Raw genomic sequence first — 72089 nt, 5'->3', positions numbered from 1 at the left:
GGATGAATTTGGCCATCTTGTGTGTTTATGGAGAAGACCAAAAGCTGCAAAGGCAAACATTTCCAATGGTACGTCTGTGCTTTTGCGTATTCTGCACTAACGGCGCGCGCACACAGGATAGATGCCCATTGCCTGACTACGGTGCGAGTCCCTATCAAGCACTTTACCGATTCAGCTGCTCCTCCTCCTCCTCCTCCTGGCTCTTTACGCCGCATCACTCACCGCAGAGCAAACCTGTTCTTGATAAAGCTGCTGTGAAAACGTGGGAAAAGCCGACGAGGCAGAAGTTGGGGTGAAGCGTTCTTTATATAGGTGGAGCAAAACACTTCATGACTCCGTCTATGGCGCATTGTGATTGGGTGGTTTACGCTGTCAATACAGGAGACAAACCAATGGGCCACTGGCTGCTCGTGATGGTCCTTGGCCAAAAAAAAAAAAATCTGTCGGCCCCTTCAGTGCGTCGGCCCACCGGGAAAATGCCCGGTATGCCAGATTACCAGTCCAGCCCTGGTCATTTAGCAGACGCTTTTATCCAAAGCGACTTCTAAATGAGGACATTAGAAGCAATCAAAACCAACAAAAGAGCAACAACATGCAAGTGCTATGACGTCTTGATTAGCCTAACCCAGTACACGTAGAACGTTTTTTTTTTTTAAAGAATACGAGTAGATTGAATATAGAAAAAAAGAAATCTAGTGTTTTTATTTATTTATTTTCATATAAGAAACAAGTAGATACAATAGAAAAAAGAAAGCTAGTGTTTTACAAGAAAAGCTAGCAGTTAGAGAATAAATATGCAATTGATAGAGGGTCAAATGTTTTTTTTTTATAAAAAAACGACAGATAGTTTAAATAAAATTAGAATAGAATTTCAAAAAAATCTAAATCTTTTGATCTTTTATTTAAAAAAAAAAAAATCACAAAAAATCTAACCTTTCATTGAACTAATACAAATGAAAACGGGGGGAAATCTCATTATGAAATACGTATTTTTCTCAAATACACGTTGGACCCATTTATTGGCACCCCTAGAAATTCTTATGAGTAAAATATCTCTGAAGTATATTCCCATTCATATTTACAGTTGAGCACTCCAGGGTGATTATGGACATGAAATTATCCAGCCATGGCTTCCTGTTTCACAGAAATATAAATAGGAGGGAAAACAAAGCCCAAATTCCCTTAATCATCCATCACAATGAAAAAAACCAAAGAATATATTTCTGATGTGCAGCAAAAGATAAATGAGCTTCACAAATTAATGAAGTGGCTTTAAGAAAAGAGCTAGAGCAGTGAAAATTCCCATTTCCACCATCAGGGCAATAATTAAGAATTTCCAATCAACATAAAATGTTAGGAAACTGCCTGAAAGAGGACGTGTGTCTATATCGTCCTAATGCACGGTGAGGAGGAGAGTTTGAGTGGCTAAAGACTCTCCAAGGACCACAGCTGGAGAATTGCAGAAAATAGTTGAGTCTCGGGGTCAGAAAACCTTAAAAAAATTTGTCAAACAGCACCCACATAACCACATGTTGTTCAGGAGGGTTTCAAGAAAAATTCTCCTCGCTCATCCAAAAACAAACTCCAGTGTATTCAGTTATCAGACACGACTGGAACTTCAAATGGGACTGGCTTCTATGGTCAGATGAAACTAAAACATGAGCTTTTTAGCAGCAAACACTCAAGATGGGTTTGGTGAACACCGGGATAAACAGGGATGTGTATGTGTAAAATGTGTAAAAAGCACAAACACCAAATGTTTAAACATTTGTTATGTTATTTATGTTATATTGTGAATAAAATATTGGCTCATGCGATTTGAAATTCTTTTAGTTTTCATTTTATTTAAATAAAAAAAAAACAACGTCCCAACATTTTTGGAATTCGGGTTGTTAAAAACAACAACAATAGTATATTAATGATACTAAAATAACACTGGCAAAGATTTCTAACATAAAAACATTTTATTTAAAACCAGCACATTGTTACAATTTACATATTCACATATTCACATTTTTTTTAATCAAAAACAATTCACCTCAATAACTTATAAATCAAATGCATAAACAATCAAATAGAGTGCAAAAGTGACAGCCAATTTTTCAGAAATAACTACCATAAAATGCAGTAAACAAACCTATTGCACTATAAATCAGTTTGTTTATGATTTTGGTTCAGACAGGAAATATCAGTTTGCATGATCAAGCATCATTAAGGACCATTTCTGTACACCTACAAATAACTGAATTACTGAGGGAGCAACTGAAGGAATAAACCGGAAGCCTCGCACATTCAAGTTACAAATGAATGTGCCACTTAAAATCAAGGTGGATAAAATCCGGCAGTATTTTCACAGTTCATTTTCATTCCTTAATAAAGAGTTCTAATAAACCAAACAAACCAGATCTGAACTGAATTACAATAATACACACTTTGGTTTAAAGAAAAATGGTGCATGAAAATAGGGGGGAAACAAAGTAAAATACTGTTTAGTTGTAGTGAATGACTTACTATCCAACAAGCTAACATTATAATTGCTAACATAAGGGACTCATGGAAAAATACATCGGTTAATCATCTTTTTTTTTTTCATGACTAATTTATGAATAATAACCAATCTGTAGGGCTTGACATTAACTTTTTCGCTCACCAGCCACTCTGGCTAGTGGTTTTCCAAAATTACTAGCCACTCACATTTTTCACTGGCCACAATTTTGTTGTTGGGAAATTACATTTTATATGACTAAAGTTTTATTTAAATTGATTTCCAGGTCTGTTCTTTTTTTTTTTTTTTTTTTTTTTTGCCAATTTAAAGGGCATGTTTCCCTAACCTTGTTAAATTAGTGTGCCATCTTTCATATCAAATTCTTATATTTTTATTAATAATTTCACTTAATATATTAAGACACTATAGGGCTGTTACCAAACAAATGAACAAAACCGATCTTTCCACTGCAGAAGAAACAAGCAGCTGAAGTGGCATTTAGACAGACAGTTTAATGTAATCTACATTGCAAAATTACAAAAGCATAAATAATGTTATGACTTTGGTAAGTTAAATTTTATATATATATATTGTGACGGATCGGTAGCCCTCCCCCTCATCATCATCACGACGAGAGGCACAGAATCCATGTTGCTTGAAGTCCAGTGTGAAGTTTCCACAGTCTGTGATGATTTGGGCTGCCTTGTCATCTGCTGGTGTTGGTCCACTGTGTTTTCTGATGTCCACAGTCAACGCAGCCATCTACCAGGAAATTTTAGAGCACTTCATGCTTCCTTCTGTTGACAAGCTTTATGGAGATGCTGATTTCATTTTCCAGCAGGACTTGGCAGCTGCCCACACTGCCAAAGGTACCAAAAGCTGGTTCAATGACCATAGTGTTACTGTGCTTGATTGGCCAGCAAACTCGCCTGACCTGAACCCCATAGAGAATCTATGGGGTATTGTCAAGAGGAAGATGAGAGACACCAGACCCAACAATGCAGATGAGCTGAAGGCCACTATCAGAGCAACCTGGGCTCTCATAACACCTGAGCAGTGCCACAGACTGATCGACTCCATGCCACGCCGCATTGCTGCAGTAATTCAGGCAAAAGGAGCCCCAACTAAATATTGAGTGCTGTACATGCTCATACTTTTCATGTTCATACTTTTCAGTTGGCCAAGATTTCTAAAAATCCTTTCTTTGTATTGGTCTTAAGTAATATTCTAATATTTTGAGATAATGATTTTTGACTTTCATGAGCTGTAAGCTCTAATCATCAAAATTAAAAGAAATAAACATTTGAAATATATCAGTCTGTGTGTAATGAATGAATATAATATACAAGTTTCACTTTTTGAATGGAATTAGTGAAATAAATCAACTTTTTGATGATATTCTAATTATATGACCAGCACCTGTATGTATGTATGCATGTATGTGTGTGTGTGTGTGTGTGTGTGTGTGTGTGTGTATATAAATTCCTCGATTTCCGTCTATGGCCATTAGGGACTTGTTTTTGCTTCTTCACTAAGTAATAATAATGCTGCAGTATCTTCACTCTGATCCTGTTGGGGTCCTATTCCATCATGAGGGATTTCTTCATCTGTACAAAAACAACAAATCCCAGAAGTTAAAAAGAGAGACATGATAATCTTGCAAATAAAGATTGAAAATTCTCTGTAGGTGATACTTGCCCATTCTAGAGCTCCTGCGCCGATTGTAAATCACAGGAGTAGCTACAGCCGCCAACAGAAGAACAGCAACACCAACAAATATCCCTGCTCTAACAGCTGAAGACCGACCTGAACCTGGAACCAAAGAGAGATAGCTATTAGTGTGAGTAAATCTGTCAGACTGATCTATAACAAACAGTATGAGATATCAGCAGGTCTGAGGGAGTCCATTTCATACACTGATGTCAAAAGCACCAATGCTTTGGTACCAAGACATCAACATACTAAAATAAAAGGATGTAACAATATTTATGTTTACCATTGTTTTCTTTCCATATGGCTAAATGATACTCACCATTGACAGAAACAATGAAGCTCATGCTGGTGATGCTGACGCTGTTTCCGCTGCTCTTGATCTGTAGTTTATAGAGTCCAGAGTCTGTGGTTCTGCTGTTTGTGATGATCAGAGAACCAAATTGATCCAGTTTCAGTCTGTCTCTGAATCGCTCTCTACACTGATCATCTGTGCAGATCTTACTCTGATCTCCAGTGATTTCAGCGATGAGAGTCTCATTAAAATACCATGTCATCGAACCATTTAGGGTTTTTACTTTAAGAGTGTCTAAAGTTACAGATTCTCCCTCCTTCACTGACTTTCTTTTGATTTCATCTTGTTCAGCTGCAGAAACTCCTAAAACACAAACCAACAATACGAGACAAATGAACAAATTATTTTAGGCTTTCTTAAATGTCAAGTCTGTAAAGCAACATTTATCCACATTTACGTACATGATTTATTGATTTTACAGAAAATTATCTGCATTTTTGAACCCAGTGAACTAAAAACAATGAGTATGAAATAGATCAATTTACGTTTATAATAAATAAACTAATGATGTGAATTAAACACATATAGCCTGCTTTTGAATATTTATTAAATGACTCACCACAGACAGAAACATTGAAGATCTTTTCACTACTGTTGATGAATACTTTATAAAGTCCAGAGTCTGTGGTTGTGGTGTTTGTGATGGTCAGAGATCCAGTCTGATGATCCAGCTTCAGTCTGCCTCTGAATCTCCCATCAGCATATTCACACTGAACATCTGTACAACTACTGATATGTCCAATAATTTGAGCAATACGAGTGTCACTAAAATACCATTTTATTCTGCCTTGTTGGGTCATTGTAACATCAGTGCGTAGAGTGACTGAATCTCCCTCAATCACTGATATTCTGTCTGTGCCAACATCAGATTCACCTGAAGAAGAAATTAAATGTTAATTACAAATCTCTGTTTAGATCGAAGCACAAAAACAATACAAGAGGAAGAACTGTGAAAATGTTCTTTTACAGTTCATAAAGATTTGAGTAGAAAAATGTATCTGGATTCATAATGTAACATGCAAACAAACAGCAGAAGAACATCATTGATTTACTCATCAGACAAACATGGATGTCTTGTATAACTTATTACACATCATACAACACACGCGCTGGTTTGTATATTCCATATGTATTGCACTATACAAGTGATTATTGCATATTTATACAGATCTTAGACACACAGTGAATACAATCCCTACAAAGTGATGGGAAAATACCTTAATGCATTTTCCCTCCAAAGTACAGCTTAAATAATACCACTTCATGTATTCAAAATACTGCTTTTATACACGGCCTATCCAAAAAAAAAAAAAAGACTGTATATAATATATCAATCCCTTCAGTTTTGCAGACATTTGTATTACCCACTTACGTCAGTATGTAGGGTCACCAATCCTCTTGTCCTGGCTGGGATTTCTAAATTGCCTAAAATGTCTGGGATTTGGCTTTGTGTTTCTATTGACACTCTCTCTATGGAGGTGTTTTCCAGAAAGCGGTTTATGACACAGGGTAAGTTTACAGATTACCTAAATTTTTGGTTCCAAAAAAATGGCGGTAACTTTTTATGGCATGCAAGGTGCCATAGCAACATATGCTCTAAACATAATCTTAATTATAAAGCACTAATTTAAAATCAAGCAGCTTATTTATTTAATTTGTTATTTATTTATTCTTATCTCACACATACTGGATCTCCAGTGAATTTTTTCTTTTCTTTTTGCAACAATTTTTATTTTTTATTTTTTTTTAACAGTATATAATGCATTGCATAACGTATAGAAATACGTCGCACCTAATAACAAATGTGAAAAAAAAAAAAAACTGGATATACTAAAAAATAAACTTATACAGCCATATTATAACAGTCCTCACACTTATGTTCACCATTCTCTGCAGATCCCACCTTCTAATACAACTTGATTGGTTGATTATGTCCAATGCCTGCCAAACACTGGTCAAACATTACCTTTAGCAAGAATAAAAACAATAGAGTGGTGGAACTATGACGTCACTTTGTAGGCAAAAAGCTGGAAGCGAATTAGCATTTTAGCACTTCTGGTTCCATCAGAGTCAGTGGGATTTTAGTTAAATCCCTTAAATAAGGTCCGTGGTTCACACAGGCTCAAGATACTTTCAAGTTTACTCTACGACATAAAACACAGAAGTTACACCCCACTCGTGATTTGTTTAAACTGTTACGTTTCTTGAAAAAGACGGTTGCTAACAAGTTGCTAAATGGGACTACAGACGCTGTCGGAGACATTCGATGTCATCACGCCGAACAGTTTATCAATATACAGTATTTTCCAGTTGTAGTATAATTTGTAATTCAATTAATTGTAGAATAACCAATTAATGGTTTCCCATATTTTATATTGTTGTTCGACAAGGTTTTTTTTTGCTTTGCCCTGAAATGCAACACGCCTTCGGATGGAGGAGGCTCGTTTTATCGCTTAATTTCCTACTGATGCAGAGACTCTGGGCTTGTACCATAAGGTAAACTCATATTACATTATTACATGTAAACACCACATTTACTGGCTTTATGTGATCACGGTGAAAGTGAAACTTTAATGATGCATAGCGCTTAAAGCCACATTAAAATTAAATGTTTACGGCTGCATAAAGCTGTCAGAAAGCAGAATGATTGAGGATTTCCTAGAAGCAAGGATAAAATAACGTGTACCCTAAAAAAACAATAACTGAAATGTGGTACTTTAAAATAAGTTTAATCTCACCATATCCAAAAGCTTGCTCTATACTTACATGTAGACATGTTTTTAATAAAAATATTCATATTAATCAAGGATTTATTGACATTTCAGTCATTCTTGAGACATGGGACAAAACAAGCAATTGTAACTGCTATCAGGTTTAAAAAAAAAAAATTTCTATATATATATATATATTTTTTTTTTTTACATTTATTTATTTTTATTTATTTCTCAATTGTAAATGGGGATTAATAATAGAATGTATTTAACACAATTATCCCCTTCAATTTCAATTGATCATTATTATGTGAAATCTACGACACTTATTGTCTTCTCACTGCATCTAAAACAGTGCAACACTCAATAATATCTCATATCAAAGCAAGGTTTTTCTTCAGTGACACATGCATGTTTCATAAGGTTTCAAAGTTGTGTCCCCACTTTTTGTCAACACTGTCAGACATTCATTAAAATGTAATAAAATCAGGGAATATCAGGGGCAGCTGTCACCCTAAAGGACCCCCTTTGACGCTGAAGGCGAGCGACCGTGCTGTAGTTCATTTATAGCTGTAGTTATAGTGTAGCTTTTAAGTTCCGACGCTTTTATTTAGGCTTCAGAATTCATAAAAGTTGTATTAATTTGTGAAGATTATCTTGATGGACAAAACGTGTAAGTGTCACGAACTGTGATTGAACACGGAGCTTGTTTTTTTGTTCTAAAAATCCCATTGGCTTTTTTTTGTCGAGGAACCAGTTTCATGCTAGCAGCCGATCGGCCTACAAATTGACGTCATAGTTCCCAAACTCAAGACAAAAACCTGGACATTTTAGGCAATTTAGTAATCCCAGTCAGGACTTAGTCGGGGAAAAAGGAGAACGTATGGTCACCCTACAGTACAGCTATTTTAGAAATATTGTAAATTATGCTTTAAGCTTCATTCAGCACGGGCTGGTGTGCGCCGGTTCTCCGTCAGGAAAAACGTGTCTAAAACTATTTAATCATTGTTGTTTTTAACAAGAAGATGAATTGTAACAAGTAGGTGTCTTACCGTGAACGAGAAATGCAAACGCTATGTACACACAAACGTTAACATTCTTCTCCAGCATGTCTTCTACGATGAATGAGACCCGATCATGTAGCCCTTTAATATTTTCGGGATTCACAGAAGCGGAAGTCGTCCGTCGGGAAAACTGTTTACTTCAAAATACAAGTCTTACAATACAGCGCACCTCTTCCATACTCGATCCTCTAACACTAGCACTTTCTGTTTATTTCTATTCTATCTACTCTAAAAAAAACAAACAAACAAACAAAAAAAAAAAAACACTTGATCATTTAACACTTGCACTCTTTACAATACTTGCTTTCTTTTTATTTTAAAAAAGAAAATAGAGCCTCTAACTCTCTATTCTTTTTCAATTGTATGTACTTATTTCATTTTTATTTAAAAATGATCATCTAACATTAATGTTCTCTATTCTTTTTCTATTCTATTTACTTGTTTTTTGCTACATGTACCGTTAGCCTAACTGAGAGTGAGATTTATCACAGCACTTATTATTGCTCTTTTGTTGGTTTTGATTACTTCTATTGTCTTCATTTGTAATCCGCTTTGGATAAAAGCGTCTGCTAAATGCCTAAATGTAAATGTAATGTAAATGTAAGTCCTTAAGGTCGTTCACACAAATATAAAATGAAACTGAAAAGTAACTATAAAAGATTGAAAATGGCAATATATAAGATTCAAATACATGCAAAAAGAAAAAAATAATAATAATTATGACCAGAGGTTTCTGTTACATAAGTTATAGTTTCGATGCTATCAGTCATCTGTGAACCGGTGTGTCAACCCCTCTGGTGTACAGCAGCTGCAGCACGGGATCTCTGGAGAATGATCAAGCAGACACAGAGCCAGTGTACTACCATTACATTTTCAAGTTTATAAGGAAGATGGTCATATTTTATAACACAGATTCATACAACAACATAAACGATGTCCTGGGCATCCAATGTACTTGTCAGTCCTGTCTTGTGTTTTCCCCTCCTCCTGTGACCGTATTTGGCATTCCTGTCTGTGTTCTAGTTTCGTGTTCATTAGTTTATTAGTCCCCAGCCGTGTGTGATTGTTGCCCACCTGTTTGAGTTCTCCTCCCTTGATTTCCTTGTGTTTATAAGCCCTGTGTTTCCCTGTCTCCGTGTTGGTTGTTAATTGTCATTCTTGTGTTCCGTTGGTCCTGCATTCCTGTGCTCCTGATTTCGAAATAAAGTCTATGTTTGGAAGAGCTCCTGGTTCCCCGCGTTTCCCTGGCTCGAGCACGACCCTGACAGTACTAAAGTACATTGGATACCAGTACTCAAGTCAGTGGCGTAAGTTTGTCTTAAAAAATGGTGGGGACATGTCCCACCCGTCCTACCGGCAAATTACGCTTATGACTCAAGTACTCAAGATGTGTGCGCGAGCATATGTGTGTGTGTGTGCTTTGTCCACTGATCTATTATATTATTATAATTTTTTATTTGTTTTCGTGCGGGTGTACCAAGGTCTAGTTCTTGTTTTGTCTAATTGTGCCCATGATGAGCATATAAGAAAAGGGCAGTCAAAAGTGAAGCCCGAGAAATAAAATATTAACAGTTTCCATAAACATTACTGCGTTCGCTTATTTAAATGAATGATTTTAACTTATCTTTTTGCCTTATTATTATAGCTTTACCATCATTTCATCTTGTGAAGAAAGAATCTCCCAATATAAAGACTGACATTTTGTCATTTTGTTGAAAATAGAATTAAAAAAATGTAATATTAAAACAACTTTCTTTAATGCAAAATTCACTTTTACATGTTGTTTGAACATTAATGTGTGTTGGCAGTGTGTGTACACAACCACCCTATAATGATAAAAATCCACCCATTCCTTTTTTTTAATCCCCATAAATCATAAGCAGTGTGTTACGGAGCCAACGAGACAAGAGGCAAGCGGATCCATTTGCAGGGTTTTATTCAAAGACATGGTCAGAAATACAGGCAGGGTCGAACAATGGCAAACAGGTACAATACAGGCAAGACAAAGAGTAATCCTAGGGCAAGAGTGGGTCTTCGATCGGCAAACAGTATCCAACAGGGAAAGGCACGGACAGGAATCAAAACACGAGGAAACAGGCAAGGCAAGGCAAGACTAAGACAACTAAGTAGGCTCCGTAGAGTAGCTATCAGCAAAGACAAGATAATACTGAGGAAGTCCATAGCTTAAGTAAGGCGTGTAATCAGTGCCTTCAGTGTGTGCGTAGGATCAGATGAGCGTGCGATTAGTGCAATCAGCTGCGTGTGTGTCGTCAGTGCAATGGCTGCTGGGAAATGTAGTCTGTGATGAAGTGCAACAGTTAGCGTAGTGCAAGAGTCAATGTGGTGAACGAGTGACCTCTGGTGGTGAGTGAACGGAAGTTCATAGACCGGATTCGTGATACAGTGTCTCAGAACAAGCCGTTTGCAGAATCTGTAAAATGTGACGTCACATTTTACAGTCCCCGCCCATGACAGTTGATGGACACTGCCATATTAGCAAAGACCCCGCCCTGAGTGAGCCGAGCACAATCCATTATCTTCTAGGCTAGAGCATTTAAAAGCAGCATGCATGTAAGAAATGTCTTATTAGTGCTACGAAATTATGCAAGAGCAGTGAGTGATTTTCTGTTTTTATTTTATTGTTTGAGTCATATTATCAGCATAGACAGCAGTATAGGTATCTGTTCCTGTGGCTCAGTGGTAGAGCATTGCGTTAGCAGCGCAAAAGGTCGTGGGTTCAATTCCCAGGGAACACACATACCGATTTAAAAAAATAAATAAATAAATGTATAGCCTGAATGCACTGTAAGTCGCTTTGGATAAAAGCGTCTGCTAAATGCATAAATGTAAATGTAATGTAAATGTATATTACACTGCTGTCACTTAATACACAGATCTAATATAAACATGCAATTTCTTTCTCAGCTGTTTACCTTCACAGACATAACCAACTGTGTTTTTGTAACTTGTGTGTGTTTTTAACATAAACTTGTGTGTTTGACAGTTTAAGTGCAATAAGACATGAAAGAGAACTTAGTTTAGTACTCACATGCCGTGTGACAGCCGCTCAGAAAACCGTAAATCAGAAGTTTAAACTGATATGGCTTAAAAGCGCATTATTTCAGCGCGATAAACATGACAGTCAAAACCAAACAAATGTTTTTGGCAGAGTCTCTGAGGTAAGAGCTGTAAAGTCACAGCCCTATTCTGGAAAGGGGGCGGGGAGCAGCAGCACATTTGTGAGACGTGCAAAACAGCTTGTGTCTGCTTCCACTCAAAATGGGTATTTTCAAAATGATATAATAAATGATCTGTGGGGTATTTTGAGCTGAAACTTATCAGATACATTCTGGGGACACCTGAGACTTATATTACATCTTGTAAAAAGGGGCATAACAGATGCCCTTTAAGAATAGGATTAGAATATGACTTATTTTGTACATACAGATTGAGAGACATCCAAAAAATTCAACAAGATCATTTCCATAATAGGTAGGATTATGTTTTGGTTCATGTTTACAGAAGACAGATTATCATTTAAATGCGTTGGTATTATAATCTTTAACAGGGTTCTATAAATGTGCACAACTTTAAATGTTTTTACACTTTCTAATATCTACACCTATACACATTAATTTTGATATCCTTCATAAATTACATTTTATTGGATGTCTGGTAGACTTGGACATTTATAATTCCCTTTTCTTTTGTCTTTTATTCTTCATTTTCCCTTTTTTTGGCTTTACCCTTAAGGCTGCCCCTAGAGGAGGGGCTCTGGTTATATTGTTAAAGTTTTTCTGCTTTTGTGTCAAACGCAGTTTCTCATCATGATTTAATGAGCCTGTAGATTAAAGAGTAAATGGTCATTTTTCTTACCATTGATCGGTAAGAGATGATCAGCCGTCAGTCTGTGTATGTACGTATATTATCAATGATTCTTGATGAGTAAAAACCTTGTTTTTTGACTTGTGACTCTTCCTTGACAGTTTTCAAACATCATTTGTGATGTATTGATTCAGTACTTTACTTCAAAAGCTGCTCTATGTAGGAGGGATGTAAAACTGAGACTGTGAGGTTCATAACCGCAGGACAGGAACAAACTGTTCACTTACAAGTTAAACTCGCATCAAACCAATGGCCACTCTCATCTAGAAACTATAGCACCATGTTGGAGAAAACCGACCACAGCAGGTTTCAGTTTGACTCTGTTGTTAGTGATGCTAGTGTCATGTACTTCAGTAAAGCTGTGAGACAACAGACTGATTTAACGTTTTGTTTGTTTTGCCACAACAACTGAATTGAATTATTACTACTATTCAAATTTTTAAATAAAAAATCTGCCATGAAAATTTAGGAAGATTTACACAATATTTCACTCTTATCAACATAGTTTTAAAATATTGTCAATGTTAAATAAAAATTAAGAATGCTTTCCACCACTAAGAACAATTACATTTTCAAACTGAGGCAGTACAACACCTATATAACTATAACACGTTCTCTCTCTCTCTGTGTGTGTGTGTGTGTGTGTGTGAACTAGGAGGGGCAAACTCTGTTGGGGGAAGATTCACACCACATTAATAGTTCAGCCGCGTTTGCTTAAATCAGTTTGAGAATTTTCTGCAGATGATCTTATTAGATCAGACTTTTCATGGAACAACGGAAGAAAATGTTTCACATGTTTATTTTCTGTTTGTGTTGGTGCTGTCTGAGTGGTAAGTTATATAAATATATTTTTATAGCTTAATGATATAAGCTGTGGTCATTTTCTTTTGCAGTTCTTCAAAAATGTATCAAATCAATTGTTTTATTTGAGTATACCATTTCAGATTCTACGTTTTTTTTTTTTTTACATTTCTTTAAGAAAGGAAATCCATTTTCTGCATGTTCTTCAGTTCACATTGTACAACATATTACAACTGACTTTAGACTTTGAAAGTCAAGAAGAGCCTTAATCTGTGAAACATCTGTTCCTTGCATTATTCAGGTGTGTTTGGTGAGACAGTGTCAGTGACGGAGGGCAATTCTATTACTCTACACCCTAATGTTACTAAAATACATGAAGATGACGATGTACTGTGGAAATTTGCATCTGAAAACTTGCTCATAGCTGAAATGAATAGAGCTGCTGGAATCTCCTCCACATACAATGAAGTTGTTGATGGGAGATTCAGAGACAGACTGAAGCTGGATAATCAGACTGGATCTCTGACCATCACAAACATTACATCTGAACACGCTGGACTCTATAAACTACAGATAAATGGTGCAAAATGGTCATTAAAAACATTCAATGTTACTGTCTATGGTGAGCATTCAGGTTATTTGTTTCTAACTTACATTCTAAAATGATCGAATGTATATGACAGACATTTTTATACATATTTCTTTTTATTCTCTCATGTTTTCAGCTCGTCTGCCTGTTCCTGTCATCAACAGAGGCTTTACACAATGTTCTTCATCATCGTCATCATCATATTGTTCATTGTTGTGTTCAGTGGTGAATGTGGGTCATGTGACTCTCTCCTGGTACAAAGGAAACAGTTTATTGTCCAGCATCAGTGTGTCTGATCTCAGCATCAGTCTCTCTCTACCTCTGGAGGTGGAATATCAGGATAAAAACACCTACAGCTGTGTGCTCCACAATCCCATCAGCAACCAGACGAGACACCTGGACATCAGTCGACTCTGTCACACATGTTCAGGTACAGTTTCTGTTTTACAAAACTGGGATAATTTTCGTTACGTTGACAGTAGTTTTTAAATTTCCAGTTCCTGAGGGGAGAAACCACAGTTTTATATTACCATTGTTTTTCCTCAGAAGTCCCTGTCCATTGTTGTGGTTCTACTGAAGCTGTGGTCCGATTGGTCGTCTCTTCTTTAGTGGGTGTGGCTACTGTGGCTGTTCTGGTTTATGACATCATATCCACAATAGGAGACAAGAAACAGAATCATAAACATTGTGACATAACTTAGAGTTTTAGTCTGTAAAAAGGTAAGACGCCTCTGATGTTGTCTGTGGTTCAGGAGTGGCTTAACAAGAGGAATACGACAACTGTATCCTAATTCCTTGACACGTCTGTGTGTGGTGGCTCTTGATGCCTTGACCCCAGCCTCAGTCCATTCCTTGTGAAGTTCACCCAAATTCTTAAATTGATTTTGCTGGTTCTCTCGGTTGGTTGTGCATCTTTTCCTTCCACTCAACTTTCTGCTAACATGCTTGGATACAGCAATCTGTGAACAGCCAGCTTCTTTGACAATGGATGTTTGTGGCTTACCCTCCTTGTGAAGGGTGTCAATGATTGTCTTCTGGACAGCTGTCAGATCAGCAGTCTTCCCCATGATTGTGTAGCCTAGTGAACCAAACTGAGAGACCATTTTGAAGGCTCAGGAAACCTTTGCAGGTGTTTTGAGTTGATTAGCTGATTGGCATGTCATCATATTCTAATTTGCTGAGATAGTGAATTGGTGGGTTTTTGTTAAATGTGAGCCAAAATCATCACAATTAAAAGAACCAAAAGACTTAAACTACTTCAGTCTATGTGCATTGAATTTATTTAATACATGAGTTTCACAATTTGAGTTGAATTAGTGAAATAAATGAACTTTTCCACGACATTCTAATTTATTGAGATGCACCTGTATTATGCCAACAAATACTTTTATTTTGGATGCGATTAATCGTTTGACTGCACTAATTTAATTAATTACTATAATACTGATATTTCTCTAGAAGTAACATCAAAAGTGGAAAAAGTAGGTCAGAACACAAACTGACCACCAAATGCAACTTTCAGATGCCATCTTTATTTTTTAGCTCAACTGTCACAGAATGGAATGCATAGGATTGTGGGATATCAGGCAGTGAAGGATACATCTATGCTGCCTTCAAAACTGATTAGATGAAGGCATCTCAGGAGACAGGAAGTGGAGCTAACATTGGATTCAGACACGCCTTCTTGCCTTCCTACCTTGGAATGCATCCTCTGGAGGCAAAATATTATTCTCTAGAATTGTTTATTTATTTTTTATTTTTTTGCATGCTTTATATGTGACATTTGAAATAAATTTATATAGTAATCAGCAGTGCTACTAGTCCCTTTCAAAACCTGCACTTTTTTTGTTAACATCACATTACAAATTTGTTACAAAATTTGTTATTAGGACAAAAAATATAGAATTATTTTGCAATTCCTAATTTAATTCAACATTAACAAAATGATGCAATATTATTGTCTTTTTTGCAATCATTTAATGCAGAAATTAAATATTTGATGTTTTGCAGGTCATGTCACCATTAACGACATCAGAGACCCATGATTATGTGAATATGTGGTTTAACCTCTTAACTGTCACCGTCCACCCTGTGGGACGCCTACCTTTACTTCACTATTTTACAATTAAATCCTAATCTAATCATGACAAACTATATATCGTTGGAAAGGTCTAAGACTCCTAAATAGGTATTTTACCACTTTTTCTGTTAAAAAATTATGTAGGAAAAGTAATAGATTAATTTATGACCAGAGGTGTCAAATCCAGGGTCAGAAAGTAAAAGTCCTGCCCTGTGTTTATTCCACCCATGAACTCAGCATGTCATTACTTTATACAAGTCATTCCTTTCAAGTCACAAGCAAGTTTCGAGTCAAATCCCAAGACCTCAACGAGTTGAGGTAATTAAGAGATAATTGAGAGACTAATTAAATGTTGATTGTGCATTAGTGATGAACACCTGCTGTTACTGTGAATCACAGAGGATCAGATGTTGATGTTTTATTGGTTAAAATGATGCCACCATCATGGAGATCAGTGTTTGCTTTAGTTGGGCTCTTGACCCTTTTAGTAACTGAGAATGGATTGCTTTTAAGCAATTGCAATATTGCTTCACAACAAACATTTGCACATTGCTGGATTAAAAGCTTGAGGAAGCAGATGAGCTTACACTTTTGGCTTTTATGTCACTTGAATGAACATCTTGAAGGTGTCTGTCTTTGGTTTATTTACTGATGTTCAGCTGTTACAGAACTGCAGGAATTTACTATTAAACAAATGCCATCGTAATATTAAATATTGGAAAAAATTAAGAATTATATTGCTCAGGCTTTTAGACATGAACACTTATCATACGATCCTCAACAGTGGTGACAATAATTATTCATACTGTGGTGTTACCCAGCATGCATTGCAGCATGAAGCATTTTGTTGATTGTCACCATTGTTGAGATTCATACGCTGGTTCTTGATGTCTGTGTGTGTCTGAGTAGGACTGGAGTTTAAATATTTAAATGCATTAGATTTAAAATTCTTTCTCTATAACTACTACAGCAGTAAACTCATTGCGTACTGTGGTTTCACAGAGTTGTTTATTCAAACACAGAACATAAACTAAAAAAATGAAAAATGTTGTATGTATATATATATATATATATATATATATACACACAGTATATTGGATGCAAACAGGTAAGCACCTGATGATTACCTCATCATATGAAAACAACTAACAGTTGCTCACTGCACAGCACTGATCTCTCCGCTTTACAACAGCACATGCATTGCTACAGAGAGATCTAACACAGGAGTCAAGGGTCAAGAGCCCAACTAAAGCAAACACTGATCTACATGATGGTGGTATCATTTTAACCAATAAAACATCAACATCTGATCCTCTGTGATTCACAGTAACAGCAGGTGTTCATCACTAATGCACAATCATCATTTAATTAGTCTCTCAATTATCTCTTAATTACCTCAACTCATTGAGGTCTTGGGATTTGACTCGAAACTTGCTTGTGACTTGAAAGGAATGAGTTGGTTCCTCCTCTGGTGAAATCAGCTGCTGAGTTCATGGGTGGAATAAACACATGGCAGGACTTTTACTTTCTGACCCTGGATTTGACACCTCTGTTTATGACAAGAGTGCACCTGAAAAAAATCTACATCATGACATGAATTCTGACCTTTGTCACAGAAAGTCTTCTTAGTTGCCTTTTTCTCTATCACGAATTAGAAATCATAAGAAATTATTTATCAGTAGAAAACTTAAAATTTCAAAATTCATCCTTTGAAACCAATTTTAAAATCAGACATTGCATTACCATGTAAATGGTACATTAAAATCATGTTACAAAATATTTTCATTCATGAATTATAAAAAATTAAGTTTGGATAGTGCACTATAATGTCTCTGTTCAAAACTGTGGGTGACAGTTAAGGGGTTAACCCTTGTGCATCATAAAAATTCAAGTCATAAAAATTGGAAGCTTGTGAGCACAGACTTAAGTTTGGTCTCATTTTAAAGAAGGTCTATGGCAGATTATTGTTGAAGTAAAAAAAAAAGTTTAAAAAGTGAAAAAAAAAAAATAAGTTATACAGGTTTAAGTTTATGAAAATGATTTATGAACAATATTTTATATTTCATTTCATGAATATTTTATATATGAAACATGTTGAACTCTAAACCTGTTCGAAAATCAAAGCCATGAATCTAATTTGAGGTTGATATCTCAAAAAATTAGCTTTCAGTAAGATTTTGTTTGGGCAAAGTACCAAATTTTCCTCATTAGATGCCAGCAAAACTCCGCTGGTGCACACAGTGGTTGGATTTGTGATTTACAGTAGAGTTTTTCTTTCTCAAATATTACAAGCAATTACAAATATTGTTCGGTCTTTTCAGTACACAAAGTTATTCAGTCTAGGTTAACTTCAAATCTGACTCCATTTTTATTAACTAATCAGACTCCATTTTATTATAACCTCGAACTTAGGTTGAAATGCAAATTGGTTGTTTGTCTATTTCTAATTAGTATTCTTCTGATATTTGATTATTCTAGTGACTCTTTACTTTATATTTACTCGTTCATTCCGGTGCTCATGTCGCTAACAAGGATACAACGTATTCTACTAGAGTCAATAATTACAGAGTAAAACAGAATTAGATCAAATGTAACAATTTATTATCAGTCAGGTAAATATGTATTATGCTCATTACATAGCCAATTCAGAGATATCAAATCATATCAATACAAAACATCAAATTCTCAAGGATAAATCTACGAGTAAAAGATGCATACTTGACTTTATAGAAATACATAGTGTGAAGTATAGAGACACACCACACTATGGGCTTCTGGCTACAGATCGCCCTGATCCTTTTGCAACATTTCCTTAAGTACCCCAGACCAAGACCAACATGATGGAGACAGGAACTAACAATTGGAATTTGCATTGACGAGTTAACACCTTTTGGGACAAAAGGTAATTTTGCATGGAAACCACTTGAAACTGACCCGCCCTCTACAGTGTGCAAAATATCTCTCAACTCTTAGGATCTGTATTACCTTTTAGTTTACTTCTTATAAGGATGAGACCATTGTACCAGTCGCCCTGAGACAATTTAAATGATACCAAACATGATCTGATAAATATCACTTGCAATCATGTAAAACATTATATTCTACTATTGACCATTCTGAGTGAGCTGAGTGAAGAGAAGGAAGGGGATGAAAAGGCACTGATGCATATGTGAGAGAGGCGTTTTCCTGCATTTTCTCTCAGTGGGATGTGGAGACTGATGTCTGTATGTTAATACACCGTGTTGGTGTTGTCCATCTCAGAAGTTCAAAGTGTCTGAGGTTCTGTAATTCTTACACATACAAACCACACTCTGACATCTATGCCAACACACCCAGACAATTATAGCTGCATTATTTATCCAATTGGCTCTATAATATGCAGGAGCAGAAAACAGGAATAAAGCAAATATTTGCTTTATAGACCCTTTATAGACCAAATCTGAAAAAAAAAAAAATGGCACCATCTGGTAAAAAAAAAATTAAATTTTGAAGCCTTGCCAACAGAATGACAGCATATTAACAAAAATTGCATCATTTTACAGTTAAACGGCACTGCGATTAAAAATAGAATTAAAATTGTCCAAAAGGTGCTGAGAGGAACTATTTTTTTGTACCTAGTGTAAAATGGATTTATTAAAGGAAATGAGGGTGGAATATTAAAACTCCAATAAAAAATACACATCTGTGCCAAAATTTATGCAGTTAGCATCAACACAGGCAAAATTATCAAAAAAAAAAAAAAAACTAAACTAAAATGAACAAAAATGTCCATAAGTTTGCACAAGGGTTAATTAGTGAAACTAACTTAAAATCTCAGAGGAACTTCAAGTAAATACTGTATGGATAGTGTGTGTAATTCATTTTTTTGTGTGATGAAAGTGTTTACTGACATAAAATAATAATAAACTTTTTTTTTTATCAGCAAGGCAAAATTTAGTTTAGTTCATGCAGAAATACTAAAACTGAAATAAAATGAATACAAATATTGACATATATCTAAATAAATAAATAACAATTACAAAATCAAAATGACTAAAGGTTTAATTAAAATTAAAATGAAAACAGAAAATATGAAGAGTTCCAATTCAAAAGCCTATAAAAGCCATCTTGGTCAAAAAATGAGATAACGATACTGAGTGAATGCTCTCCACACATAGTATATGTTCATAAGGTACTTTCACTTCAAATGCCCTAAATACCAGCCTCAAGCCATTCAGAAGTACCAGTACTTACATAAAAACATATACATAGTAGCCAGAAAGAAATGCTAATTTAAAAAAAAAAACGTCAGATGTACTTAGAAGCTTTCGCATCTGAACTCTTCTAATACAAATTACTCAACACGAATTCAAAATATGAATATCAACTATACTAGTATAATATTTATACTAAAATAACACTGGTAATTTATTTTCACTTAAAATATAATTTGCTTATATAATGACATTTATAACATTCAGTCATTTTATTTAAAACAGCAGACTGTTACATTTTGTTCACATTCGGGTATTAAAAGCAACAGTAAAAATAATATACTTACAATGCAAACATGCAAATAAAGTGCAAAAGAGACAATCAGATTCATACTGTATACTATGGGAGTATTTTTCCAGTTCATTTTCTCCACAAGAATTTCAAATTCTAATGAGTTCTAATCAACCAAACTATCCAGCTGTGTGCTGGATCAAAATAATACAAACTTTGATTTGAAGCAAAACAAGATGTATGAATTATTTTACACTTTGTATGCAAATGCAAATACAGTACATAAAGTATGCAAATACAGTACATTAATACAGTGTGCATAAAAACTGACAGTACAATGTGTAGCACAGATCTTCTTCACATGGAATTTGTCCATTTAATACATTTTGTAAATGAAATAATGAAGTAATGTTGACTGTCCTGAGAACTCATGGTAGGTTTGTCTTAAAGGTACACTTTTATATCTGTGTAAATACATGGTTAAATGCTTAATTGTGTTTCCATCTTATTGTCAAAAAGCATTTGGTTTATGACTTTATCAAGACAACTAAATGCTAAAAGTAGGTTATTGTTAAACTGAATACAAGTAATGTATAAAGAAAGTGTAATAATGAATAAGCGCCACCTGGTGGTTCTATCACCACAAGTTTCTTTCAGAAGCTTCACTCCAGAAACACTCAACCTCTGTTTGATCTGCTGAGAAACAGCTGAAAACACATCACTTCTACAAGCACTTCACTAACCCATAACCAGAAACCAAGGCACTTATTACAATAAGCATGCTAAATGATAAATATAATATTATTCCAGATTTATAAACTGCAACTACCAGGTAATGTTCTGATATAAATGTCCTAAATTATATGTGCTTCTAGTAACAGGTAGGTTATTATTTCCACAACATGTAAAAAGTGCTTTATGATTAGTAAGTAAAGTACTTTAGGTTACAGCTCAACAGCTAAAGCTGAAGTGTGGAAATAATGTTGCAGATACATGAACCACTCAGGATCCTCTCAGATCACGTGTCCTTTTTCCATCTGCAAGGAAAGAGTACAGAGAGAGAAATGAACAGCTGTTACAGTTACAGGAACTGAGGAAGTCATCAGATCTGTCATCAGTCAGTGATTAAGAGTCAGTCTGAAGTTTCTATCACCCATCTGAATGATTTTGATGTAAACTCCATTTAGTCAGTGAAAAGACTAGCGGATGAATACAAATGTTTGTTCCCCTATTGTTTTTTCATCATAAGAGCAGAAATAGTATTATATTTTCAGATTTAATGGTGATTCATTGCTTGATATCTGAATAGATGACATGAATCAAGCCCCATCACACATACAAACACACACACATCTGCAGTGAAATAAAGCACAGCTGAGAATCTCATAATGCCTACAGTGTTTTACCTCATCCTTGGACTTTCAACAGATGCCTGAGCTTATTTTTCACCTTGTCTCCTTTTAAAAATAATCACACACAGACAATTAACTTTGCGTAATAAAGACAATATTTTCCTCTCGCTGTAATAGCTGTTTGTAATACTTGCCCTTTGTAAAGCACCTTCATCAAATCACAACAGTCGATATGGCCACGAAAAACAGTCACGCGTATTCCTGAAGGTGGACATGCATCTGGAACACAAGAGCCTTTACAGTCCATTTCCTTTCGAATGGGAACTTTATTAGAATGGGATTAGTAAGGATTACTATGAATTCCAGGACAAAATGCTTCAAGAAGTGTGCTCCTCCATGTCAGAGATATCTGGCACTTGGAGATTTGCATAACTTGTGCATGATATATTTGGGAGAAGAACATGCATGCAGGGGGCTAGGCAGGGTAGGTGATTTGGTTCAAAAACATTTTTTGTTATGCTGGATGAAAGTCTCTTCACATCCCGATAGCAATCACTCAGTTAAGTGGTCTAAATGTATTTATATTGTCTGTGGAAAGTGTAGAACCATAAAATGTTCATCCAATCATATCGCTCGGTCCGAGGCCTATGATAGGCTGTTCTACCTGCCTGTCAATGTATGTATTTGTATACCTCCATGAACCCTGTTCGCACAGACATGATACGTCACCAGAGCATTCATTACGTTACTGCAGACCGAGCGAGAATGGAAGGCGTTATTATTGTAATATTATGAGCTTTGTACTGTAATGTTTTCTCACCGGTGAATGAGACACAAGGTAATCTGACAATGTTACATTCAACTCTCCACCCAACGCCGTCTCTCATTGTTTATGTGTTTTGGAGGAGGCGTGGCTTTGGAGAGTGATTTGCAGGGAGGGTGGGATCTAATGCTTTCAAAGCTAGCTTGCTATTGCCAGCCTCTCCGAAATTACCTATCCTATATCTTTAAGAAGCTCAGTTCGCATTTGTCCCTCTTCTCGAAGGAAAAGGGGCAAACGCTGGTTCCCCCCGGCTCGGAACCTGCTAAAGCTAAGGCTCAGCAGAAAAGTGCAGTTGTGGATGTCTCAGGTTGAGTTGGCTGAGGAGATTAAAACGGTCTTCGACCTTTCTCAGTCTTCAGTCACCAACTCAAGTGAGCTGCTAGATCAACTGAGCCTTCTCGGTCTGTCTTTTATTTGCGCAAATGACACAAAAAACATCTCGCGAGTAATCTAGAGTGATAACATGATGAGAATATTCACTTCACGTTTGTAGTGCACACACCATAATGGGTCCCCTGCATTTCTATGCTATTTATATATATATATATTTATTTATTTTTTGCTATTTCTATAGATGTGTGATTCAGACAAAGAAGAGAATGACGTGTTATACAGGGCACCTGTACAGCACTATCACGTAAGGCTCTTTACACACACAGTCGCACCTGTAGTGACGTCACAGGCTGTTGCTGGCCAAAGTCAACATCATTGTGGTGTTTGGATATGCACTTCATACATCGGTCAAAAAGTCAATAAAGCCATTAAAACAATACAAATAACTGTCAGTTTAAAAAATAATGTGTTCTCAAATTCTAATGACTAAATGATACTCACCAGTGACAGTGACACTGAAGCTCCTACTGATGCTGAATCTGCTGCTGTTGATCTGTAGTTGATAGAGTCCAGAATCTGTGGTTCTGATGTTTGTGGTGATCAGAGATCCAGTCTGATTCACCTCCAGTCTGTCTCTGAATCTCCACTGATCATCTGTATAGATCTTACACTGATCTTCAGTGATTTCAGCGATGAGAGCATTATTAAAGTACCACGTCATCGAATCATTTGGGTTTTTTATAACACCAGGATCTAAAGTAACATTTTCTCCCTCCTTCACACATATTTCATCTCGTTCTGCAGCAGAAACACCTGAAACACAAACCAACAGCTGCTGGAGGATCTTTTGGGGGTGAAAAATAACTGAAAAAAGTTATGCATATTAATTTCCTGAGAAATTCGGGAGAAACAAAATTAACTGCAAAATTGCTAAATATCAAGTTAATTGTGGATATGTCTTTGTTCATATAGAAGTAATTCTGTTCTGTTGAATGATGCAGCTAAAGAGAAAAACAGCTCTGAATGTCACTGGTATAATAAATACGATGATGTGATTCAAACATAAATAACCTGCTTTTAAACATAATGACTCACCATGAACAGTAACATTGAAGAACTTTTCACTGTCACTGCCGTTGATGATCTCTAGTTTATATTTTCCAGAGTCTGTGGTTCTGGTGTTCATGCTGGTCAGAGATCCAGTCTGATTGTCCAGCTTCAGTCTCTCTCTGAATCTCTCAGCACTTTTACTGGGATCTCCACTGATGTAAGCGATGCGAGTGTCATTAAAATACCAATGAACCTTTTCTTGTTGGTTTATTTTAACACCAGTGTGTAGAGTGACTGAATCTCCCTCCATCACTGACACTGACACTCCATCTGAACCAGCACCAGACACACCTAGAAAATAAATTAACAGATAATTATAAAATATCTGGGGAAATTGGGACAAAAATACACAAAAAATACAACAGGAAAGTGCTGTAAAAAATTTTTTCTACAGATTAAACAATCAGCATAAAACATCACTAATTCACACATTCACTCAACAGACAAACATACATGTTATAATGGAGGTTATATGGTGTTTATTGAACGTCATAATATACAACAAACATATCTTGACTCCTATATTGCATTCAAGTGATCATTGCATAGTCTTTCATACACCTTTGAAGACTATAAATGAGTTAAAGTAGCACATTAAAATAACAATACACATTTATTATTATAATTTTATTTTATTTCAGACAGCAACAACATTTTTGTTTTCAAATAATTGCAAGTCTCACTCGTCCTGTAAATAAGCGCATAAATTTGATATTATAAATGTATTGTATGGTGAATTTGTGTAGCTACATCCTAAACAACAAATTGAGAACAGTTATACATTAAAGCTCATGCCAATTCGTACATATTTTACGAAGTGGCTAATTCGTACAAATTCATACGATTTTTGCCAAATCTTCCTGATTGCAAATAGCATATTTTGGCGTGCTGTCCTGGGGGAGGGCTCCGAGCCCAGAATATGGCCTGAACCCAGAGAACTCCCCAAAAGAAACTTTAAGGTATGGGACAGCAGCCAGAGAGCAACAATTTTTTAGTTGCCCCCCAAAATATGTGTGCTGTGAAGAGATATGGGTTAAAATTTGCGAAGAAAAAAGGAGGAAGGGTGACCGGAGAGCCCGTGCCGTGCTTGACGGGAGCTGCGGCTTGCAGCGTCAGACTGACGAGCCCTACTTGCTGCTAAAAGAGGAGCACGATGGCAGATATCAAATGAGGGACTCTCGCTGTGTCCGAAGAGAGCTGAGAGGGAGAGTCCATCTTGCAGCTGAATACCAGGTGCGGTTTTGACACATTGGATGGAGGGCTTTCACGGCGTCCGAAGGGGGCCCGCGACTCTGCTGCACTGGAAGGGAGAGCCCTGTCCGATGCTGAATAAGCCATGAGATTCGAAATGACAGCTGGAGGGCTCTTTCTGCGACCAAAGGAGCTGACTTATTGCATTGGAAAGCAGAGCCTCCGATTACCCGAATAAACAACGTGATTTAAAAACAAGTTGTTTTTTTTTTTTTTACTGATCAGGGCTATAAGGGCTTCCTTTATGGAGTTGATTACACCTGATATAACTTTTAAAAGCGTCTGATGACTGAGGGGCTGAATCTGATTGTGTGGGAGGCCTTTTTGAGCTGCTGTAGTTGCTGCTCCAATGTGAAATGAGTGGCTGGAAAATTTTTCTGCGGGTAAGCCTGATTGAGTGAGGATTAGTTTTAAGTGTATTTGGAACCAAAAATGTGTAACAGGGTGGTTAGAGTCGTCGATGAAGAGAGAGGGTCCAGTGCGGATTTAGCTTGAGCGTTCCTGAGTTGGAAATAAGAAAAGAGAGCCTGATCAGGCTGAATTGGAAGATTGGAAATGTATGGAAGGTTAAAAATGTATATGTAGTGCCCTTTTTCTTTCTTGGTCCGTCTTACTTTGCTTAATAAAGTAAGCGATAGTTTTGCTACTGAGTATGGATAAATGAGAGATGGTCGGATGGAGTTTGGGGTTGAATTTAGAAGTTATTGCAATTTCTGAGCATCTCAGAAAACCAAAGAAAGCCAATAAAAACATGGCATCGAGGGTACGAGCAGTATGGATAGAATGGTACCCTGTGTGGAGATTTTGGATGCATTTTGTAAGGATGTCCAGAGTTATAGGTTGTCTGGAATCCGGGCTTGATGGTTGAGAGCGCCGAATTCCTCTGATTAGAAGAGAAGTTAGAGAATAAATTTTTTCGGGGGAGGGGAAGCCGTAGATTAGTTTGTGAAAAAATTGAACACCACTTAAGTAACCTTTAATAGACCTGGCTTGGAGGTTCTTAACGGAATTGAGGTGGGAAATAAATTAAGTAATTGCGTGGAGAGAAAAATCAGGGAATGGCAGGTTATAGGAGAGGTGAAATGCTTTGAAACATCTCCAAACTGTTCGATATGAATGGATAGTTCTGGGTGAAACTGCTTGGAGGATAGAATCAAGTGACACATCGAGGAGAGGTTTTAAGGGATGAGTTATGGGAATATGAGTTGCGAATAGTGAGGTACTGGGGTTGGCGACGGGTCCGCCTCTGGAGCCAGCGCTCTGAATTTCTGAAACGTAAAACGAGAGACAGAATCAGCAATTTGATTTTTGGATCTGGGAATGTACTTAGCAGTTATAATAAATTGATCACATGCTGAAATCCAGTTTAAATGTCTTAGTAGTGGCATGAGAGCGAAGGAATGAGAATGGCCTTTATTTATGCAGTGAACAGTCGTTATCACAGTACACTAAGATGCTGCTTGACATCCAATTTTTTTCCACACGAAAAGGCAGCGACAACTAGAGGGTAGAGTTCGAACAGTGCTGAGGACTGGGGAGAGTTCGAGCATCTGGGGGGGCCATGGAGATGCGAACAATAGCCCTTGGTAAAATCCCCCGAAACCGATGGATGGGGCTGCGTCGGTAAACAATTGAATGTCGTCGGGGAGAGAAACCCGATCGCTGTTAAAAAAAGGTTAAGCCATTCCATTGTTTAAGGAAGGTAATCCATAAACTGATTTCATTACGACATGCCTGATTTATGATGATTTGATAATTTAAGGCATGCACTGAAGATGCGAGTATGAGAATCTGAGACTTGATGATATTAGGCACAGGGGGTGGTTCTAGAGTGGTGGCATTCGGTGGGGTAGGTAGTGGGACTGCTGTGAATGAAAGTGTACTGGGGTTTAGATTGGAGAGAAGGGTTAGAAGGAAGATAAAGAGGGGCCGTAACCATTTACGGAGGCAGCCTCACGCATGGATTAGCCCCTGACCATTGATAGGGAAAAGGAGTAGCGGAAGGGTAAGAGTAAGAGTAAAATGGCTGATCTTGAGTGGCCAGCGGAGGCAGCCTCACGCTAGCATCTGCAGCCGGCGGTAGAAGGAAGGAAGTGGGATGGACAGGAGGTTGGAAAGCCATGCCAGCGGGCGATGTTGTGTGCAGTGCAGTAACTGAAGGCGCCGCAGTGATTGGTTGAGAAGAGGAGGGAGGCAGTGCAGTGTGAGGAGCGGTCCAGTCTGGGGCATGGCCCAGGCTTGCTGACGGTCTGCTGCGCCTTGACGCTTGATGGGAGCCGGAAATTGATCTGGAAGACGACAACATTATTTGAAGTAGAGAGCTGTGAGGGAGAGGAACATGGGCTGCAATTGTCAGTGAAGGCAGCGTCACGCTTATATCGACCTCTGGGCTAGTGTCTGCTATGGTAGCTGGAGGCTACTGAAAAGAAAAAAGGGGTTGTTAGTAACAGGAGGAAAAGCCTGAGATGTGTGGGCATGAGTTACAAGAGGAGACAGCCTCACACTTCCTTCAGCTGCTGTAGGCCAAGGGAAGGGAGTGGGGTTTGTGACATCTTGAAGAGCCTGTGTAGCCTGCACAGCTAGCGTTCGCTATGGGAGCTGGAGGCCACTGAAAATGAAAAGGATTAGAAGTAACAGGAGAAAAAGACTGAAATGTGAGGGCCTGTGATGCATGCGGAAGCAGCTTCATGCTTGTTTCAACTGTTGTAGCTGTAGGCCACAGGGCACAACACTAGCAACGAATTTAGCTACTGTACTTAAAAAAAAATATTATATATATATATATATATATATATATATATAGGTGTATGTATGATGACTTTTAGCAACTTTTAAAAGTGATAAAATGATGAAAAGATATTTTTTCCCCCTCTGAACCACACAAAAAGCTAGCCAGCCAAGCAACACATCAGCTGGTAGAAACTGAGAGGTGCCTAACATTAAGTGCGTCGCATGCGAATTAGGTTGCTAGATGCACTTGTTCAATAATAATAATAAAAATAATAAGTGTCTATGATGTACCTTAGTTGTTAGTTTGTTCCTATAATTGTTAATTATTTAGGTACGCTGTTGAACTTATTTTCTCGAAAATCAATCTTTAACTTATCTGTCTGTCTATCTGAGTACAATGTGCAATTTAAACACTGCTAAAAATGCTTTTCTTAGATTTATTTTCTTGTTTCCAGCCAAAATATCTAAAAATTCTTAAATCAAGAAGGATTTTCTAGACAAGTAAAAATTATTCTCGTTTTCAGAAAAAAACAAGTCAAAATTAAGCGAGTTTTTCCTTGAAACAAGCAAAATAATCTGCCAATGGGGTAAGCAAAATAATCTTGTTTTCTGTTTGAAAGAAGATTGTTTTGTTTACCCCATTGGCCGCCTTGGTGGCTGGAGTGGATTTAGGAGTGAGGTTGGCTAATTTGCATAGATAGTACAGATCCGTTTTGTTTACCCTCCGCGAGAATGGTTCATCAGAATTAAACTGCATTTGCCTCAGGCTTAAATACTGTCCATTTTCCGATCTGAGAATATCAAGCGGCGGCCGTGATGAAGCCTGGTGCTCGGCAGCAGTGACTGGCGGAGAATTAGTGAACCTAGAGCCGGCAGATTGAGACAGAGGATCTGAAAAATCCCCAGTACAGGTCTCGTCGTTGTACAGAAAAAGTTGCATCTGTGATATAATGGCCAAAGGAACAAAACCGAATGCCGGTAAACTGTCATTGGACAGAGGTAGGTATAGTCTGCATATAGACGTATTGTGCTAGTTAGGATGGTTAGCTAAAGGAGTTGCACCTGTGCCAAATTAGTTGATTATCTGATCGTGCTCCTCCCGAACCTTGTTAATAAATCATGTATTTTACGAGCTGTGCAATTCATATGAATTTGTACGAATGACCTAAGCCTACCCGTCATTGGGGTTTAGACAAATCGTTCAAAATCGTACTAGTGAGGTCGTACAAATTCATACGAATTAGCCACCTTGTAAAAAAGGTACGAATTGGTCGTGAGATAGCGTTGGTAAATTAAGTCAAAGACTCTCAAGTTTGGTTAAACTGATTTGCATTTACAACAACAACCTGACATTAATTTAATATTAAAATATTATTTAAAATATACCACCAAATGTGTGCCATTTGCTTGTTGTTACTCTTCCAAATTAAGCTCAGGCGCTGACCAGTGTTGACAACTAATTTTCAGAGAGAAAGTTGCTAAATGACGTTGTGATGTGATCACGGTGCAAAATTGTGTCACAACATCAAATCTCAGCAAAAATATATATTTTATATTTGTTCATTTAGATTTGTTTGTAAAATAATATGCATAATATTTACAATTTAAGATTTTTTCATAGCTAGTAATCTAGTAATACAACACATTCTCAACAATTATGCTTTAAGCAGTGTATTAGTAGTTAGGATGCTACACTCCAAGAAAAGGCTGTAAAAATAGGGCACAATCTGTTAATATGGAAGAATTTTCCGTAGTATTGGTTTTTTTCCTGCATTTTAAATTACGCATTGTGTTTTCGGGTTACAGAGTTACAATGGATAATGTCCTGGAAAATTACTAGTAGCCTATCTTTTCCATTTTTCTTACAGCGTACTAACTGATCAACAAATCGCAAGTACAAGCTACTAACAAAGTGTATCATAAATGAACAATTATTCAGTTATTATTATTATTATTATTAAATTGAAGAATTGGAAATAGCAGCTAACTCAGTTCATGTGATGTGTGCACTGCTCGGCATCTTTGGTTTTCTTTTTGTGTAATTTGGATGGAAAATGTGTGTCTTTTTATTGTCTGAGTTCCTATCAAAAGTTGCTAAAAGTTGCCAAATAAATTTCAAAAATGGCTAAATTTGTTGCTAGGTGCTTTTGGAAGAAAAAGTCTGAAAAGTCTTGCTAGGGTAGTCTGGAAAGTTGCTAAATTTAGCAACAAAATTGGTGAGGGTGTTCACATATTTCTCAGACTCGTCATCCTTGACGATTTTCCGGTGCGTGACTCATAGTTCAGTTTATTTTCTTTCCCCTTCATGTGCTCTCTCTTCTTTCCAATATCATATGTCCTCTTGTATCCACAATTTTCTTTTATGTTCCCATTGCCAGAACTTGTCTTAATGTCTTGCATCCTCACAGACAACTAGAGTCACCAGTTTGGGGATTTTGTCATTTTTACTGTGACTTTTATCAATGTTTTGAGACAAGGAGTTATTTTGGCGATATTTGATTATTTATTTATTTTTTGATCAAACTAAATAAATAAGGCAGACATTACATAACATGTTCTCTGTTCTCTCGATATCATATGTGTGAATATAGACAAATCACAACACTGCCGTTATCTTTCACTTGTGTATTCTATGGTGATTTTGTCAGATGAGGTCTTGTTCATAAATCTGGATTTTAGCAGAGCAGAGGAAGTGACTGGATATAGTCAGATGTGCCAGTCAGATCATGCTGTGTGATAATCAAAACTAATAAGTAAAATAGCCACAGTTGAAAATCTGTCTGTCACTGTGGACATCTGGTCAGACAGGAGGATGAGAGGCTACCTTGGTGTCACCGCTCACTGGATGAACACTGCAGCAGATGCTATAACGTTGAAATCTCATCTACTAGCTTGCAACTGCTTCAAGGGGTCACACACAGGAGAGAGAATTTGTGAAGAGTTTGAACAAATATGTGATCAGTATAACATCAAACAGAAAATGGCAGCTGAAGCAGATGAGGATGATGACGGTCTTGATGCAGAACTTTGTAATGCCCTTCTGGTGGATGAGAAGGAGAGGCTGAATGTGACATTGACCTCCAAAAGTCAGCATAGACTACAATGATTTGCACACACACTACAACTGGTTGTTGGGCTGTCAGTTTGGCTCTGGCCAAAGCGTCGCGGATCAGTTCTCTGCTCCGCACAAGTAACTTTTGAAAGTAACTTGATTCTTCAAATAAAGTTTCTGTCAGTTGCATTGTTACATCAGTAGGTGGCAACAAGTGACTGTTTGTCATTAAATGATTCATTCAAGAGATTCTTCAAAAACACTGATTCATCCAGTAATGAAACAAGTGAAGCCTTTATGAGTGAGACATTGTATCATTTATTCAGTTTCTAACAGCTTTAAAAAAAAAAAAAAATCATTCAAATTAAATATTTTTAAATAGACTGCAGCAATTAACATTTTGTCAGAACATTTAGTAAATTACATGAAATTTAGTTTAATTGTCTATTTAGAATCATGAGAGAATCATGAAAAACATAACAAAACAAAAACATGATTCTCAATTTATCCAGAACCATGCAGCTCTAGAATATTGTGTAGGTTGTGTTTTAGATCTGATTCTCCAGGAGGCAGAGCATACCAATATGGAACACACAGGTCATGGGGATGAAGAAGAGCAAATCAAAGGTGATGAAACTGGGCTGTTCTTATACCACAAAATACAGAAGAAATCCACTCATTCCAGCCCTGCTGCCCAGCTCAACCATTACCTGGACAATTGTTGTGGCCAGAACTGCCTGAACGAGGAGACAATGTCTTCACTGTTCCAAATAGCAATGAGGGTATTATCTGTGCCTGCTTAAAGCGCACCCGTCGAGCGTGTGTTCAGTCATGGAGGGATTATTATGCGGCCTCATCATTCACAACTTAGTGCCAACATCTTGGCAAACCTTATTTTCTGTAAATGCAACACTTTTTAGACAGTTTTGATTCAATTGAGATAAAGACAGATTGGATTAGACATCTTCAACTGGATTTCTTAAATTTTAAACATTTTGTGTAAGCAACACAATTTTATTTTATTTTCAGATATTAATGTAGCACAGATATGAATACTGTATAATTCATATATAGCAATGTGAATAAGATACATCATATATGTATACAAGTTCATCTTTTCTGTGCAAAAATAAATATGTATCAAAAAAATTTAGTTCTGCAACTTGACTTGACTTGAAACTTATCAGGACTCGCCTTGACTTGCTTTGGGTGAACCCTTGACTTGACTTGCTTGATTTGTCTGAACTGTGACTTGAGACTTGACTTGAGACTTGGTGGTTAAGACTTGAGACTTGCTTGGACTTGACCATGTGTTACTTGTCCCCACCTCTGGTAATTTTATAGTTGACATTGTATAATTTATTTTTTTTAGAAAACAGAAATGAGACTGCAGTCAGGAATCCAAGACAGAGATGGAAGGAAGGAAAGAGAGAATAGAAAGAAAGTCGAAGCATGAAGTTGGAGTGAAGTGCAATCTGTGGAGTGAAGGAAAAAAAATATAGGCAGAATATAAAGCTTTAAAATGTTTAGAGAACATAGACAGAAAAACGTTTCACATATGTTTACCATTTAAAATGTTCCTCTTATTAATTTATTTTTAGCCTTCTATCTTTAAATAGAGGCGGCACACTAATTGTATTGGTCTGTAATTGTATATAGCTCACAACCCAACGAAATTAAAGAACTAAACATTAGCTCGCAAAACAACACAATTAAAAAGCAAACTCTCTCGCAAATATATTTGCGTTCCCTCGCAAAACCATTTGAGTTCGGACAAACTCTTCCTGTTTACTTTACAGCTTGCAGTGGTTACAGCTCCTATGTTCACAATGGAGCGGTTCATAGAGTTTTATTTTGAACTTGGATTCAAATAAATTAATAAGTCAGTGCTTAGTTCAAGGCACGGTTTTGGGACATAAAACGCTTAATGTGGCTTAATGTTTTAAAACAGTGACTTGGAGGACCACATTCGATAATAATAAAAGCTGATAAAATTATTAGGCTAATATTAATAACCTTATTAACAATATTACTAAGCAGAATAGCCAATAATATGAACGCAACGCCCTGCACGTAGCCTAAGCTTTTTCTCCCTCATAAAACGCTTAAAGGGGTGGTTTACTGCTTTTTTTCTTTGCTTGATTGTGTTTATGGGGTGAAATATAACATGTCTTCGTGTTTCGTTTGTTAAAAAACGCCTTATTTTTCATATATTTCACCTTTATTGTAAGCCGCTTTCTCCTCTGTCATTTGAACGACCGGTTGACTTCCTGATTCTATGAAACCACGCCCTCAGAAACAGGCGATGGGCTCAGATTGGTTAGTTGTGATCGGTGTGTTGTGATTGGCTAAACTGCGTACTGCACATTGTCCGGAAACTTCACGCCCATCACCTTCACGGGCGACAGCTGCATGTGCTGCGGTCAAATGTAAATAATGGTGTCAATATTGCCGTATCAGTTTGAGTCAGAATCAGACCCAGAAAGCGGTGAAGAGAGTCAAGCAGAACTTCCGCAAGCACGGCTCTTACAAACGTTTCTGAATGAATTTTGCTGTTGTGATTACATATCATTTTTTGAAGTTCGTACACGTCTGTCTTATACACAAAATAGCATCGAACTAACTGGCCACTATAACCAAACAGCGTTGGCTTGTGTTTACGGTCTTGATCAAATCGAAACATTACGTCATAAAGTATACATGGAAAATACATTTACAAAATTAGTACATAATTACAAATTCGGGTCCAAAATTTTGGACGCGTTTGTCATAGAAACACGAAACATCATTTAACTAACTGGCTACTAAAGCCAGCGTTGGCATTTGTTTACGTCCTTGATAAAACTAAAACATTACGTCTGAAATTATACATGCAAATACATTTAAAATGATGAAATCTTACTTACTTCGACAAAGCCGCAGGACATGGCCTTGCCCCCTCTTTTGCATGTTCCGGAGGGAGGGGTTTGATGGGTTTTTTACGTATGCAACCCGGGAAGTATCTCGTTGTAGTCCCATAGGAGTCGTTTTTGTAGGCATTAAACTTCCTGATTTTTAAAAGACGATATCTCCGCTTACGTTGAACTTTCAGCGCCTCAACTTTGCAGATACTCACTGTAAAAAAAAAACGTAATTTTATGGAAAATAACTGTGATTTTTTCAGGTTGTTTTCTTTTATTTTGAATTGCAGTCAAAACGCTGTAAAATTATCTCTGAATTAACTACTTGGCTGTTATTTTAAGGATTATGACATTAATGACAAATTACAATAATTCACGTTTTTAATACAGAAAAACTACTTTATTTTTATACAGTACATTTTCTGTTTTCTTAAATTACAAACAAATGTATGTAAAATTACAAAAATAATCTGTAATTAATAAAATAACAAAACCGTTAGATGATAAAATGGTCAAATTACTGGCAGCAACAGCTGCCAAACAAAAACCATAAAATTTAAGTAAAACATCCTTATTTAAATAATCTGACAAACACTGTTATTTTACAGGTATTTCCTGAATTTTTATGATCAAACACCTTCACTGAAAAACAAAAGACAAAAAACGGTCAAATGACTTGCAGCACAGGGTGCCAAACTAAAACCTTAAAATTAAAGTAAAATCTCCTTATTTAAACAAGCTGACAACACTGTTAATTTACAGGAATTTCATAAATTATTACAATCAAACACCTTCACTGTAAAATTAACTAATTAATTAATTGAACGTCACATGACTGGCAGCAACAGAACATTAAACACTAACAGATCTCTCTAGATCTCAGCATCTTCACTTATTACAAACCAGTCTGGCTTTATTTATTTCATACAAAACTTCTTATTGAGAATTAACAGAGGTTTAGATGTGAATGTTTTATTGAAAATAATAAAGTTTGAAATCACCATTGTGGAGATAAGCGTTTGCTTTAGTTGGGCTTCTGACTCTTCACTTTATAACATCAGCTTTTCTCTGGCTGCTGTGACTTTGTTAGCGAAAACTCTGATCATGTAACTCTGGTTACTTATTGATGGTGAGTTAATCATCATGTAGTAGTCTCATCACATCATGAGTATTGTCTCAGAGTATGTTAGCATTTAACTTTTTTATTTGTCTTTTTATACAGCGTTCTTGTGATGTTATGACAGTCAGAGATTCATTTTTTTATCATTATATAGAAAGTGTCTTGAATGGAAGCGTTTTGATTCACAGAAACATCAAGAATCAGCACATGAATCTCAACAATGGTGACAATCAACAAAAAGCTTGTTTTGTGATGATCAGAGCTAATCTGAATATTTTGTAGATTGTTACCATTGTTGAGGTTCATATGCAGATTCTTAATATCTGTGACTCTACGTCCTCTCATCTAAACAATTTCCTCAAAATACTTTGCAACTCTTAAAATATCAAAGCAGGGCCACATTTCAAGCAATACAATTGTAACACTACAGCAAAATGAAATGAATAAATTTAACATGTTTAGACATTTCTGATGAGGCTAGTGAGTTAGGTCAGTATACGATGACAAGACCATTATCAGTATGTAAACCACTTCATCTGATCAGAATTTTTCTTGCAGGTTTTGCTGTAACAAATGTGCTTTAGAAACACACAGTTACAGCAACCAGAGAAAAAGACGTTGTTAATAAGTGAAGGGTCAGAAGCCCAATTAAAGCAAACACTTATCTCCACAATGGTGACTTCAAACTTGATTAATTTCAATAAAACATTGACATCTAAACCTCTGTTAATTCTCAATAAGAAGTTTTGTATGAAATAAATAAAGTCAGACTGGTTTGTAATAAGTGAAGATGCTGAGATCTAGAGAGATCTGTTAGTGTTTAATGTTCTTTTGGGATCTAAAGGGTTACTGTTGTCTGTGTTTTGTGGGTCACCATTGTGATGAAGAGTAGAGTGTGTGCTTCAGTCCAGGAGAAGACCTAGAAACAAGATGTTATGCTGAATGTATCTTTATTTAAAAGCAGTAACTGTGGAGTTGTTGATGTAGTGATAGTTATGAGTTTTTGCATGTATGCTGTTTTTAGATGATGGTTAACTGCTAAAAAAAGTTTCACAGAGAATGTTTCACAATTATTATCTAGAAAATACCTGTGAAGTAAAAAAAAATAAATAAGAAAAAAATAGGATGTTGTACCTTAATTTTACAGTTTTTGTTTGGCAGCTGCTTCTGCCATTCATTGACTGTTTTTTTTAAAAACGTTCTTTAACCGTTATTTCCATTAATGGTAAACGTTTGGCACCCTGTGCTGCCAAGCATTTCACTGTTTTTTTACATTTAATTTTTTTACAGTGCTGTTCATGCACCAACAGCAACATTACACACTATTTAAAATGAAACAAGTGAAATCGCAGTAAACCACCCCTTTAAGGTAGGCTATGATGAAAACGGTGATTTAAAAATACCAAATCCGTTGCATTCATATTCTGGGCTATTCTCCTTTATTAATAGTAATATTATTAATAAGGTTATTAATATAAACCTAACAATTTTATTAGTATTTATTATTTTCGAATTTGGTCCTAATGTCACTGTTTTAATACATTAAGCCACATTAAAGCGTTTTAGAATGTCCCAAAACCGTGCCTTGAACTAACCACTGTCTTCCTGTATTTCTTTATACTTGAGTCAAAGTTCAAAATAAAAACTTTATGAACCGCTCCATTGTGAACATACGAGCTGCATGAACCTTTCATTATAGCCTGCCTTAAAGGGATAGTTCACCCAAAAATGAAAATGCTGTCATCATTTACTCACCCTCAAGTAGTTCCAAACCTGTATGAATTTCTTTGTTCTGCCGAACACAAAAGAAGATATTTTGAAGAAAGTGTGTAACCAGGCTGTTTTGGGGCACCATTGACTTCCATAGTAGGAAAGAAAAATACTATGGAAGTCAATGGTGCCCCAGAACTGCTCTGTTTCCCACATTCTTCAGAATATCTTCCTGATAACACACGTACATCTCGGAGACGTCTATTTGATGGCTGCATTTACATCTGCAAGACCTATTTATTAGATGTCTTTAAGATGTTTATGATTTAGAATATATGTAAAACCGACATCTTACAGACGTCTGTCAGACATTTGTAGACAGCAGATGCTTTCCAGATCAAGAGATCTTTAACAGACATCTTGCAAACGTACGTGTGCTATCTGGGATTAAAGCATTTTAGAATGTCCAAAAACCTTGCCTTGAACTAACCACTGTCTTCCTGTATTTCTTTATACTTGAGTCAAAGTTCAAATTAAAAACTTTATGAACCGCTCCATTGTGAACATACGAGCTGCATGAACCTTTCATTATAGCCTGCCTTAAGCGTTTTCTATGGGGAAGAAAAGGCTTAACGTGCAGGGCGTTGCTTTCATATTCTGCTTTATTAATAGTAACATTATTAATAAGGTTATTAATGTTAGCCTAATAATTATTAGGATTTATTATTATCGAATTTAGTCCTCCAATGTCACCGTTTTAAAACATTAAGCCACATTAAGCGTTTTAGAATGTCACAAAACCGTGCCTCGAAATAAGCACTGACTGTATTACTTTGAATCCAAGTTCAAAATAAAACTCTTATGAACCGCTCCATTAATGAACATAGGAGCTGTAACCACTGCAAGCTGCAAAGTAAACAGGAAGAGTTTGTCCGAACTCAAATGGTTTTGCAGAGAACGCAAAAGTTTTGTGAGGGAACGCAAATATCTTTGCGAGAGAACGCAAAACATTTGAAAAAATGCAGTATTTTACTGTGTTGAATTTACATAACGTCAGTACACAGACATAGTTTTGTTCCAGTTTTGCAACAAGTAAATTGCTTTAACATTAATGATAATACAAAGTATTCGTATCATGTAATTAAACTTGACCCATGTGACGTAATTGTTCATGTTTTGTCAAAAGTTTAAAAACTTAACTGGAATGCATATTCTAGTTGTTTAATTGGTTCATGAAATCGTGCTGTTGTACTCAAAACCTTAAGGACCTGAACTCACTCCAGCCGAGCCAAGGTCAACTGAAAGCACAGCTGCACAACCACCCACCGATAAAGCACCAACACATGGTGAGCATTATGAATACGAGTTGAAAGAACTAATGCCTATTAACTGGGAGCAGTTTAGTGTTGGGGATAGGTGAATACTACTTTCAGATCAAATGCAGTGAGATTAATTAATATTAGCATCAATAAGTCGAAGTGTTTAATTTTTCTTGTAGATGTTGGCCCTTCGCACCATTGTGGACAGCATTGTGCAACACTTACTGCCATCAGCAACCTCAGGCCCTGCAGAACATTGTGGGCAGCTGGAGGAGATCATTCCCTCCAGGAACAGTTGGTACATGAATGCAAAGCTTATTTGACAGAAGTCCATTTCTGTCATTGAAGTAATTGAAGGATTTTGTTGATATTGCCTACGTGTTGCAAGTTTTTTTTTAAATGCTACTTTTAAATTTGCATTTCTTTTTGGCTTTGTCTTACTTGTAGGTCAGCTATGTTCTGGACGAGGGTAGGCCTGCCCATTAAATTATTATTATCCTATATGTTTGACCAGGGAGAACCTGTTATATTTAGGTCTAAATAGGCAAATGGACTCAATGGTGGGTGAAATATTTTGTTGGAACGTGAAAGTACTCAATATGTTTTGTTTGTAAATACATTTTTTTTTTTTTTTAAATATGATTGAATGCATATGCACAGGTGGGGAATGCCTGTCTGAGGCTTGAGAAAGAGTTAGTCAAGCATTCTTGGCATTTCATGTTCAACCAAACACTGAATGTTCTGCATTGTTTGTGTTCCCCAGCTGAATTATACTCCGTGTATTTAAATTGTAAATATTCCTCGTAACGCTGTCTTGATTTTTATCAGGGCTGTTGCACAAAAGCTCATTCCTGGGCCATGGGAAGAACAGTCAGGCCTGGATTTTGAGGTAATAATCATTTACAGTACAATGAAAATATACAAGAGCAACATGTATAAGGTTGACAGTGTTACGTTCCCTTTCCCCAGTCTAGGGTTGGGGAGTGGGAGTAACAGGTTTAACAAAAACTTATAAGGAAGAAATTAATAAAACGAGGAGTCGTCACCCCAGTCCTCTGCCCCAGAAATGCGACAACCATTTAGCTTTGACAAACTTAATTTATTTAGAAAGCAAGGATCATGGGAGCAATAAATGTCTGCAGGAGAGGGCCTGGCCAAAATAAACAAAACAACAGATAGATAACAGGAGGAGTACTAAATAACCTATGGGTAAAAGAAAAGAAATCAACAACAAAAGCTTTCCTCAACTCCCTCACTAACCAAAAACAGGGATAAACAGGAGCACAAAATAAAATGGCACCCTCTCCCTACAGCTTCCCACTTAATCATAAAGCGAATAAACAAAGAAAATTAAAATACCTTCTAATACCTTAACAAAGAACCTAAGTAAATGTAGACACACTACCTGTCTAGTATCAGCCCAACACTGCTAAACAACAGGAATACACTTGTAACAAACAAGAGCTATTCAAAGGAGAAATGTTCAAACTTTGCACCACACACAACAGACAAAAATTTAACCAACACCCAGCACAAGTCCAGAGCAGGGGAGAAGTGAACCTCCTCCAACATTCTTCACTCTGCTCTTGTAGCGGCACACACTGATGATCACCACCTGTGGGCAATTACAACTGCCAAGCAAGCAGAGAGTGAGAGAGAGAGAGCACACAGGGGAAACATAACCACATCCAAAGGGGCGGGAACACACACACTTCAACCATGAGTTTTTAAATACATACATCCTAGGAATGTAACAGTCATTGGCCGTTTCTCAAACGGAAGGCTGCATCCTCCGGAGGTCGCATTTGTAGGCTGCATACGTCATAAACAAGATCTTGTTTTAGAATATTAACAGTTATAAATTTGACCATTATTCTTAGTTAAGTGTAAATTGTTGTAATATGCGTTTGACTCGCAAATATAATGCTCAGTTAACTGATATAAACCAGGCTTGATGACGTATGCAGCCTGCAAATGCGACCTCCGGAGGATGCAGCCTTCCGTTTAAGAAACAGCCATTGTAAATTCTTCATAATGGGTGTTCTTTCTTCAAACAGGGACTACCCCTACAACATTTTGGGATTGGCTGTGGAGTATTCATGGTTATGGTAAGTTGCCAAGCTCATTTTCAGGATGTTTATTGATGTCCACACAACATCCATTGTGTCCACACCATGTCCATTATGCCCATTAATTGTTTTGAATTACCTTACAACTGTTCTTATGTTCAGTATGACATGCCATGTCTGAGAAGGTGGTGGTGCAAGGTTTTGCTGGAGAACCTTGAGATTGAGGGGTACGGTTTGTGAAATGAAAAGTAGCATATTTAATAGATACAACTGTCAAAGTGGGAAAGCATGATGAACATATTTGGTCAATGTCAATTACAGACATGGTCAAAGATTTGCACATTTTACACAGGAAGGTAGGAAGATGGGGGAAGGAATTCTGCCACCTCTCTTTCATGTCCCTAGGAAAAGGAGACACAGCACTTTGGTAATATTTTGGTGAAAAGTAGTGAAAGTAGCATGTATAAATATGCAGCTGTTTCCTAATCAATCTGTTTGTTTATGTTTGACTTTTTGAAGGTAACTACACTCCCAGCAAAGATCGCAAGGGTTTCACAGGATGGTGCAGCGACCACTGACATTTTCCAGGCATGTCTTAATAATCACTTTAATGTTGATGAAAATGGATTGACTTGACTGTATACTACCGGTAAATCATGTTTCATATCTACAGTTGCCAGATGACATTCTCCAGAGTATCCTTGTCTTCGTAGTTCTAGAAGATGGCTGCTCTGCAATCCTCAGGGCTCTGACATGCCAGAAATTTAACAACATTGTCAGCCAGGAGCATTTTCAACAGGAGGCACACTTCAACTGGCTTGATAATGAGTTCAATAAGTGTGGTTGCCCCCTCTTGTTTTTTTGTGGGTAATATCACTCTCTTCCATTTCCAACATGAAACTTTTGACAGTTAAAGATGTTCATTTATTGTCTGAATTGTGACTTAATGTGCTGTCGTAATTGTGTTTTGATAATGAACACACAGTAAAACCTCCAGTGTTAAATAAACACTCCCAGTGTATATATAATCCACACTCAGAGTGGATTTTTGTCGATTTGTCGACTTACAAGAAAAGGAAGGAAACGTATTTAATTGCGAACAGTTATTGATTTTATGTGTGATACGCTGTTACGGCATTTGAGTCCTCACGTGCAGAAGTGTGCAACCCCAGACAGGCAGCTGGCACCGAGTGAATAATCTGCATATAATTAAATACGTTTCCTTCCTTTTCTTGTAAGTCGACAAAATCCATTGCAATGAGCGCCATCGGAGATGTTTAATTCACAATGATTCGGAGCGTTATCCCTGCTGGCGTTCACATCAATCCACAAGTCGTTCTTAAGCTATTTTAATTCAGTTCGATGTAAAAACAATAGGCTAAGTATGTCTTGCATCCTTTAATGTTAGCGAACATTGCAAATAAATTGGTTGCAAAAAGGTATCCACTCACGTTTAACTTTGTCTGGCTGTTATATGGTAAGAAAAGAATAATAATAATCACATTACTAGATGTTATAGACTAGCCAATGATCACTAGATTTTATCCAGATGTTATAACTTGGCAACAATAATTAATCGTAAATAATCTTTAAAGTGTTTTATATATATAAAACACTTTAAAGATTTTTTACGATTAATTATTGTTGCCAAGTTATCTAGTCGTTATTGCTTACAGTGTTTTGTTACATGGAGCAGTTTGTCAGATCGCGATCTCTCTAATTTGTTTGTCTAATGCAGTGCCGACAGATATAGAAGTACACAAGTCACACCGTTATTTAAACGCGGTAGACTTTAATGGACAGTAAAACAAAGGCAGAATACCGTATAACTCCAGGCTGGCACAGTATTGACGAAAGAATGCAAACAAATGCAGAGCACCGTAACTTAATTTGAGCTTTCCAAAACAAAATCAAAGAGATGTTATACTGTGTTCTGCCTTGGTTTCTCCAGGACTTTTCTCCATTATACTTAAACACATGATAAAGGAGGTCATTAATGTCCCAAAATGATCAATAACTCATTTTCGACCAAAAACGAAGTTATGGTGTTTTGTCTTTGCACGGCAGCACTGTTGTCACTATAGAGGGGCTCAGCTCAGCTTCACCCACGTCCCGCCTTTTTGCCTAATTTCGATTATCCGGGAGTGACGCGCGGCAAGAGGGTCTGGCTGCAGACATAGGGTGTTTCTCAAACGGAAGGCTGGATCCTACCGAAGATGCGTACTTCCTAGTTCAGTCCTTCAGAGTCTTGTAGGCTAGACTCCTCATCGGCATATAAACACTAGAAGGAGACGCTCTAGTAAGTGCGCGTGGCTATGTCACATGTTCCCGCCCTTACCGTCACGGCACAAAAACACTAATAAAACTTAGTTTTGGAAAAAAACCTTTGCATTACAAATCTTTATATTATTTGGCTTTCTATTAATGCAATACAATGAAAAACCGCCATCTATGATCTCCCTGTGGCACAAATTATTGGCAGTTTAGCGTTTAGTAAGTAATTTACACCAAAACAAAAGATAACATCTATCCTTTCATGTCTGAAAACATTATTTTTGTCGTAGATTTCATAATAAATTCAGACAAGCTCAGTACTGACTCGTTTTTCGTCAGTTTATTTTCATGAAATGGAATGGGTACAAAGGATGTGGGTGATTTGAAGGTCGCGGAGGATACATCCCATGCATCCTTCAAATTCAGCTGAAAGAAGGACGCAAAACGAAGGCTGTCTTCCAAGGATCCTTCCGATTGAGATGGCCTTCAGCGACGTTTGATGACGTGGCAGCTGAGATATGCAACCTTTGTAGGATGCAGCCTTCCGTTTGAGAAGCACCCATGGGGCGAGTGGAGCTCCACTCAAGAGCGGAAATACGTCACCTCCACGAGCGACGCGTCCGCCATGTTGGTCCGGGCAAACTTTTAAAACTTCATCTTTTTCATTTATTTTGTTAAAGCTTTCGTTTTGTATTATTTATTAATTGCTATATAATCATATATAAATGGTGCTTTGCATATAGTCACCTCTTTGTAAGCAATGTTGATATTTTCTTTGCTTTTATCTTTGGTATTTTTACCTTGGCATTAATAATAATAATAATAAACTAAGCTTTTACGGTTTATGACACGACAGCACTGTCTTTTATTTTTTCCCCCAGCAATTTGCACTACAGACATTAAAACATAGCAGTAGGTTTAAAATATACATTTTGAGGGCCTCTGCCTTTTGTTTGTGTTTGTTTTTTAACTATACATATTTCAGCTACCAATGTAACATTCCATACATTTTAGAAAGTAAACACTATGTTTGTGATATTTAGCAGTGAACATTATTTGTATTTTAAGCTAAATAACAACATATACAAATCAACCACAGTAACATAATAAATAATTTCCACAATTTAAGTTTTAATTGTTTGAGTAAAAAACAAAACAAAACAAAACAAAAAAAATCTTACACTATATTGAAAACACATGAACTGCAACCGTAATGGTTACAGTAAATACACATTGCGCGCGCTCACATACACACACACTTCACTCTTTGTCTGTACCAAGACCTCCATCGTCCATAAAGCAATCCCAGCTACAGTAGCCAGGGTGGTCATCTGAGGAGTAAAACCCAAAAAGCACTCCCCGTTGTCCATTTCCCTGGTAGCCAGCCCCACAGTCTTTGTAAAGCTGTAGGCGACTGCACCTAGAGATGGTGTACGGCATTCTGTACATTTGATAGTGTCTCTTTGAATATCTTTTCCAATTCACTACACCTGCTCAGTATCAAAACACAATTACGACAGCACATTAAGTCACAATTCAGACAATAAATGAACATCTTTAACTGTCAAAAGTTTCATGTTGGAAATGGAAGAGAGTGAGATTACCCACAAAAAAACAAGAGGGGGCAACCACATTTATTGAACTCACTATCAAGCCAGCTGAAGTGTGCCTCCTGTTGAAAATGCTCCTGGCTGACAATATTGTTAAATTTCTGGCATGTCAGAGCCAGCCTGAGGATTGCAGAGCAGCTATCTTCTAGAACTACGAAGACAAGGATACTCTGGAGAATGTCATTTGGCAACTGTATGAAACATGATTTACCGGTAATATACAGTTAAGTCAATCTATTTTCATCAACATTAAAGTGATTATTAACACATGCCTGCAAAATGTCAGTGGTCACTGCACCATCCTGTGAAACCCTTGTGATCTTTGCTGGGAGTGTAGTTACCTTCAAAAAGTCAAACATAAACATAAACAAACAGATCGATTAGGAAACAGCTGCATATTTATACATGCTACTTTCACTACTTGTCACCAAAATATTACCAAAGTGCTGTGTCTCCTTTTCCTAGGGACATGAAAGAGAGGTGGCAGAATTCCTTCCCCCATCTTCCTGCCTTCCTGTGTAAAATGTGCAAATCTTTGACCATGTCTGTAATTGACATTGACCAAATATGTTCATCATGCTTTCCCACTTTGACAGTTGTATCTATTAAATATGCTACTTTTCATTTCACAAACCGTACCCCTCAATCTCAAGGTTCTCCAGCAAAACCTTGCACCACCACCTTCTCAGACATGGCATGTCATACTGAACATAAGAACAGTTGTAAGGTAATTCAAAACAATTAATGGGCATAATGGACATGGTGTGGACACAATGGATGTTGTGTGGACATCAATAAACATCCTGAAAATGAGCTTGGCAACTTACCATAACCATGAATACTCCACAGCCAATCCCAAAATGTTGTAGGGGTAGTCCCTGTTTGAAGAAAGAACACCCATTATGAAGAATTTACAATGGCTGTTTCTTAAACGGAAGGCTGCATCCTCCGGAGGTCGCATTTGCAGGCTGCATACGTCATCAAGCCTGGTTTATATCAGTTAACTGAGCATTATATTTGCGAGTCAAACGCATATTACAACAATTTACACTTAACTAAGAATAATGGTCAAATTTATAACTGTTAATATTCTAAAACAAGATCTTGTTTATGACGTATGCAGCCTACAAATGCGACCTCCGGAGGATGCAGCCTTCCGTTTGAGAAACGGCCAATGACTGTTACATTCCTAGGATGTATGTATTTAAAAACTCATGGTTGAAGTGTGTGTGTTCCCGCCCCTTTGGATGTGGTTATATTTCCCCTGTGTGCTCTCTCTCTCTCACTCTCTGCTTGCTTGGCAGTTGTAATTGCCCACAGGTGGTGATCATCAGTGTGTGCTGCTACAAGAGCAGAGTGAAGACTGCTGGAGGAGGTTCACTTTTCCCCTGCTCCGGACTTGTGCTGGGTGTTGGTTAAATGGACCTTTCTCACATTTCTGGGTTTCTCAGCAGCGGAAGTCGTCATAGCTGGGTAAAATCCGACAGCAGTGAATGAGAGGGTACCACAAATATATTTTTTGCATTCCCATTTGCTCAAATAGCAAAATAAAAAACTCAACGATAGTGTTTTCATGACTTTCAATCAAAAGAAAACAAAACTGAGAGAGACTGATAACAGCAGTCAGAAGAGAGAACGATGTCAAATTTACTGCCGCTCACATTGATGCCGCATTAGAAACACCCTTGCATTAGCATTAGCATTCACTAGTTTTTTTTTTTACTTGATGAAATGGTAATATAATACAAAGTATAGTGTTATAAATGTACATATAGGTACATGTACATTTCAAGGATTTATAATGATGATGACCATTGAAACGCGTCATCACAGTCTTGTGAAAAGGGTCCATCTTTGTCTGTTGAGTGTGGTGCAAACTTTGAACAGCTCTTGTTTGTTACAAGTGTTCCAGCATTGGAACACTGTATTTTTAAGTGTTATACATGCAATGTTTTAAATAAAGAATTTGATATTTTGTAATTATTTTGTCTGTTTTAATTGAATGACAGTATATAAAAAATTATAAAATCGAATGAAATCTATATTAAAATGAATGAATTACAGTAGTACACTGATAAATCAAATACAGTTTGCTACTGTAAATCTTAATTACAGTAACTTACTGGCAACACTGTTGCCAGTAAGTTACTGTAAAAACCCTTTGAAATGTCTAACAGTGCAGCTCATCAATCAGATGGTCCTCAGTAACACTGCTCAGCTGAAGAGGGGCATGTTCTCACTTTTTTGAAGTCTGTGTTAAGAACAGTGCCACTTTGACGCGTTTCACTCCCAATCCAGGGTGCCCAGTGTTCATAGCTTGGATTGACAGTGAAAGGGTTGTCTGCACTGCCTACGAAAAGTGATGCATTATTTGTAATCCAAATTGTTTACAAAATGTAGAATATGATGAAATATAGTATTCACCATAACTCACTTTGAAAAAAATCCACAACTTATCATCGCAAGATGAACAGAATTCCAAAAAGTCTCAATGTCATGTTCACCGTTGAAGTCATCAGGGGGCGCTTTGAGGTCATTGACTGTAATGAATCACACCATAAGGGAAAAGCAAGACCGCTGGACTGAAAACACAGTAAAAAAATAAAATAATAATAATCACAATGTCACTTACCTGCCAGCTTGAAAACCCCTTTCCTGTGTAGATCCATGACTACCACAGGTGGGTAAAATCCACAATTGACACAAGAGTAAGTGTAATCTGTGTCAGTCAAAGCCTCAAAGTGGCAATAGGCATGAAATATGACATCCCTGGATGGGAACTTCTCTCTTCTCAACCCCTCCAATGAATCCACAACTCTTGACACAGACACATGGTTCTAAAGTGTGAAGCAAACACAAATAAGTCTGAGAGTAGACCGTGAGAGATCATGTTCTTGTTGCTTAACGATGGAAACTTCAAAATAACTAAGAGCTAAACTCTGCAGGACACCGGCCCTCCAGGACTGAAGTTGCCCATCCCTGGTCACATTCAACCCCGTCACAAATATATATATGTCTCATTGTTTAGGGGTTGTAAACTTGTGACAGGGTTGAGTTATTTACTTTTTTTATTAATACTTTTAATTAAAAATATATAAAATAGTCATGGTTTCAGTAAATATATACTTACCAAAATCATGACAACTCATATTTTTGTTATAAATTGCATTTTTGATGTAATATGTCCACTTAAACTTTGACAAGCATCATACATCAGAAATTGCACCCACATTTGCAGCAGAACGACAATGTTGGGCATGCAGATGTGTTGACCCAGAAACAAGGGGACAATATAAGAGAGAAACAAAACCAAAAATTTAAATTGAAGGCAGTGTATCCCTTTAAATGTGTTACAGTCTTCAACCCCATCACACCATGTGACATTAATATTTTTGGAAAAATATAGGGATATCCCTAAAAATATAGGGAAGACGATTAAGAATGAAAGCAGTTCTTGCTGATCTGTTAAGGACTAAATCAATAAAACTGTGGTTAAACTTCTAAATTAAAAATATTTTTTTACAAAAATAAAGAGACCATAGACACACAATTTGTGTATTTTTAGCTTCAGTCCTATAAAAAATGTGAAAATTATGATAAATGTTCATTTTTTAATCATTAAATTGTTATGAGGGACACATGAGCAGTAGGTCGATGTTTGTTTTATAACAAGTTCTGTGTAAAATCCTTTTTAAACCCCTTTAAATCCCATTTTGTACGTATGGTAAAGGAGTGTGAGGAACTGCAGATACATTTGACATAATTTGATATGATGCTTTTTGAGCTTCATAAGGACTGTATATAGCCTAAGCTATATGTGAACCAAAAAGAAAGTCTAATTAAGTGACGAAGAGAAATAATAATGCATTTCAAACATCTAAGATCAAACTAAAAGACAGTCATGTAAGATTTTTAGAATATCTCATCAGATATAATTACTTTAAAATGTCTAATTTAATTCAACATTTAATTAACAAAAATATCAGATATTATTGTCATTTTTGCAATCATTTAATGCAGAAATTAAATAGACCTAGTTGATGTTTTGCATGTCACGTGACCATTAAGGACATCGATAGAAAGCAGTCACCGTCTCACTATTTCAACATTTTTTTGGCATTACATCATATGAAGTCAGCACACACTTGGACTCATTTCAAACCATGATCACTAGTTTTTTCCACTCATCCCAAATGAGCCTATGTTGGGATATTCAAGAAAAGCAACAGAAAATGAAACATTGTTTGCAGTTTCTATATCTTCCAATAAAGAATTAATGGTCGTTTTTGTTCAGAGTTTGACTTCTTAAATTGTTTTTCAAACATTATTTTTGATGGATTTGGCACTTTATTTCACTGTTCTGTAAGTCAGACTGTGAGGTTCACAAATTGCACGACAGGATGTTTCTAAAAACAGGACAGGAAGAAGATGCCCTGGTCACTCTCCTGCACAAGCTTTTTGTCCTCCCAACAGATCCAACCACGTTTCTTAAGAAATCAAACCACAGCAGGTTTCAGTTTCAATCAGTAGCGGAACTATATATACTATGAGTCAGTAGAACATTTATAACTATAGATAAAATGCATTCAGTTTGTGTGTGTGTGTGTGTGTGTGTGTGTGAATTAGGAGGGTCAAACGCTATCATGGGTGGATTCATAATTCATTTACCAGAGGAACAGCTTGAGTGTTTTTCACAGATAGTCTTACTAGATTAGACTTTTTACTGAACAACTGAAGAAAATGTTTCACGTGTTTGTTTTGTTCTGTTTGTGTTTGCAGGGTCTGATGTGTAAGTTGTGAACACATTTGTATGGCTTACATTGTGCATCAGTTCACATTTAAACATTACAAAACTGTCTTCAGGCTTTATAAACCAACAGAAGACCTAATCTGTTCCTGTTCTTGTTTTTCAGGTGTGTTTGGTGCTGAAACAAATGAAATACAGTCAGTGTCTGTAATAGAGGGAGATTCTGTCACGCTAAACACTGATGTTACTGAAATACGGAAAAATGATGACATACTGTGGAAATTTGGAGCTGAAAAATCTCTCATAGCTAAAATCAATCGAGAGGCTGGGATCTCCTCCATATCTGATGGTCCTGATGGGAGATTCAGAGACAGACTGAAGCTGAACAATCAAACTGGATCTCTGACCATCATAAACATCACAACTAAACATGCTGGACTTTATGAAGTAAAGATAGTTGCAGCTAAACTGTCATCAAAAACATTCAATGTTTCTGTCTACGGTGAGTCCTAGAAATATTTTTCAGTTTTTCTCACATTTAATTTTAATAAACACCTATTTTACACAAGAAAACATATTGGACCCATTTGAATTCTAAACAGAATGCTGTATTTTAAAGCGCGGTAGAAGAGATCAAACAGTTAGTCATCTATTACATCGACCCGCATATATTACATGTTTTTCAATCTGTATTACTGAAAATTATCACTGTTCTTTTTTCTCTAATAGTATCAGTTTTATACCCATATGCCAATTTACCAGGCTGCAATGTAAACTAAACGCTATTGGTTATTTCCTATTTATTTATTTATTTAAAAAAAAGGGGGGAATTCCACTCAGCTATCTTCCTGTTTCATTGGAAATTACTTCAACACACTCTTCAACACAATCCTATTTTATCATTGCTTTGTTCCCCCCAGAAGTCCAAATCCATTGGTGTGATTCTACTGAAGCTGTGATCCGATTGGTTGTCTCTGCTCTGGTGGGCGTGGCTATTGTTGCTGTTCTGCTTTATGACATCAAGTGCACAAGATGAGGAGACAAGAAACAGATTTGAATTTTAATCTGTTTTAATCTGTAAAAATGGAAAGTTTATTAAAAAATCACTGTTTGAGGAAAAACATATAATGAGGCAAAAGTACAATATCATTTATTATGTAGGAGAAAGCCTTAGTGGCCTTAGTGGTTTCCCCTGTTGCCACAACTTCCTTTTTTATTATTAATAATACCTTGTGCCAGTTACCAAGAAGTGACAGTTTTGTTCTCTCGAATACATGGGATGGACTATAGACTGTAAAAAAAAAAAAAAAAAATGTCTATAGAAAAATTATACCAAAATATCCCAGTGACGATTGACAGCATGGTGTCCCGATCAAGTTTTTTTTGTGCCCCCGATCCAATCAAAGTCATTGAATATTGATTATCTGTCCCGATCCGATACTTGTATTTTACTAGTGCTTGGTGCACACTTAAAGTACATTCAAGATACATTCAAGTTATTAAATTCAAATGTAGGCTACATAGACGAACAGAGAGTTTCTCAGATGTGTCCAACAGCCCGGTTTAAATAGGCCTACTCAGGACACCGTCAAATTATGCTTTTAGCCACTACTTTTCTTGCCGTTTTGCCACTGCTTTTTGCGTTTAGCCTTTTTGCCACCACTGCTTTTTAGCGCTCTTTGAGCGTGCTCTGGCTTACACGCAGCTGCTCCTCTAAAACCATGAGGAGAAATGCCACCTAGTCTCGTCAAACTTTACTATTTTATTTATTTTACTTTAGTTTCTTTTTCTTTTCTGCTGATATCTTCGTGTTCTGAGTTAAGTTTTGCCACAACGCCGTGTCTCCGAGTTCACCTCGAGTTTGTGACCGCCTCAAAACTTCAACCAGCCCACAACTTCACATCTTCAGCCAACAACCATTGGCCTCCCAAAACATCACTTCATCACAGCCAATCAGCAACCTCAGGAAACCCCCTTTCTGCAAAGATGCCAACAAGTGGAATCCCTTAACACAAAGGCAACGCACGTATCTCCAACCTCCAGATTCTAGCTGAACTGGTGAATTTAATATAAATTTTAACCTCATTGAGGAACTCAATAAAAGTGATTGACGGTTGTTCATGTCTATGCAGTTGCACATATCGCTATAAACATGGGATTTCACATTTTCATTCTCTTAAACTCATTCTTTCCTTCTCTCTTCCTGCAACTTGTGTGAATGTGTGAGTGCGTGTTTATGTGTTAGATTAATTTATATTGTCTTAGATTTATTCAATAAAGTCTTATTTACATTGAAAAGAGAAGTATTTTGTGTTTCGTGCTTACAAGTTAATGTCTTAATCTGCCGATCTTGTTACTGTGCTTATTAATAGTGTTTTCACTATATTTTGGATTTCAATATACAGTGCAGATTTGATGTTATACGGCTCGTTCAATGACTCGCTGCCGACACAGTGATCAGCCGTGAAACAGTGATTCTGTTCAAATTCCCTATTAAAACATGAATGATTCCCTTTGAGCTAAATTGACCTTGTTTCCCTTACAGAGGTCAATTGGCCAGATGTTTTCGGTCACAGCTGACAGTGTTTCTGAGTGTTTCTGTTTTCGGCTACATCTGAGGGTGTTTAAAAAAAATGTGAAAGAAGCTTTACGTCTGTTTATATACAACTCTTTGACTTTCAATGACGTATCTAAAAAAAATTTTTTTCACTTCTTTGCAGACAGTAAGTTAAATGATACATTTTAAAAAAACTATATCATTGTATAAAAACACTGTATGTGATTATTTATTGATATTTTTGAACTCAGCAGCATCAGACTAGGTAATATTAGGTCTGTTTTGCAAATCAGGAGAATTTTTTAAACTGAAGGGCTGAAACAATAAATAAAATAATAATTAAATGATTGTTTGGCTGATTAAGTATATTACTCTTGTTTCAAAAGTGCTTTTATCTTGTGCTTTTATTTGTGTGTGTGTGTGTGTGTGTGTTTTCATTTAAAGTTGATGAATGCGGTATTCAGTCAAGGTCAAAAGGTCAAACATTATAACATTAATCATAATGTGATATGAATGGATTTTAATCCAGGGCTTTCGAGCAGTGTTTGTTTGTATTGTTTTCAATAGTTCTGTTAGTGATGTAGTAATGGTGTAAAGACAGTCCTGGATGTCTCTGTTGAACAGATGAAGCTCCATCTACTGGATGAACATGTTATTTCACTAACAGCTGTCTCGCTTTGACATTTTGTAGTGTAAAATCCTTAAAATGTTATATGCAAGATATATCTATATTACTCTATGCCGCTTTTGTACAATATTAAACATGATTTAATATATTCTTTAAATTCTTATGCCTCATTTTTGCTCAACATATTCAGCTCTATACATTTACATTGTTGATGTAATCTTTATTCTGTTAGTCTTGACAAATAAAATCCATATACAGTTTTGTGTGGTCAAGTTCGCTGCATGAATAATGACATATAAACTATTTTTCAGAATATGATGTATTGTGAATCAAGACTAATATAACCACTGAGAATCGCAGATCTATACACAATATACCACTGACAATAACATAAAAATATAAAACAAAACTGTAAAAGCCCTTTCATACCAAAAAGTGTAATGAATAAACTTCAGGCTGAAGGAAAAGTAGATTCACGTCTGTACAGTAGAACGCAGGAGAAGAAGGTTCAACACTCTTCAGCAATAAAAAACAATGAAGCACAATTGTTAGTTTGTCTGAAGTCATTTTTGCTTATTAGTATGGTTGAACTGGATCATCAAAGGTCAGCAGCAAAGACATCGGTTAATAAAATGAGATTAGATACATTTGTGTTATTTAACATTTAATTACTGCAGAATTAATTTGAATTCATTTTGATGAATACTAATTTTTTTTTTTTTTTTTTTTTTTGTGAGTGGGATGAATTAATGCACATTCACATTTAGTCTAGAACTACAGTAACATTATGTTCACACAGTGCACACAACTCCTGCACTTCAGATTTCTCCCAACATGGGGACAGGATACTTATCAGTCAATAAATGAGAAAACAAAGTAACTGGAGTTACTTTTTTGAAAAGTAACTCAGATATTTTCTTGTAAAAGTAATCTGATTACGTAACTCGCGTTAATTGTAATGCATTACCCACAACACTGATCACTAGAAGCTTCTGTGAAAACCTCTGAATATTATTCAGTGATCTGTGTTTTTGATCAGAAAATATCAACAGACTTCATTAAATAGCAGCTAAGTTTGGTTAAATGTCTTTAATGTGTAGTAAAGGGGAATTAATTCCTCATTGTTTCCAGAGATGGATTCATTGGTCATTGGTCTCCTCCCAGTGACATCCTCTCTTCTCTTCTGCTTACTTGCTTAGTTTGGCCTGTTTGCCCCTGCTGGTAGATGTTGAAACTACACTTATCTAAGAAAACAAGGCAAACTTTAGCCTGATGAAATAAAAGCATTAGCTAGCAACATATAAAACTACAAATATTTCATTATATTATATTTTACCAGTGACTGATACTTATTTTGGATGCTTTATGGTGATGTTGTCCAGCAACATATGACTCTCCTAATGCACATGATGCTGCTTTAGGGCCCCTTTATAACTGAATATGAAAACGTATTCTGTTATGACCGCTCTCTCACACTGTGATGATATTTTAGTCCTTCAAACCCTGATACACTGGCTCTGACAATAATCATTTTGTTCATTTGAAGGTTTGTATAATAATTAATATACGCTGCTCTTACTTAATGCACTTGTTGAATATGTCCATGCAATTAAAACTATTCTGAAAACTGTTGCTATGGCGATAGAGACCTTTGCCTGTTCAGTTCATTGGCATGAGGCTCCACTCATGCGCCATTCAAGCTACTTTGACAGAAGTCAGATCTCAGGCAATTGCAAAGATAGTTGGAAAGTTTTGAATGGGTAGGCACCTACCATATGTAGATTACCTCCATCTAGCTGGATGCTGCATCTCAGACTATTTCAATGCTGACTAAATTTAAAACGCCTATCCACCATGACCCAAAAACATGTTTTGGTGGCAGTGACTGTTTCCCAGTTATTTTTTATTATGGATGTGCACACTTTATTTATCTTTTGGACTATTGAACAAAAACACCCACCTACTGCAATAATAACGCTTGGAAAAGCCAGGACAAGTTTTAATATAACTGATTGGATTCGTCTGAAGGGTGAGTAAAACACAGACTAATTTTCATTTTTGGGTGAACTGACCCTTTAACATGTCAGTTAAGGTTCAGATTTTATGCTTATATAGTACGTGGTAATCAATGACAATATATATACAAATATATTGGAGTGGCTGTCAATAAATCTGTGTACCTTTTGTATGCAGTTTTTGCAGTTTTTTATTTTAATTTTATTTTTTTTTATAGATTTTATATATTTTATAGACTTAATAGACACATTTTTTCACTTAAGTTTTTTAAAGTGTTCACTGAAACAACTACTTTAGATTCACTCACTGATTAATTTCAATATAACACCAGTTGTGAGTATTCAAAGAAAAGCCAAAAGTGTTTTATGCACAAATTACAAATAATGAGATTATTATAAAAATGTGTATACATTTGGGTTCTTTTCTCAAAGCTTTTTTTAAACTTCTACTGCCATCTGGTGTTCATTAAACCATTATTATTCAGTGTGGTTCCATAACCATATTCGGTGAATAGTTGAATGACATCTGATTTTGTAGTCCATTTCATCTTCAGAGTAGTTTGTGATTACATCTAACAAAAAGAGAATAATTTTAGTTTTTAGGGTGTTTTTCTCAACTGTATCTGGTCAGATTCAATCTACTCTAAAGATCTGTAATATGAACATTAGTATGAACATTTCACAAAGTTTTACTTATTTATTTTTATATTGTAACAATACAACAACTGATAAGCATGCCCACTATAGGACAGAAATGCTTAGTTTTTAAGATCAAATGCTAATTTAAGTGCTTCGGCATGAATACAAATCACTCCAAATTCACATTTACACATTCAGATATGATTCACTTCTACATTCACATCCGATTCACTTCAGAACATATCTTTTGGATAACATTTAACTTCACTTACTTAATACAGTAGAAAAAAGGTACTACATTCACAATTTAAAAGTAAAATAATAAAAAGCTTAACTTAGATGAGTAGTTGGTTAGTTTCAACAACACAAGTGTCAGATGCATTGATGGTCAAAGATGTTTCTGAATCGTCTCACAGTCTGATGAATTTCTACACATGAGGAGAAGGTCATCTGACTTCAAAGCTGAACATGAACATTAAGCTGATTTTGGTGTTAATTATTACATAAAACAGCACATACAATGGATAGAGAAATACTGTTGTGGTAAAATATATATTATAAAAGCCATATATGATCTTTCTGACTACTACTAAGCTACCAGAGTCAAACTGCTAATAGAGGTGTGAAGCATATAAAATGGGTTTTATCAGTACATTTCCCAGTTAATCTAAAACCAAAGGACACGGTTCATTTCTTACTTTCTCTGGACGGATTCTAGAGGCTCAAAAAGACATAAATACGTTCTGTTGTTGTAGCTGGAGCTCAAATGTTGAAGATGTGTTGCTCATTTACTACATCAGAGACTTCACTAGAGTCACAGATTCATTCACTCCGTTTCCTGTGGAATCAGTCAGAAAATACAGAGACAATAACTAATTAAAAAGAGAAGATTAACTGATCTGGATGTACTCATACATGAGATGTCAAAACTAAGATACAACATATGAAGTCATTCAACACACTACCAGTAGCACATTTGACTCATTTGATAGGTTCAATATAGTTTATGCACTTTTCTCACATATGAACATGATATTTATTAGATTTGGGAACTGTTCATTTACATTCATTTACACTACATTTGAAATACGAATGAATCAACAGAATGAAGCCACATCGCACTCATCAGATCATGATATTGTTTTAAAGTAAAATCTTACCATTCATTTCCTCCTCCTCTGATACCATCGCCACTTCATTTGTAGCAGCACATAAAAATGAAATATCAAAGTACCAGTCACTTTATATTGTTGCCACGGTATATATTGTCATTCTGCTCAGCCCTTTGAAATTTCAAACGAAACATCATTCAGATGCTGTTTTATCAGATTGAAATAGACAAAGACAGTTTGTGGTGTTTCAGAAGAAGAAAGGTAGTATTTTTGCTTTATTTACAGAGTGCCGATCTAAATTAAATCTGAAGTAAATGCCAATGAAGGTGAGGCAGCAACAGAACAGTGTTTATTTCACAGTGTAGTCCAATTGGAGGTTTTAAAGGTGCCATAGAATGCATTGATACAATATTTTAAATTGTTCTCTGATATCTACATAGAAGGTATGTGGCTTAGGTAAGGGCAGGGCAAAAATTCTCCAGAAACGGTTTTACATTTCCATTTACAACCCTAGGATTTCTCCCTAGAAAGAAATGGTCTGTTATTGGCTTATTTGGAAGGGTCGTGAATAATAATGTTAAGCTCTGCTCTGATTGGCTGTTTCACAGTACTGCTCATTTCAGTAGCTCACAGCAGGAAGGAAACACAGGGAAAATATATATTTCAATACTTTCTCACGCAGTTATATCATTGGGTAATTATACTGTAAATAAAATGCGGTCATCAGGGAGCCGTTATTAATATGCTGGGCATTGAAACTGCTTTCGAATGCACGATCGCTTTTTAGTTTCACTTTCACTTTTGAGATTTACGATCGCACGTACTCTGTTTATACTATGGAATGGCAGTAACCACACATTTTACAAGATCAGATGCTTGTCAGTGGTGCTCAGGATCTGTAAATCATTCTCCATCATCCTCAGTCATCTCTCCTTACTCTGTTTATGTGGTAAGTGAAATCTTATGCACTGTAATGTAACAGGCTACCGATAGCAAGGAGCTAACCATGTCCCTTTAGTGGCTTACGTTATTTTAATACAACGCGTTGTTTGCTTTGTGTGCCCTTCTGAATACAGACACCAACCCTGCACTTCACATCCCCCGCACAGCCTGGAACATAACATTTATTTCCATGATCTGCCATTTTCGCTGTTGTCCTCGCTTGTTTCTTCACAATACCTGCAGAACTTCTGATGGTTCGGCTGGCGGCTGGCCTAGAACAAGGGCGCGTATATGCAAATGTTGGGGGCGTAACTATTAGTTATCCCGACTGTTACGTCACGGTGTTATATTCTGATTCACCTATTTTTCAGTGGTCTTTTGCATTCACGAGATTTACATAAGAAGGAGGAAACAATGGTGTTTGAGGCTCACGGTATGTCATTTCCATGTACAGAACTGTTAATATTAGGGGTGTCAACGTTAACCTTATCAAACGATTAATTTGCGTAAAAAAAAAAAAAGTACATTTTATTAACAAAAATTGTAAAAAAAATGTACGCAAATTAATCATTTGATAAGGTTTGACCCCAACTTGCCGTCATCGCAGCGCGGAAGGTTATCTATCATTGTGTGATGAGGGTACAGCAAACCAGTATTGCCATATTTGAATTGTTGGGCTATTTTGAAAATACAGTCGTGGGAAAAATTACAGAGCCGTGGGTTGCGTCTTTTTGGGCTACTTTTATAATGTACCACGGCCGCCCAAGGTGTATATAGACAAATAAAAAATAAAATAGATCCTTTTACTAATGTGTATTATACTTGGAATGTATACCTGGCAACTTAAGAACGGAGAGGCGGTTGTAGCATCACAAATAACGTGAGTTTTAGCCAGAGCAGCAGAAATAAACATGACAACAGCCAGATTATATAAGATAATAAACTCACGATTACAATAGGATATTTGTATGTGATTTTCTTGAGTTCAATGTGTACATCTGAAATGCTAATTTGTGCTGCGATATAAAAGGCTATAAACAGCATATTTTAACAACAGTAAATTCCACATGTGATCGCAAAAGGAAGTCATTACAAACACTCGATGATGGTTTGAAGTGAGTTCTGAGTAAAAGTGTACTATTAATCTCATAAATTGTCTTTATGAGATTAATAGTAGCATGATGCTAATATTAGCTCTAATGCACCTGCAGAACAGGTCCAATTCTTCTTCATAATGCATTTTGTCATAATACTTCATGTAAGGTCGCAAGAAAATGTTTTGTTGTATTAGAAATACTTTTGATAATAGTTGGGTAAATGTATACTGGGATTGAAGCGATGTGGCTTGGTAAACATTTTATTGCCAGTATAAAGACTGATAATGGCTGAATAAACACAAAAGAATAATGATAAAAGAATAATAAGGATTATGTCTCATACCTGGCATAAGTGTGAAAGGTTCTGTTTCCTTAAACTAGTTTGTCATGCATTTCTTTATTTCAACACATTTACAGGTAAATCCTAGTATTTTAAATTTGTGATTAATCATGATTAATCCATGACTGTGATTAACACCATTACATTTTTAAATCGATTGACAGCACTAGTTATTATTCAACTATGCCAAGGTAAATACAGTTTTCCATTCTATGGTACCTTTAAAACTTTAATTTTTAAGAATTCTAAAGAATGAAATTAACTACAGAACAAACTCTGAATGGAGTCTGGACATTAAACAGTTTGATCTAAATTACCTGCAGAAAAAAACAATGTATGAGGAAGAACTGTGATCATTATTACACTGACCGGTGAGACTCACCTCTGGCAAAAACATCAAAAATCTTGTTTTTGGACTTTTGAGCGCTTCTGTTGATCTTCATTTTATAGAGTCCAGTGTCTTCTGTTCTGAAGTTTGTGATGGTCAGTGATCCAGTCTGCTCGTCCAGCTTCAGTCTGTCTCTGAATCTCCCATCAAGAACATCACCATATGTAGCGATCTCTCCGGTCCCTTCTTTGATTTCAGCTATGAGAGTTTTATCTCCAAACACCCACCGTATCTGATCGTTTTTCTGTATTTTAGAGTCAGTGTGTAGTGTAACATCATCTCCCTTCTTCACTGGCACATACTCCGCTATATGTCAGAGCAGCACATAGAAACAGAGAAATGAGGAGATTATAACAACAAGTCGTAAAGCTTCCCACTGTTATACGGTAGGGGGCGCTATTATGCATCTTCTGAAATAGTACAGTATCTCTGGATCCAAAAACAAGCGAAGAAGCAGAAACTAGTAGTAGAAGCATTGTTTATGCACATGTAAGATAAAGCAATCATCAAACAGTATTATTCAAAAGCATATAAACCAAAACTGCCTAACATTACCAAATCAAATGTCAAATCCACAAAGAAGTATATAACTGTGCAAGATTTAGGAGTATTGATGGACTCAATATACTTAATCTGTTTTGATCATGGTTCTGAAATGTAATTTTCTCACCTTACTTTCAATTGTTTTTGTCAATGAAACTTATCCACATTTAAGTTTTCAAAAAAGATTTCCTGAAGTGAGAATAAAATGATTTTTGTTGTTGTTGTTGTTGTTGTTGTTGTTTAAACCATTACAAATTTTGTGATGGTGTCTATTGTTTTTTTCAACATTACATATTATTACAAATGCTTGCAAAGGGCGCCAAAGGCCTGGTCATTGCTGCTGTTGTTTAATAGGCTATTGACTAAACATTTAATTCAAATATCCACTTCATCTTTCATTTTTGGCCACCTTTTTGCTATAGATGACACAGCCTCTATAATTTCTTCAACAAAAACCACATCACAACCCTTACAAAAATTAACCATGGTTTTCGTAATAAAACTGCTTAATTTTCTTTTGCAAGATTTCTGAATGCTTGAGACCATAAAATCAGTCAGACAACTGTATTACTGCCGTAGGTAACTGTCTAGAGCTACAATTGTACTTTGTAAATAATACAATTTATTTATTTATTTAGTCTACATTTATATTTTATTAAAGTTCTATTTTGACTCCTATGGTAGGTGTTTTTTTTTTCTTACTTCCGTAATATTTGAGGGAGGGGCACAACAATAAAATCCTGCTTAGGGCACCCATTTGGCCAGCAGCGGCCCTGATAAAAATGTCTCCACAATCTGCTTTTGAAGAAATATCGTTGTATCTTGCTACAGCACATATTCTATCAGCTGCAGTTTTGGCACCGCCATATCAATATACTGTACAGTGCCACTCATTCAGGTTTAAAACAACTTTTGAGTGAGTAAATGAAGGTATAAAAATAAATTATTTGCCTATTTTAATTCTTGGGTGAATTATTCCTTTAATTTTAATAAAACACCAAACACTAAGAGAAAAATTACTGAAAAACTTTAATACAGTCGCTTTAATAGGAATCAATCTATATAGTGTTTTATTTTTATATTTGTTGATTCAGTTTATTGAATGCTCCTGCTAAATACACCTATTGTACCTGAAAATAAAGCACTGTTTATTTTATTTGTATATTGTGTGTATTTGTAATGTGTATCTTTGTTCTCATTTTTTAATAACAAAGATAAAATAATGACAAAGATTTTTATCTTCACCCACCTTGGCCTAAACATCCGCCATGCTTTTTATATTTTGTTACCTTGAAAGGCTTTGTCTTTATAAAAGGGAAATTAGTTTGGCTGTAATGCTCAAACGGCTTGCAATATAGAAAAGCCAACATGAATTGTGATGCCCCTAGCTGAGTGATAATGTTAATGTAACTTTCTGCTTTAATATTTCCTTCTGGAGAAGCCTGAACATTTTGTATTTGACTTGTAGCCATAAACAGACATCCAGTATCCACAGACCTAGATACTGCATTGTGAAGAGCCAATGTCAAGGTCCAGCACTCTGAAAGGTTGGTGCCAGTTTTCCTAAAACTTTTCAGAATCGTACTTGTCACTTTATAATGGTCTGTGGTATTTTCTCTTATGCTAGTTTACAATTATATGAAATACCTGAAACGAGGGTAATTAACCAGACACACCTGAACCAAATGAACACAATCAAACAAGGAAGAAACTGGGTCACAGGGAGGGAGCACATGGGGAGAAATGCTCCGTTCAGCGGTCAGTTCGTGTCAGCAGCGGGTTGTAATACCTAGAAGCCAACAGTCTTTACTCGTGTGTCTGTCTACATCAGCTGGATTAATGACGTAAGTGCATTTAACTAGCTCTTATCGTCCTTATAATAAACTAATTATGAGTTTACTTAAGAAATATCTTATCTTATTTCATTTCAGATCATTGGATAAAAAAAAATAGGAAAAAAAAAAAGCTGAGAAGATGAAAGACAAACATCTTCCATTTACCCACTTTTAACATCAGTAATGGGCAGAAAATATGTTAAATAACTGACTGCTTTTGAGTCATTTAATCTAGTTTGATCAAAAATTAAAATCAGTGGAGCACTTAATTATTGAGAGGGAACTAAATTGTTCATATTTTAGTCATATTAACAAATGACATTTCACAGGCAAAAAAAGTCCATTGTCAATTTGTCCTCTGCGTGCTGCCAACACAGCACTGAACCACCAAGGCATGGATGTTTCAAGACCGCTGAATGTGTCCTGTGGTATCTGGCACAAAGATGTTACCAGCAGATCCTTCAAGTCCTGTAGGTTTTAAGGTGGAGTGGCCATGGATTGAACCTGTTGGTCCAGCACATCCAACTGGAAGAATGTATAGTCTGCCCCGACCCAGATTCCACTCTGCAATATATGTTCGATCATGCTCATTTCCCAAAATGGCTTAATTATAGAGAACAAAGTCAACAGTTATGTTGTTTCTAGACCGTTTGGGATGATCACATCCTGAGCAAATGGTGACCAACTGTAGAATGGAAGCGGGTGTGGGACACCATGAACCATCTCAGACAAAGGGGTGTCAGAACTTAATTAACATACAGACCACAGCTGTAATAACAGGAGCAACTGTAACTGTATGAAAGGTTTGAGTTTGGGATGTTCGGGGTTCACTGCAACTCCGTTGAACCCAAGGTACAACATGTACTTTGTCACTGCTATGCTGCAATAAACATCTTCATCAAGATCTTCAAAGTCCTCATCACTTTTTCTTACACAACAGATGCTCAATCGAAGAGAAATCTGGGGAATTTGGAGGCCAGGGTAACACCTTAAACTCTTCTTCATGTTCTTCAAACCATTCCTGAACAATGTGTGCAGAGTGGGAGGGTGCATTATGCTGCTGAAAGAGGCCACTTCCACTGGGGAATGCCGTTGCCATGAAGGTGGTGTACCTGCAAATACATTGAATCTTTTGTACAAGGTCTCTTTGCTATTGGAGATCTGTAGTTGATTAACATCTCTGATGGTGAGAGATCCCGTCTGGTTTTCCAAATGTAGTCTCTCTCATGTATTTACCATCAAAACTGTACGTGATCTCATGAAACTTTATGTTCATTTGAGCTAGAGTGTCAGGATTTGTAGGTCCAAATGTCCACTGTATCAGATCATGTTTGTGTGCATCAGTAACACCAGTGTATAGAGTAACAAAATTCTTTCTTGTTTTCCAACCCTGCAAAAATCACATCTGGAACACAAACAGGAACAGTTATTTGACAATTTTGGGAAAGGAAAAGAAGTTGGCATGAACCAAATATGCATGCAATTATGGATGTACAGGAGATTACAAGTGATTTTGCACTTGTCTGGATTGTTACCAAATTACAGTTCATGAATTTAAAGTAAAAATCCAGCACATACAATATATATTTTTGTGTCTACAGTGGATTTCCGATTACTTAATAAGAATATAATTTTCTTGAGGTTTATACAAACTGCCTGTCATATAATCATTGGCGTCACGTGACCAGTGAATTCACCTGAACTAAAGCGCCAACTAGTGTTCAAAACAGAAAATCACTGTAGGAAATTTTCAGATGTCCTGGGTCCAAGGTTATTAACGAAAAACAATTAAAACATATTTTAATAAAGTAATTGCCTAAAGAATTCTAGACATGTAAAAGAAAACTGACATAAAATTGCTAAAACTTTAACAAAAACTACAACAGTAAAAATGTTTACTGTTTTAATAAAATATTAATAACAACTGTAATAGTATATTAATAATACTAATAACACTGGCACATGCTTATTAAAATATTTTATTAAAAACAATCTCCAAAATATACAAACATAAATACATACAAACAGAGTGCAAAAGTGACAGACAAGTTTCAGCTATAGCTTCAGAAACAAAGTGCAGTAAATCATAAAACTATTGTGCTATAGACCCGTGTGTTTAACAACAGAATTTCAGCAGGTCACAATGAGCTTTAAATGCTGAATTGAGTGCTTCCATGTGCTTAATATTCACAAAGCATTTGTTGCAAAATTTTAGCAAGAAAGTGGAATGCTACAAGTAGATTACTTAGTGTGCAATTGCTTTCCTATGTTCACTGTTTTACTCGCTTTCGCTTTGAGGTAGAGGATGGAAATTGATGTTAGAGTAACTCATTTGGGAGGGCACAGTCCGCGAATGTCCCCCCTTGGTGCCGGCCCTGTGTTGGGATCCTCTCCGATCATGAGGGCTTCCTTCATCTGCACTAATACAACAAAGGCCTTTAATTTACAGCTACAGAAACTAATAATATCACACGATTAAATGCTAATTTTGCAAATAAACGTGTTTTCTGCTGAATTTGATCTGTAGTTTATAATCTCCAGAGTCTGTGGTGCTGGTGTTTGTGATGGTCAGAGATCCAGTCAGATGATCCAGCTCTAGTCTGTCTCTGAATCTCTCTTTACAGTGAACATCTTCACAGATTTTAGTCTGATCTTATCTCCAGTGATTTCAGCGATGTGAGTTTCATTAAAATACCACGTCATCATATTATTTGGGTTTTTTACTTCAGGAGTGTCTAAAGTGACAGATTCTCCCTCCCTCCCTTCATTTCAGCATATATATATATATATATATATATATATTTCAATGAATTCAAATCATTAAGCTTTATTTTACCATGAAATACTATAGGAAGATTTACATACTATTCAATATTTTTAGCATGTCCACTAGTTCCTTTCAAACATTATCAGTGTTAAATAAGAAAAACATGTTTTCCTCCATTAAGAACAGTTAAAGAAGCCTTATGAGCAATTATATAACTATAATACATTGAAAGTGTATATGTGTGTGAACCAGGAGGGTCAAACTTGGGGGGAGGATTCACACAGGTTGAGTGTTTTCTAGTGCATTGTCTTATTAGATCAGACACTGAACAACTGAAGGAAATGTTTGACATGCTTGTTTTGTTCTGTCTGTGGCATCTGATTGGTAAGTCATACATCATACATATTTTTAATAAGCTGGGATGATTTTCATTTGCTGTTCTTCAGAAAAATCAAATTAAACATATTATTATGAAATCTACTTTGGTTACAATTCTGAGCTGTTTCACATGTTTCTAGACATTTTCTAGTAATTTTCTTAATTCTAAGTCTTAATCTATCTTAATTTTAAATATTCATAACAGCAATTCAAATAATATTTGCATTTGTCCCATATGTATTCTTTTCTGTCTTTATTACTTAATTTGTGTTATATGAAACTTCATTATTTGTGGCTGGATTGGGCAAATGTCCAATGTACACTTAATTGTTACTTTGTAATAAGTATTTGTTGTATTGGTGTACCTTGTAAAGTGTCCTTGAGCCTGGGAAAGCCGCTATATAAATTAAACTTTTATTATTATTAAACTATTATTATTCAAATACATTTATTATTTAGCAGATCTTACATGACATGCAAATAGAAATCCTCTAAAGAAAACTGCAATAAAAATGAACAAAATACTTTGCAAACAAACAAGAGCCTTAATCTGTGTCAAATCTGGCCCTGTTTATTCTCCAGGTGTGTTTGATAAGTCAGTGTCAGTGATGGAGGGAGATTCGGTCACTTTACACACTGATGTTACTGAAATACATGAAAATGACGACATACTGTGGAAGTTTGGAGCTGAAAACTGTTTCTTTGCTGAAACGATCAGAGACGATGGAATCTCCACATATAACGGTCCTGATGGGAGACTCAGAAACAGACTGAAGCTGGACAAACAAACTGGATCTCTGACCATCACAAACATCACAACTGAAGATACTAGAGTTTATGAACTAGAGATTATTGGAGTGAAACTGTCATCGAGGAATTTCCATATTTCTGTCTATGATGAGTAGAGGTCATTTGTATTTAATGTTATTACATCACAAAAATGATTAATCAGATGACATTGTTATTAATAAACAGCAGTTCAGAGTATGAAAAGACAATGCAGAAAAGCTGAGCGGATGTGGCGGAAGACAAAACTTGAAATTCACTATAGCATCTATAAAGACAGCCTTCATGCTTTCAATGTGGAACTAGCCACAGCTAGACAGACCTTCTTCTCAAACCTCATAAACAGTAACTTAAACAACTCTCGCACTCTTTTTGCTACTGTGGAGAGACTGACGAACCCCCCAAGTCAGATTCCCAGTGAAATGCTCTCCGACAGTAAATGCAATGAGTTTACTTCCTTCTTTTCTGAGAAGATCAATAATATCAGAAAGGAGATTGGCATATCTACTTTTGCAGAGGTCACACAGATTCGACCGCAATTTCAAAAAGAAGTGACTATGTCTGTTTTTGAAGCAATTGATTGCAAAATATTGAAAGAAATAGTACAGCACCTTAAATCATCAACCTGCTATCTTGACACACTTCCCACATCTTTTTTCAAAAGTGTGCTTAACTGTTTAGAAGAAGATCTCTTAGAAGTGGTGAACGCCTCACTTCTTTCGGGGACTTTTCCAAACTCCCTGAAAACTGCAGTTGTTAAGCCCCTTCTGAAAAAGCACAATCTTGATAACACAATGTTGAACAACTATAGACCAATATCAAATCTTCCGTTCATAGGTAAGATTATTGAAAAGGTAGTTTTTAATCAGCTGAACAACCACTTAAACTTAAATGGATACCTGGACAATTTTCAATCTGGTTTCCGAGCACATCATAACACAGAGACAGCACTCATTAAGATAATAAATGATATTCGCTTCAATTCTGATTCAGGCAAAATATCAGTTCTGGTACTACTAGATCTTAGTGCTGCGTTTGACATTGTTGATCATAACATACTTCTAGGGAGACTGGAAAACTGGATCGGGCTTTCTGGGATGGTACTCAAATGGTTCAGGTCATACTTAGAAGGGAGAGGTTATTATGTGAGTATAGGAGAGCATAAGTCTAAGTGGACGTCCATGACATGCGGAGTCCCACAAGGCTCAATTCTTGCACCGCTCTTGTTTAGCCTGTATATGCTCCCACTAAGTCAAATAATGAGAAAGAACCAAATTGCCCATCACAGCTATGCTGATGATACGCAGATTTACCTAGCCTTATCTCCGAATGACTACAGCCCCATTGACTCCCTCTGCCAATGCATTGATGAAATAAACTGTTGGATGTCCCAGAACTTTCTTCAGTTAAATAAGGAGAAAACTGAAGTCATTGCATTTGGAAACAAAGATGAAGTTATCAAGGTGAATGCATACCTTGACTCTAGGGGTCAATCAACTAAAAACCAAGTCAAAAATCTTGGGGTGTTTCTGGAGACAGACCTTAGTTTTAGTAGTCATGTCAAAGCAGTAACTAAATCAGCATACTATCATCTCAAAAACATTGCAAGAATTAGATGTTTTGTTTCCAGTCAAGACTTGGAGAAACTGGTTCATGCCTTTATCACCAGCAGGGTGGATTATTGTAATGGTCTCCTCACTGGCCTTCCAAAGAAGACCATTAGACAGCTGCAGCTCATCCAGAACGCTGCTGCCAGGATTCTGACTAGAACCAGAAAATTTGAGCATATTACACCAGTCCTCAGGTCCTTACACTGGCTTCCAGTTACATTTAGGATTGATTTTAAAGTACTTTTACTCGTTTATAAATCTCTAAATGGCCTAGGACCTAAATACATTGGAGATATGCTCACTGAATGCAAAACCTAACAGACCACTCAGATCATTAGGATCGAGTCAGTTAGAAATACCAAGGGTTCACACAAAACAAGGGGAGTCTGCTTTTAGCTATTATGCTGCCCGCAGTTGGAACCAGCTTCCAGAAGAGATCAGATGTGCTAAAACATTAGCCACTTTTAAATCCAGACTCAAAACTCATCTGTTTAGCTGTGCATTTGTTGAATGAGCACTGTGCTACGTCCGAACTGATTGCACTATATATAATCACTTTCTATTCTTAAATGTTTTAAATTCTTTTAAAATCAATTTTTAAATCACTTTGTTTTTATTGTTGTGATTTTTATTATTTTTAATCTCTTATTGTTTTTAATGACTATTTCACTTCCTTTTATGTAAAGCACTTTGAATTACCATTGTGTATGAAATGTGCTATATAAATAAACTTGCCTTGCCTTGCCTTGCCTATTATCTATATTCTCTCATGTTTTCAGCTCATCTGCCTGTTCCTGTCATCAGCAGTAACTCTTCACAATGTTCTTCATCATCATCTTCATCATATTGTTCATTGTTGTGTTCAGTGGTGAATGTGAGTCATGTGACTCTCTCCTGGTACAAAGGAAACAGTTTATTGTCCAGCATCAGTGTGTCTGATCTCAGCATCAGTCTCTCTCTACCTCTGGAGGTGGAATATCAGGATAACAACACCTACAGCTGTGTGCTCAACAATCTCATCAGAAACCAGACGAGACATCTGGACATCAGTGAACTCTGTCACACATGTTCAGGTACAGTTTCTGTTTCACAAAATTGGGATAATTTTCGTTACGTTGACAGTAGTTTTTAAATTTCGAGTTCCTGACAGGGGAGAAACCACAGTTTTATATTACCATTGTTTTTCCTCAGAAGTCCCTGTCCATTGTTGTGGTTCTACTGAAGCTGTGGTCCGATTGGTCGTCTCTTCTTTAGTGGGCGTGGCTACTGTGGCTGTTCTGGTTTATGACATCATATCCACAATAGGAGACAAGAAACAGAATCATAAACATTGTGACATAAGTTTTAGTCTGTAAAAAATTAAATATATGCAAGGATTTAAATTTCAACATAGTTATCAATAAAATCAACAAGAGGCTTAAAGGAACACTCCACTTTTTTTGGAAATAGGCTCATTCTCCAACTCCCCCAGAGTTAATAAGTTGAGTTTTACCGTTTTTGAATCCATTCAGCCGATCTCCGGGTCTGGCGATAGCACTTTTAGCATAGCTTAGCATAGATCATTGAATCCTATTAGACCAGTAGCATCGCGTTCAAAAATGACCAAAGAGTTTCGACAGTTTTCCTATTTAAAACTTGACTCTTCTGTAGTTATATCGTGTACTAAGACCGGCGGAAAATGAAAAGTTGCGATTTTCTAGTCCGATTTTGCTAGAAACTATACTCTCATTCTGGCGTAATAATCAAGGAACTTTGCTGCCGTAACATGGCGCAGCAGGTGCAGTGATATTACGCAGTGCCTGAAAGTAGTCCCCAGCCAGGTACCTAGTTATAATATAGCTGGGGACTACTTTCAAGCGCTGCGTAATATCACTGCGCCTGCCGCCGCAGCAAAGTTCCTTGATTACGCCGGACTGGGAGTATAGTTCTAATCATATCGGACTGAAAATCGCAACTTTCATTTTCCGCCAGTCTTAATACTGCGATATAACTACAGAAGAGTCAAGTTTTAAATAGGAAAACTATCGAAACTCTTTGGTCATCTTTGAACGCGATGCTACTGGTCTAATAGGATTCAATGATCTATGCTAAGCTATGCTAAAAGTGCTATCGCCAGACCCGGAGATTGGCTGAATGGATTCAAAAACGGTAAAACTCAACTTATTAACTCTGGGGGAGTTGGAGAATGAGCCTATTTCCAAAAAAAGTGGAGTGTTCCTTTAATATAGGTGCAAACAGATTTATCAAGTTTATAAAAAATATTTTTGACTTTACATGAAAAAATAAGCCACACAGTTACTACATCTTTCATTTTTATTACTGATCCTTTTGCTGTTTCTGAAAGTGTTTGTGCAGGAAGGCACCTCACGAAACTGATTTCGGACACGATTCTGAAGCAGCCTAACAGTTTAATGATCTACTGTTGAGTTATTTTGAGGGGACAGCACATTTACACTGTTATACAAGTTGTACTCTCACAAATATTTACAAAAATGTGAGGGGTGTACTCACTTCTGTTAGATACTGTATGTGACATTTGAAATAAATTAATATAGCGATCAGCAGTGCTACTAGTCCCTTTCAAAACCTGCACTTTTTTGTTTACATCACATTACAAATTTGTTACAAAATTTATTAGGAAAAAAATATATAGAATTACTTTCCTAATTTAATTCAAAATTAACAAATTTATCCAATAGTATTATTATTTTTATTTTTAATTTTTTTTGCAATCATGTAATGCAGAAATTAAATATTTGATGTTTTGCAGGTCACCATTAATGACATCAGAGACCCATGATTATGTGAATATGTGGTTTAATCCTTGTGCATCAATAATAAGAAGTTACACTTAGGTACATAGTGGATAAAAATGTCCATGACGAAGAAAAAAAACAACAACAACAAAAAAAAAACGGTCATAACAATTGGAAGCTTGGGAGCACAGACTTAAGTTTGGTCTCATTTTAAAGAAGACCCATGGCAGATTATTGTTGAAGTAAAAAGAAAAAGTTCAAAAAGTGAAACCAAAAAAAAAGTTATACAGGTTTAAGTTTATGAAAATGACTTATGAACAATATTTTATATTTAATTTTATGAATATTTTATATATGAAACATGTTGAACTCTAAACCTGTTAGAAAATCAAAGCCATACATCTAAACAAGTTGTGTTCCAAATTTGAGGTTGATATCTCAAAAAATGAGCTTTCAGTAAGATTTTGTTTGGGCGCAGTACCAAATTTTCCCCATTAGATGCCAGCAAAACTCCACTGGTGCACACAGTGGTTGGTTTTGTGATTTACAGTAGAGTTTTTCCTCTCTCAAATATTACAAGCACATACACACAATTTAATATATATATTTTATTTTATGATACAAACCACACTCTGACATCTATACCAACACACCCAGACAATTATAGCTGCATTATTTATCCAATTGGCTCTATAATATGCAGAAGCAGAAAACAGGAATAAAGCGAGAATTTGCTTTATAGACCAAACCTGAAAAAAATGGCACCGTTTGATAAAATTAAAAAAATAATAATTTTGAAGCCTTGCCAACAGAATGAAAGCCTATTAACAAAAATTGCATCATTTTACAGTTAAACTGCCACGGGAAAAGAGACAGGATTCATTAGCGGATGCAAAACAAACAGTTTATTGGATAATCCAAAGAACACACAAACGGAGAGTAACAGTGGTTCTCCGTAGGCGGACAAGTCTCCGTAGCGCAGGGACGCAATGGGCAGCTCACGGTGGTAGAATCTTCAGGAAGAGGCAGAGAAGACGACCAGGTAGCCAGACACCGGAGCAACAGTGTGACCAGGAGCACGAGGACAAACACCAAGGATCTGACAATTCAAGACAAGGTTAGCACATCTAATATAGAGCCACAAACGAGCCGCACCTGGGAATGATCAGCTCGTAGCGGTAATCAGACACGCCACTCACACACACACACACACACACACACACACAGCAAAGGCACAGATGAGACCGTGATCCCATGAACCGGGACATAAACGGCACTGCGATTAAAAATAGCGGTTTTAATGGGTTTCAATGGGGACATTTTTGTGCAAAAGGCGCTGAGAGGAACAATTTTGTGTACCTAGTGCATACAAATTAAGTTTGGGAGTTTGGTCTCATTTTAAAGAAGACCCATGGCAGATTATCGTTGAAGTAAAAAAAGTTTAAAAAATGAAACAAAAATAAAGTTATAGAAGTTTAACCCCTTAACTGTCACCCACAGTTTTGAACAGAGACATTATAGTGCACTATCCAAACTTCATTTTTTATAATTCATGAATGAAAATATTTTGTAACATGATTTTAATGTACCATTTACATGGTAATGCAATGTCTGATTTTAAAATGGGTTTCAAAGGATGAATTTTGAAATTTTAAGTTTTCTACTGATAAATAATTTCTTATGATTTCTAATTCGTGATAGAGAAAAAGGCAACTAAGAAGACTTTCTGTGACAAAGGTCAGAATTCATGTCATGATGTAGATTTTTTTCAGGTGCACTCTTGTCATAAACAGAGGTGTCAAATCCAGGGTCAGAAAGTAAAGTCCTGCCATGTGTTTATTCCACCCATGAACTCAGCAGCTGATTTCACCAGAGGAGGAACCAACTCATTCCTTTCAAGTCACAAGCAAGTTTCGAGTCAAATCCCAAGACCTCAACGAGTTGAGGTAATTAAGAGATAATTGAGAGACTAATTAAATGATGATTGTGCATTAGTGATGAACACCTGCTGTTACTGTGAATCACAGAGGATCAGATGTTGATGTTTTATTGGTTAAAATGATACCACCATCATGTAGATCAGTGTTTGCTTTAGTTGGGCTCTTGACCCTTGACTCCTGTGTTAGATCTCTCTGTAGCAATGCATGTGCTGTTGTAAAGCGGAGAGATCAGTGCTGTGCAGTGAGCAACTGTTAGTTGTTTTCATATGATGAGGTAATCATCAGGTGCTTACCTGTTTGCATCAATATACTGTGTGTATATATATATATATACACACACATACAACATTTTTCATTTTTTTAATTTATGTTCTGCTTTTGAATAAACAACTCTGTGAAACCACAGTGCAATGAATTTACTTCTGTAGTAGTTATAGAGAAATAATTTTAAATCTAATGCATTTAAATATTTAAACTCCAGTCCTACTCAGACACACACAGACATCAAGAACCAGCGTATGAATCTCAACAATGGTGACAATCAACAAAATGCTTCATGCTGCAATGCATGCTGGGTAACACCACAGTATGAATAATTATTGTCACCACTGTTGAGGATCGTATGATAAGTGTTCATGTCTAAAAGCCTGAGCAATATAATTCTTAATTTTTTCCAATATTTAATATTACGATGGCATTTGTTTAATACTAAATTCCTGCAGTTCTGTAACAGCTGAACATCAGTAAATAAACCAAAGAGAGACACCTTCACGATGTTCATTCAAGTGACATAAAAGCCAAAAGTGTAAGCTCATCTGCTTCCTCAAGCTTTTAATTCAGCAATGTGCAAATGTTTGTTGTGAAGCAATATTGCAATTGCTTAAAAGCAATCCATTCTCAGTTACTAAAAGGGTCAAGAGCCCAACTAAAGCAAACACTGATCTCCATGATGGTGGTATCATTTTAACCAATAAAACATCAACATCTGATCCTCTGTGATTCACAGTAACAGCAGGTGTTCATCACTAATGCACAATCAACATTTAATTAGTCTCTCAATTATCTCTTAATTACCTCAACTCGTTGAGGTCTTGGGATTTGACTCGAAACTTGCTTGTGACTTGAAAGGAATGAGTTGGTTCCTCCTCTGGTGAAATCAGCTGCTGAGTTCATGGGTGGAATAAACACAGG

The 72089-nt window shown here is 36.4% G+C and overlaps 3 protein-coding genes and 2 long non-coding RNA genes across 5 annotated transcripts; 4 read left to right on the top strand and 1 right to left on the bottom strand.

Moving 5' to 3' along the window:
* Positions 1-2776: 2776 nt before the first annotated feature.
* LOC131531147 (uncharacterized) lies at positions 2777-8416 on the bottom strand. Its single transcript, XM_058761710.1, has 5 exons — positions 8314-8416; positions 5110-5424; positions 4518-4853; positions 4184-4297; positions 2777-4092 (listed from the first exon to the last, which is right to left on the bottom strand). The coding sequence occupies exons 1-5, from the start codon at positions 8369-8371 to the stop codon at positions 3992-3994; spliced, it is 924 nt and encodes a 307-aa protein (XP_058617693.1). The 5' UTR covers positions 8372-8416; the 3' UTR covers positions 2777-3991.
* Positions 8417-12866: 4450 nt separating this feature from the next.
* On the top strand, positions 12867-15228 carry LOC131531149 (SLAM family member 5-like). The gene is made up of 4 exons (XM_058761714.1): positions 12867-13040; positions 13313-13633; positions 13737-14030; positions 14147-15228. The coding sequence occupies exons 1-4, from the start codon at positions 12977-12979 to the stop codon at positions 14299-14301; spliced, it is 834 nt and encodes a 277-aa protein (XP_058617697.1). The 5' UTR covers positions 12867-12976; the 3' UTR covers positions 14302-15228.
* Positions 15229-37805: 22577 nt separating this feature from the next.
* On the top strand, positions 37806-38346 carry LOC131529822 (uncharacterized). The gene is made up of 3 exons (XR_009268227.1): positions 37806-37892; positions 38045-38163; positions 38313-38346. It is a non-coding gene; the product is annotated as an uncharacterized LOC131529822 (long non-coding RNA).
* An 8139-nt stretch (positions 38347-46485) lies between these two features.
* Positions 46486-67557, top strand: LOC131530228 (uncharacterized). The gene is made up of 4 exons (XM_058760380.1): positions 46486-46498; positions 48732-49067; positions 66982-67275; positions 67394-67557. Exons 1-4 carry the CDS (start codon positions 46486-46488, stop codon positions 67555-67557), a joined length of 807 nt encoding a protein of 268 aa, XP_058616363.1.
* Positions 60267-61412, top strand: LOC131530695 (uncharacterized). Its single transcript, XR_009268455.1, has 3 exons — positions 60267-60373; positions 60454-60670; positions 60758-61412. It is a non-coding gene; the product is annotated as an uncharacterized LOC131530695 (long non-coding RNA).
* Positions 67558-72089: the final 4532 nt, after the last annotated feature.

This window comes from Onychostoma macrolepis, chromosome 22 (assembly GCF_012432095.1).
Source record: "Onychostoma macrolepis isolate SWU-2019 chromosome 22, ASM1243209v1, whole genome shotgun sequence".
Taxonomy (NCBI): Eukaryota; Metazoa; Chordata; class Actinopteri; order Cypriniformes; family Cyprinidae; genus Onychostoma; species Onychostoma macrolepis.
The sequence above is the reverse complement of the archived record's forward strand: the minus strand, read 5'-3'. Positions and strand labels throughout refer to the sequence as shown.

Bases quoted from the DNA above. Each gene is read 5' to 3' on its own strand.
- LOC131531147 (XM_058761710.1), bottom strand. From the start codon at position 8,371: ATGCTGGAGAAGAATGTTAACGTTTGTGTGTACATAGCGTTTGCATTT. The intron at 5,425-8,313 runs GTAAGACACCTA...TTTCTTCTTCAG, and splicing joins GTTTGCATTTCTCGTTCACG to GTGAATCTGATGTTGGCACA. The intron at 4,298-4,517 runs GTGAGTATCATT...CTTTGGTTCCAG, and splicing joins CTTCATTGTTTCTGTCAATG to GTTCAGGTCGGTCTTCAGCT.
- LOC131531149 (XM_058761714.1), top strand. From the start codon at position 12,977: ATGGAACAACGGAAGAAAATGTTTCACATGTTTATTTTCTGTTTGTGT. The intron at 13,041-13,312 runs GTAAGTTATATA...TGCATTATTCAG, and splicing joins GTGTTGGTGCTGTCTGAGTG to GTGTGTTTGGTGAGACAGTG. The intron at 13,634-13,736 runs GTGAGCATTCAG...TCATGTTTTCAG, and splicing joins ATTCAATGTTACTGTCTATG to CTCGTCTGCCTGTTCCTGTC.
- LOC131530228 (XM_058760380.1), top strand. The intron at 49,068-66,981 runs GTGAGTCCTAGA...TCATGTTTTCAG, and splicing joins ATTCAATGTTTCTGTCTACG to CTCATCTGCCTGTTCCTGTC. The intron at 67,276-67,393 runs GTACAGTTTCTG...GTTTTTCCTCAG, and splicing joins ACTCTGTCACACATGTTCAG to AAGTCCCTGTCCATTGTTGT.